Raw genomic sequence first — 72,089 nt, 5'->3', positions numbered from 1 at the left:
TGGTGTTTGGGAATGTTCTACCTCCGAGACTTCATCCCTTGATCAAAAGCAATATCATAGCATGCTATTTTTTTGTCGAAGTAAGGAGGGTAATTCTGTGTGTGCTGAGGTGCTAACCTGCAGTAGGAACACACAAACAGAAGTAGGTCATTCCGTTTCTCAGGTCGGCTCGATCATTCAACTCGATCATGACTGACCTGCAGTTCAACCCCATTTTCCTGCTTATGCTCATTATCCCTTGGAGCCCCTGTCTAACAAAAATCTGTCAATCTCAGTCTTGAAAGTTTCAACTGATGCAACAGCTATAGCCTTTTGGGGGAGACAGAGGCATCTAGATTTCACATCTCTGCTTCGATGATTTCAATACAGATAATAAAGAGCTGAGTGAATGGAGCAATTTAATTCCTATGTATTTGTGAAATTTTGTTTGTCTTTTCAGTACAGTTTAAGACTTCAAAAGTTTGATTAAAAACCATATTGACACAGGTTTGCAATACAAATCTGTCAATATATTTCCCGATGTGGAGCACTCACCTGATGAAGGGGTTATGCTCCAAAATGTTGTGCTACCAAATGAATATATTTCCCAGGAAATGGAAATTCATTTTAATAGATGATCAAAACAAACTCACAGGAACAATCGATGGCATTAAGTCTCCCACAGACAGAGCACAGGAAGATCCCAGGCCCAATGCTCAGCTTGTGATGAGTGATCTGCTCAAACACAGTCTGATATTGGGATCCACTTGATGTGGAGATGCCTGCATTGGACTGCAGTAAACACAGTACAAAGTCTCACAACATCAGGTTAAAGTCCCAACAGGTTTATTTGTAGCAAACGCCACTAGCTTTCGGAGCGCTGCTGCTAGCGTTCCAAAAGCTAGTGGCGTTTGCTACAAATAAATCTGTTGGACTTTAACCTGGTGTTGTGAGACTTGTTATTGAGATCCACACGCAGAGAGCCCACAGAGACCCCAGGCTGCAGAGACAATATAAAAAATATGAAACACACAAATACAATAAAATCCATATGTATAAAACCTTCAGCATATATAAAGAGAGACTTCCCTTTCAATGGGCTGTTAATTCATTTATTTGTTGCTTCAAAAGAGTTCAAGGAGAGATTTTACAAATGCTGGATTGCATCATCAGCGAGGAATGACATTTTGGGTGGGCTTTTTCAGCCTTGCTGGTCCCAAGTTCGGAAAATCATGTCCAAGATCAACAGACTTTGCATGGTCCGTGTCCCGTCCACTACAATTCCTGTGGCAACCCAGCGGGTAAAATTCCACCCTTCAATTTAATTTAAGTTTCTTTAAAAATTTTATTTTTTGTTGCAGCATCCCTTTAAGGACTAACAACTATTAATTTGCTTATTTAGTTGAGTCAAAAGAGAGACTTCCCAGAAATGGGAAACTGAAAGTTTTGATTATGTTGCTATGATGTAAAAATGCCCCTTCTGAAAGGGTTGATCAGTTGTTTATTTCTTTATTTCTCATTGGTTTCTTCAGAGTATAAAGAGATGCTTCTGGAACATTGGAGAAGAGGCAGACAATCGTAATGTTGCATTCTGGAAATAAAACTTGTATTAAGTAAAACATCAGTGTTTAGTTTCCTACTTTACCATTTGAATGAATCAATGAACAATTGGGACCAAGTGAGTTGCACGTGCAGAGCTGTGATTATTCCATGATTTTACGAGTCATTGTTGCCTGTGGGCAGCACTGTGTCACTGGTAAGCAATGCTGCCCCACAGCACCAGGGACCCAGGTTCAATTCCTGGCATGGGTCACCATCTGTGAGGAGTTTGCATGTTCACCCCATGTCTGTATGGCTTTCCTTCGGGTATTCCTGTTTCCTTCCATAGTCCAAAACACATGCTGGTTAGGTAGATTGGACATGCTAAATTCTCCCTCAGTGTACCCGAACAGGCGCCGGAGTGTGGCAACTAGGGGATTTTCATTGTAACTTCATTGCAGTGTTAATGTAAGCCTACTTGCAACACTAATGAATAAACTTTAACTAATTTCAGGGAGTCTTGCTTGTGGAATGCATTGCCATGGAGGAACTATCCCTTTAAGAAATGGATGTGAAAGGGACATCAAGCAAATCTTACGAGCGCTGTAAGTAAATTAAATTTTGCACTCTATTTTCTCCAGAGCCATCCAATCAAAACTTGGCTGATTCAGACAAACATGTAACATTACTGTTAATTTATATGCTACTTCATTTTTAAGGGCTCTGTGCTGTCACATGGAGGTCATGATTGATGCTGTGTACTCCACCTTGTGCATAAATGTGTTGTCAGCATTTGAAATTTATTCACATTTTATTTGCCTTTACATCTGCTCCTAAGTGCTGAAGTACCATTCCCCCTCATAATCAATAGCTAAAATATTTGGAATTTTCTCTCCTCAGTTTTCCAAAGAATTCAATTAGACTTCCGCAAACCACACTTGCACTGTAACCACACAGCCATTCCCCAACACAATGACCAACTAATTACACTAAGTTAATTAAAAATAATGGGAGAGAATCACCCAAGGAATGTTGCATATTTTATTAACGTGTGAAATTTTGGTTTCAAGGGGCCACTGCCTTTACCAGCAATGATTTTTTTTACTCCTAATGACAGTGCTGACTAGACAGCATTTATAATCTATATTGGCTTCCTGACATTTTCTGCTTATTATCTGTATGTCCCATTTTTGCTAAGTGAACTTCCACAAGAGGAATGATTTCCCTGACAGACCATTTGGATTCAAAAAAACACTGTGTGGCCGAAAATATGACCTTTCCTTTCCTTTTAGTTTCTGCTGATTCAAACTCATCCTGTTTCTGTTTCATCCTTCCTCAGAAAGCCAACTGTTTTATTGACATTTGGAAATAAACTGGCATGGGAGTGAGGTGTGGCGACCTCTAACCAAAGTAATACTCTGAGCAGCACCCAAGATCATTCATCATGTAAAGGAAAATTAGGCAGATTTTCAAATGTGGGAAGGCTAACAGCAAAAGGAAACTGAAAGCAATATGGCTCCCACCAACATCACTCATTTCTGGTTTGCACATACTTCACATATAAGCACCATCGATCTGAAACAGTCATGTATTCAGCCACTGCACACAAGTTGGTTTTTTCTGTTTTTCACACTGAGTATGAGAAATGTTAATGCTGAGAAATGGATACAGTGCCAGGTATTAAGTGTGTCCAAACTAGTAAAGCTTGACAGTACCTATATCATTCACGCTTATTATGGGCAATGGGACCAAACAATTGCCATTACAATGGGGATCGATTACAAAGGTGTCACTTTGGATGTAGTAAGCACGACTGATTATTTTGGACATTTTAATAGGTTCTTTCGTAAGTTTACACTTCATTAGGTCCCTTGATTTGTGAAATTGGTTTGAGAGTCCCAGATTGAAATCCCAGCAAATAAAAAGGTGAACAGCAGGCAACAGGGAGAGCAGATTGGATTTAACACTTTAATACTGCACAGAGAGAGCAGGACTTCATTTGGTAAGGAACGGGTAACGGGGACAGCATAGCAGGGTATTTAAGAGTGGCACCAGGAGCCAATTCGCAAGTTTAGAGCCCATATTCTGCAAGAAAAATTGAGGTATAAAATTATAGTAAAGTAGGTAAGTGGTTGGTTGCTGAGTATTTCCTATTTATTATAGCTACATCAGGGAATAAATTAGTGAATCTCAACTTTGTTTCCTTGAAGAAGTTGAAGTTTACTACCAGTAGTAAAGTACATTAAACAGCTAGGAATTCTCAGATTGAATAAGGTTTATTAGGATTGTTGAGATTTATTACTAGCAATAAGGTTTGTTATTGGTAAAGGTTTATTAACTAACAGATAGTGGAAAGACGGGTCTTCTCCAACCTTGAAAGAGCGCATCCTGTGCTATATGGGAACAGCCGGATGCTTGCTGGGGAAGCACAGAACTAGGAGTTACAGTCTAAGAGTAATGGGTAAGCCATTCAGGACTGAAATAAGGAAGAATGTCTTCACTTAGAGAATTGTGAACCTGTGGAATTCTCTACCACAGAAAGCTGTTGGTACCAATTCATCAGATGTGTTCAAGAGGGAGCTGGATGTGGCCCTTTTGGCTAAAAGAGGTATGAACAGAAAGCAGGAGTGGGATACTGAAAGTGTATGTTCAGCCATGATCATATTGAATGGTAGTGCAGGCTCAAAGGGCCTAATGGCCTACTTCTGCACCTATTTTCAAATTTCTCTGTTTCCTGTGTCCTAGTTAACCACTTGTACAGGAATTGTCCAATGTGCCAGCAACTGGATCTCTGGGTTGTGAAACTTGAGCAGTAGTGTATCCATGAGGTTGAGAGCTTTTTGTGTTTTTAAAGGAGGTCACCCAACAGCTTATGAGTATGAAGGGACAGAGGGAATGCATGACCACCAGACAGTCAAGTAGAAACAGGCAGCTCGTGCAGGATTTCCCAGAGTGCATCCCACTCTCCAACCAGTATTGAGTTTGAATACTGATTTGGGTAATGCTCCATCTGCGGAGTGCAGCCAGAGCCAGGTCCATTGCACCACAGCTTGTTCAGCTGTACGGTACCTCACCTGAAAAACACAGATCCAAATTAGAATAAATAGTGAGATGATTTAAGGAAGCAGCGGGTAAGCTGAAGTGGGAAACGTGTACATTTCATTCAGAAGAAGTTACCTACTTAGGATTCAGGGGCAATTTGAAGGATCTACATCCTTTGGAAGAAAAGATAAAAACCATTAAAAAGATCGCTCAGCCAAAAGATATGCCTGAGCTGAAATCATTTCTGGGCATGGTCAACTACTATGGCAGGATTTTTAAAAATGTACCTATCATTTTAGTCCTACTTCACCAACTGCTAAAAAAACACCAAAGATAGAAATGGGGAGAAGAACAGAAAAGCTTTTGCAAAAGTTAAATAGACTCTGCAACTATTTGCCTGAAATCATGAATAGTGACATGCAATGCTTCACTGGGTGAAGTGGGAGCTGTTTTGTCCCACCTTATGCCTAACGATGCAGAAAGGCCAATTGCCTTCACTTCAAGAACATTTAAAGTTTATTCATTAGTCAGAAGTATACCTACATTAACACTGCAGTGAAGTTACTGTGCAAATCCCCTGGTTGCCTCACCCCAGCGCCTGTTTGGATACACTGAGGGAGGATTTAGAATGGCCAATTCACCTAACCTGCACATCTTTGGATAGCAGGAGGAAACCAGAGCACCAGGAGGGAACCCATGCGGATACGGGGAAAATGTGCAAACTCCACACACACAGTGACCAAGTCGGGAATTGCACCCTGGTCCCTGGCGCTGTGAGGCAGCAATGCTCATCACTGTGCCGCTGTGTTGTCCAACGTGGAGAGGAAATACTCCCATATAGACAAGGAAAGCTTGGCAAGGGTACAGGGATGGGCTCGCAGCCTACACTTATACCTTCCAACATCACCCCTGTACGCAGATATCACATACAGTCATACTGAGCCGGTGAACAGCAGACATCTTGCCAGTTTTGGGAAAAAAACATAAAATTGTGGATAGGGGACCCTGTACTGGAGAAGTTAAAGAAGATGGTCATGCAAGAGTGGGCCCTATGAGAAGACAGACTTGTTAAAGCCCTACCAAAATCAGAAATAACCTGTGATGATAAGGCATCCCACCCCAAGGACAATGACTCCTGTTACAAGAACTGCATGCCTCCATCCAGGTCAAAGATAGAATGAAGGCCCTCACCAGAAGTTAAGTGTGGTGGCTGGGCATTTGCAAAGAAATAGAACAGATGGTTAGTCAATAACCAGGTTGTGAAGCTCAACAGGTTTTACCTACCACCGGCACATTTGCATCCATGGGAGTAATCAGGCCATCCATGGGTAAGGTTACACATAGATTTTACTGGGTCCTTTATGGGACATATGTTTGTAAAAACAAACTCCAAGTGGTTAGATATGCAGTTGCTGAAATCAACAAGAGCCACAGCCACATTGACAAGTTAAGGAAGATATTTGCAATCCATGGCATTCCAAAAGTTGTGGTGTTGGGACAACAGCACATCACAGCAGAAGAATTCCAAAAATTTCTCAAGTCCAATGGCATTCATCATATGAGGTCAGCACTTTATCACCCAGCATCAAATGGACTGGCAGAGAGTGCCTTACAAACACTTAAGTCACCAATAAAAAACAGTGAACAAGTCCTTTCCTTTACGCATAGTCAGCTTTTTGTTATCGTATAACACAACTCCAAACATCACCACAGGTAGCCAGCAAAACAGTGGAGTGAACAGGGCCAGTCTCCTACGTCCTGGAGGTAAAAGGCTGCAGGCTTAGGAAACACATGGACCACCTGAGGAGGAGAGCAATACTGGAACAGGGGATCCCCAGGTGATCCCTGCAGGTAGCTCAGGGTTGCCAGGTCTGGCTACTGGAGTTTTGGTGGACTATGTGGGGCCTGAGCAACACATGGTTGAGGAGAAAGAGGAGCTGAAGCTGCCAAAGAGCCATTAGATCTAGGTTTAGTGAGCCCACCGTACCTTAAAAGTTTATTTATTAGTCACAAGTGAGGCTTATATTAATACTGCAATGAAGTTAGTGTGCAATTCCTCCAGTTACCACATTCTGGCGCCTGGTCGGGTCATAACCTGCACATCTTTGGACTGTGGGAGGAAACCAGGGCACCTGGAGGACTCTCACGCAGACATGGGGAGAACATGCAAACTTCATACAGACAGTGACCCAAGCCAAGATTCGTACCTGGGTCCCTGGCACTGTGAGACTGCAGTGCTAACCACTCTGTCACGTTGCCACCTGTCTGTCCAGTCTGGCCCTTTACATACAGATAAGTCGACCACTGAACTGAGGCTGCAGGGTTTTTGAAACTTTGAGCTTTCCAGAGGATTTTCATGATACCACTTTTTGTATAAGAGCCTATTGTGCGCCCACTAACTCTGTTTTACGTTTCTCTATTGGAGTGTTTCAGGGGAAGGAACGCAGTAGCATGGCTCTTTTAGGAGGGAGGGGCAGGTGTATGCTCTGAGGGCCACATGACTGGGGAGGACCCTATGGATTTCTCTGGCGGAACTGAGTCAGTTAGCAGGAGGGTGCGGACTATGAGTCGAGGAGGGACTGGCAGTTGGAGCCCGGGAATCCAGAAAATCAGTCGCGCTTTGTAGTTGAGTCTTACCTTGTTGTTCTTGTATATAATTAATCTATTGGCAACAAAGCCTTTATATTAAAATATCATTGACTCACCCTCGATCTATTAGAATGCTAAAACACCATCTCACACCAGGGGTCCTGTTAAAATGAACTTTCCAAAAGAACATTCTGTGCAAATTTTAAACAACTTGATGAATTTATTGCGGCAAGCCTCTTATGAAGTATGATTTGTGTTTCCACTCCAGAGGCTGATCATGATTCACTGACAGCTAGGTTGGTAAGGTCAATGTCATGTGTTGAAATGCAAAATAACACACATGTTCAGCCTCGAGAGCACTGACCCACTAAATAGTTAGAAAGTTGCATGGAACATAAACAGGGTAAAGTTTATTCATAAGAACTGTACGATTATTGCTAGCTTTATGGTTCTGTGGCATAGTATTGGGAAACAGTTCTATTTAATATAGAGCACTGCTCTATATTAAAAGAAAAAAACCTGCAGGATTTTCAAGGATAATGCCACAAATCTGAAGAGACTCTAATCATTAGAGGAGGAAGGTTTCTTGTCCCTTAAGGCTGTGATTAAAGGCAGAGTTAGATTATTAAAATAGGAAGGCAGATTCTGTATAATCTACTGAAGGATCACACTCCACAGCAGAAACTTTGGATACGATTTGGAAGAAACTGATTTACACTTTATGTACGAATTAAGTCACAAAATTGTGAAAATAGGCTTGATAAACATATTTAATGGGAAAGTTATTGCTATATATATTTTATACAAAGGATTTACATAAATTGATGAGGCTTTCTGTTTATCAAGCCTATTTCTGCAATTTTATACTGTTTTTATGTACATAAATGTGAATAATAAATTTAATAAGGGACAAATCTTGACAACCAGTTTATATCGATGTATATCAGACTGTTTCTGAAACCAAGCTTCAAAGCAAGAAAAAGGACAAAAAGTGAAGCTTGATAGATCAGAAAAATAAAATAATATTTCATCTTCCTTAAATTTTGGATGAAATGAACCTCAGTAGCCATTATACACAGTATGGAAAAGAGAGGAATATTAATTTAAAATATATACCACCTCCCCCCCTTCATCATTTCAGCCCTGCTAATTTCCATGTAATTTCAGCCAGCAGTGGACCCCATGACATCTGGTGACAAAGGGGTGCTAATGAGCTCACCACGGCAACCAGTGACAGCTCTCACCAACTCCGTAACATCCATTTTACAGCACATTTTCACTGTGGAGGTAAAATGAGACAAAATAATGAGGGCTGTGGACCAGACGTGAAGGGAATGCTCCATGCTACCTTTTGTCTCATACAGAATGCAAACAGATGTCTGATCCCCATCAGATGAATCTGTCAGCTGCTTATTTGCTTCTTTGTGAAACCATCTCAATTAGAGGTAGTTTCCAGTGCTGGCATATAGGGAGGGAAAAAATTGACACCGCTCCCCTGACCGCTCCGACCCTTCTAGGCTGTCAATTTCTCTCTAACTAGCAACAGATTTGCTCTCAATGGATTCCCCGCATCGCAGCCAGTGTAAGGGGATAATCCATTCAGGAGTTGGGCAGGACGGTACGAGTTTGCCGCACACAGAGGTATTGGCAACAAGCACTTTCAGCGGGGGAAAAGTGGGCACGGATCTCTATGCCCAAACTAGACAATTACTGTGCATCTTCTTGGACATGAAGGGAATCAAGGGATATGGGGAGAGGGTGGAGCAAAGGCTGAAAATCAGTCATAATCTTATGAAATAGTGGAGCAGATTCAAGCAGTTGTATGGATAACTCCTGCCCTTATTCATATGTGGTTTTAATCATGAAGTTTATTAAGCTCCTCTTCTCCCCTACCATCCCATAATTAAACTGAACTATCCAGTTTCAACACTGAATAGTTAACTACTTGAGTCATAAGCACTAGTTACGCTTTGGGCTGCCATGCAGGTGCCAAGCTTGTAACCTCCTTCATCCTCACACCTCACAAAGTAGATCAAGCTTCTGATGGGTGGGTCCAAAATCAGTCTAAAACCTTTTCAAAACTGTTGCGGAATTGGATTGGATTTCATGTACAAATAAATTATAAAATAATTTAATTAACTCATCTATGAGGGTCAAGTTTCCATGGTGGAAGCAACTTGCAATCCAGGTGCGAGTTGCTCCTATTTTTTTCCAAATGTTCCTGTTCAAATGCAATTCTTCTCAAATAAAGTCTGCTAATCTGTTTGGGACAGCACTCTAAATGTAATATTAAAATATTTAGTTTGAAAAAGAGTGCATTCAGTGTAGTTTGATTAATATTGCTTTATTCTTTCGTGTGATGTGGGCATCACTGGCAAGGCCAGCACTTGTTATGTGGTTTGCTAGGCCATTTCAGAGGGCAGTTAAGAGTCAACCAAGAGTCAACCGGAGTCACATGTAGGCCAAACTAGGTGATGATGGCAGATTTCCTTCCCTAAGGGACATTAGTGAACCAGATGGGTTTTTATCATCATCAGTGGTCATCATCAGTGAGACTAGCTTTATATCCCAGATTTATTAATTGAATTCAAATTCCACCAGCACCAGAAGGGATTTGAACCTACTTCCCCAGAGCATTAGCCTGGGCCTCTAAATTACCAGGCCCGCTCACACTGGTGGGATCTTCTGAGTTTCCTGGAAGTGAAAGGTGCATTTAAATGGGAAATCCCATTGACAATGACAGGACCAGAAGACCCTGCTCCCACTCCATCACTGTTTCCCCTGAAACTGGGTTGATCAGAGACCACGGGGTGGCACAGTGGTTAGCACTGCTGCCTCATAGCTCCAGGGACCTGGGTTCGATTCCTGGTTTGGGTCACTATCTGCATGGAGTTTGCACATTCTTCCCATGTCTGCGTGGGTTTCTGTCGGGTGTTCCAGTTTCCTCCACAGTCCAAAAATGTGCAGGTCAGGTGCATTGGCTGTGCTAAAATGCCCCTTAATAGGGATGCATAGGTTAGAGGGATTAGAGGGTTAAATTTGTGAAGTTACGGGGATGAGGCCTGGATGGGATTGTGGTCAGTGAAGATTCAATGGGCTGAATGGCCTCCTTCTGTAGTGTTTCTATGATTCTCTGATTCTCCCCTTTAATAAATTCTATAGTCCATCGCCTGGCTGAAAGAAGTATTCTTCCAGCCCAAGATATTCACAATTGGGTGCTAAAGAGCTTAACTTTGGCAGATCGTCACTATAATGCTGAATCCTGTGGGGTGCTGTGTAAATAAAATTTTCTCTTACATCCATGTCACAATTTGTTTTCTCTATTGGTTGGGATTTTTGAAATAATGTCATTTTGGACTTGATTGCAACTGGAGAATAAAATAGCAAATGGTGAGATCAGCATTTGAACATCTGTAATGCATTTGAATCCAGGTGCACCTTGCCATAATCTGCTCTGGTCTGATCTTAATGATTTTATCAATTGACAGCCTATGACTTTGGACAAGTGCTGTGGTTGCACACAGATACACACACCAGTCATTATCAGCCTGGAATTAACTTAATTAGCATTATTCACAGGACCCTCAGTTCCAATCGACTGTAAGGTTTGGATCAAGTCCAGGTTTATAGCCATTGAAGCGCATTAGATTCAGGAGTCAATGCCAGCAAAAACATTGCTGGCTGTCATCCCTTCTCCAGCCTGCATGACACCACTTCTACATGGGTCACTTTTCCAGCTCTTTGTAACACTGCGCCCGATTGTTCATTCAGAGCTCGGTAAGCGGAGTGTGGGCCCTCCTGCATTGATGCACACTTTCCCACCGACCGAAAAATGGCACCGGACAAAGAGCTTTGTAAATCAGCAAAAGGAAGGAATTCCAAATGGGGATAATTGCTCCGGCAGAGTCGCTTACAGCCAGGATTTGTGATTCCCTCTAGATCGCCAATAACAAATACAAATAATGGCAGAATTAAAGCTTTTAAAAAGGGCTGTCAAGTGCTCAAAGCAGAGGCAACTGCTAATTTAAGGCCATTGAGTAAAGTTCGATGCTGTAGGCAGTTAGCACAGCAAGCTGCAATTTACTGCCTTTAATAAACGTAAATAAGGCTGATTGTTACTGGCACAGTGAATTTGCTTTGCTGCAGATTATAGGCTCTGGGCTGGCAGATCAGCTAGTGAGCCGGCACCACTTCATAGAGAAACACTGTTCAAACCCCTCCGTGCAGAAAGATTCATGCACAGTTGAGGCTGCAGGTTAAGCTGTGTTACAGAGCTGGTGGAATTAGCTAATTCATCTGTCATTCTGTCAGACAGCAACATATCTCCCAGGGTGAAGCGTGGGTGCTGGAAGAGGAATGGAAGCTGGTTATGTGAACAAAACCACAGGTGGCATGGTGGCTGTGATTAGCACTGCTGCCTCACAGCACCAGGGACCCAGGTTCAATTCCGGTCTCGGGTGGCTGTCTTTATGGAGTTTGAACATTCTCCTTGTGTCTGTGTGGGTTTCCCACAGGTTCTCCAGTTTCCTCCCACAGTCCAAAGATGTGCATTGGCCATGTTAAATTGCCCCAGTGCCCAAAGATGTGTAGTTCAGGTGGATTAGCTATGATAAATGCACTGAGTTCCAGGGATAGGGTGGAGAGGAGGGTCTGGATGGGATGCTCTTTGGAGGATTGGTGCAGACTCGATGGGCTGAATGGCCTCCTTCAGCACTGTAGGGATTCTATGATTGCACAAGATTCCACTGACAATGGAGCTGCATCCTTACATTGGTAAGTGCTGCTCATGGAACTGTCAGTTGCACAGGAAGAGTACAAGGAGGAATCTGCAATGGTAAAGGCCTAGTTACATCCTCAGGGCACTCTAAGGATCATTACAACAATTTGATAGGTAGCTGCTATGTAGCAACTTTTCACAGAGGTTCTACAATAGGTTGAGATGCAAAAAAATCAGGCTCACGCCTAGTTTCTCACCTCTCATGTTCTTGCTGCTCTATTTTGCCCGTGATATCGCGCCTATGGAAGGAACAAAGCCAATTTCAATATTCATTAGGTCATTTATATCTCATTAGTGAGCGTCGGATGCAGTCATCTGGACTCACTTCAACTTGCCTGTGCAGGGGTCAACATCCTCCCCAGCAAGGATCACGAATGGTCCTCACTAACAGGGAACAGACATAATGATCTCGCCAGTAGGGACAGAGGCCGCTGAAGACCCAGAGTGGGCTGGAGGAAAACCAGGCACTGCCCTTTGGGTTACGCCATCCTGGCACTGCCCACCAAACATGGGCAATGCCAAAAGGGTGTGGCCTAAGGGGGGGCCTGAATGATCATGGCCTGGGGGTGGGGGGGCCTGAGGAGGGGGCTGGGCCTGAAGGGTCGTGGCCTGAGGGCAGGGGGAGAGGGAAGGATGTATTTCACATCAGGGGGTGTAATTCAGCCAGGGCAGTGATCAGAGTGGGGGTCAATTGGGCAGGGGAGACAATTTCTGGGGGTGATGTTCAGGAGATGGGGGGGGGGGGGGGGTGGGGGAAGTGTCAGGAGATCTCCCAGTGTATAGTACACACAGTGCACTGGGAGATCGGAGTGCCTGCACAATGGTGCACCTAGTACTTAGCAGCTGGCTTCCCGGCAGCAATATGTTCTGCCCACTCCCCCTGCTGGTGAGAATCATATTTTGCCTCTTTTTTTTCCTAAATGCTGTACAATTGTGTCTGGGAGACCTGCCCAAAAAATGCTCTCTTGCTTTCATGCTCGCTTAGCACTTAGAATTTTTTTGGTAAAATCACCCCATGATGTCCAGAATTGAACCACGTCTCAGTACAGCTATGACCCAACCTTTACCCCTTTATGTTCCTAGAGGCAAAAATCATATTTCCCTTGTTAGTTATTCATTGTACCAGTCACAAAAGTTTTTTTACAATTCCTGTACATGGATCCTTACATCACTTCCTATCTTCAAACCACCAGGTCACCATGCTCTTTGAATAATGCCAGGGTGATATTTGATGACATGGCTTGGTTTAGAATCTCAACCAAAAAATGATACCTCCAAGAGTGTTGTACTCCTTCAGTACTGATTTGAAATGTAATTATGTGCTCCATAGTGGTGGTTTGACCACAAGAGTGTGGCCAACTGATCCAAGTTGCAACTTACATGGTATAAAGATATGACATAGTGGGTGGAATTTTGCCACTTTTTGTCAAGTTATCACAAGTCGGAAAACAGTGGATATCCTGCAATTTTCCCACAATATTCCACCGGGGGCAGTGCCAGGTAGTGCTGGGTTACTACCTGGGCTTGATGCCTTCCCCCCTGGTGCTGTACTCACCTCTGTGACTCCAGTGGTTTCTGCTTACCAGGTACATGTTGTGGGGCACCTGCAATGATTCATATCGGTGTACACTCATGCCAACTTGAACGGACAATTTACCCTGGGGTGGACTATCAGTCATGAAGGCCTGATAATATTTAAATTGAGGCAAGTGGGAATCCTGACTTCTAGGCTGAAACTTAATCACCTTGCCTGCCTCGGAATCGGGGCATGGCAAGATTCCCAGGATGGAAATCTCCACTGGCCTCGGATGGGATTTTGCCATCTCGCCCGAGCAAGGCTGTAAAGTCCTGCCCTTAATGTCAGGGTTCCCTGTTTGCTGAGGGCCAGAACAATCTATCGGAGAAATCCTCTCAGCAAAGGATTTGGAACTCACGCTTGATTTTCTGCTCACTCTTCCATTCCCTCCACCCTCCCCAAAAAAAAGATGGGAGCAGAAAATCCACCCCCCCAGTGTGATAAACAACGTTAATAGCTTTATCAAAGCAACGGACAGAGAAATGTCATATAAACTTAGAAAGGCATGATATCATGATTACAAGCTCAACTCTACGAATCTCATCCGACTAGTTGCTTCTTTTCTCTAAACAAGTACTTTGATTCAGATTGCATTGTAAGTCAGAATGTCTAGTCTATCAGTGAAACAACGGAGATAATTCACCCAAAAGTGCTGAATTGTTGAGAAAACTGGTCTAAATCACGACTGTTTTTTCACTGCAAAATTAGACCTGGATCTCCTGCACTCTGTGCAATGCAGAGGTCACAATCGTGAATATCATTAAAAACCCAAGGGGTTGGGGCCTATTTGTGCCGGAGTCTGACAGTTCTGGAACTCTATGCATGAGCAGTGGCCCTGATCTGTCACTCTCCCCGTTTGCTGGCCAACTTAGGACCCCTGCAGGGCTGCCCCTCCTGCATCCCCCCAATGGCCTGATTGCAGCCCCCCCAGCAATTCCTGGGCCAGCCCCGCTCCCCCACTCTCCCATCCTGCTGTGCCCCTATGTCCAGCCCTCCACACCCAGCACTGGCAATCCCCCTATCATCCCGGCTGACCCCCATCCCCCTGCTGACATCACCCCCAGGGTCACCCCCTGATGGGAGGCAGAGCACCCTAGGGAGGCAGGCAACCCTGGCAGACACCCCTACCCCAGCCCGCAGTCCATCACACTCCCAACTCACCCCAATGGCCTCCCTCCAACCCAGGCCGATCCCCATGCAAAGTGACAGCATGATCCCACGGATCACCCCTAGACCCTGCCCACAATAGGCCTCAGCCCCTTGTCAATGCCCCATGCCCATTGGGCATTTTGCCCCTTGGACACTGCCAGGGTGCCCATGCCCAGAGGGCACCACCCACCCACTGCCCGACCCCCTGGGGAGACCTGATTGCCCCCCTTTCAATCTGGTGGGCTCTCCCATCAGTTCCCCAAACGTGGGGAGCTACTTTAAACCCTGCCGAGTGAAGTACTCCTGTCTGGGTGAGAAATGCCAATGCACCCAGCAAGTTCCATACCAGGCCCGATAATCACACGTAAACTACATTTGAAATATATCTAAAACAGATTTAAATCACTTACCTCTCTTCCAACCAGTTTCCAGCACAGTCCCAACAGCGACTGTTCTCAGGCTCTGCAAAATGGCCGACACGCGATTCCCCCGAACAGACCAACCAGAAAATGTGCGGGTCACAATGGGTGCGAATCACCCACAACATTTCTAATTTCACAGCATTGCCCTCTTGAGGCTGTGCTGCTCGGAGAGGTGACTATTTAGAACAATTGGAGCAGGCAACAAAAATACATGCAAAACAGTTTTGTGCATTGATCGAGTGATCAGAGCCTCAAGCTGGACCAAAAATATGGTCACACCAATCACAAAGGTGCATTTGTTAATTTAATAATGCTTCACTTTGGGCTGTAAAATCACCAGCTACACTTGTCAAAGAGTATGGGTGGAGGGCCACAATATTATAGTCCAGACTCCCTCATCCACACTCTGCAGAGGGCAGCCCCTCGCTGAAAACATAAGATTAAACGGGATACTAATTTGATAGTCAGCCATGATCAAAAGAAATGGCAGTTCAGGCTCGAAGGAGTAAATGGCCTTCTCCTGCTTCTAATTTCCATGTTTCTAAGGTTGGTCAATTTGCTCAAGGATGCACTACCCAGGACTATGACACCATTGAATGGTGAGAGTTTAGCATGACAATAACTGGATTCATATGACATTGGTAAGAATTCAACCATCTATAGACAGATGCCAACACAGTTCTGCACTCATCTTTAGCCTGCAGAGGGTGCAAGATTAGAAAGACTAAATAGAAGATTAAAGTTGTGCCAGGCAATATAGTAGATCAAAGCAAATCATGAATCAAATCATGCAATTTGCTAACCATTAGACAATGATGCAGAAATGACACGCAACTTCACAAAACACAAGTTGCTGGACAGAAACCCCACAATATTGCAGGCTGGTACTTGCAAAACGATAAAGGGACCATATGGGGCAATTCCAATATTTCATTCTAAACGGTGCATGTCATATCAGAAGCCCTGTCACTCCTGTCAAAGCTCTTTCCTGCTCTGCTTTCGATTCCCATTAATAACAACTGCAAAAAGCTTTCATTGGTTTTGAACACCAAGTGCCGATGACAGTGAGTAAATTCAATTAATGGAGGCACACTATCTGAAAGACTGAAGGAGCTGATTGTTAGCAGTTAGTCATTAACCAAGGTAATTGCAGCGAACATATCATTTCAACTTGAGTGTTGTTCACTTAGCTCCTCTGCTCAATCAGGCTCACACTCTCAAAACACACAAAAGCTCCTTTTCTTCAAAAAGAATTCCACAGGGAAAGAAAAAAGTAAAATGCTAATCATGATTGTTCTTAAGTGCTCAATTATTAAAGGTGTTCTAATGATAGGACGTTGTTTCCACGTCGATGATTTAATCTTCTCATTCTCCTTTTCCAAGATGCTGATGGCAATCTGAGCAACTGACTGGACAAAAGTTATTTGTGTGAGAAGGAAGGAATGCGTCTCTTAACAGGCTCTTCCTGATGTTTTTATTCCCAGGAAGGACTGTCACATGAAATTAGATATAGGCCAGAATTCTCTGATGCCCCACCACTGCTGTCCATGAGAACATAGAGCTTGGCACTCAGTCAAATTTCCATTCATTGCAGTGAGACTGGAGAAGCACAGCAGCGGGCATGGTTGGAGAATTCCAGCCATAAGCTTTACATCAAATAGACTGAAGAATATAATCCGAAAAACTGCTGTTAGTGCACTCCAGAGATAAATGGGCAATCTAGGGTTGGCAACATATAAGGTGCAGCAAACAAGGTGAGTTGGGAATGTTGAATATTCTTGCACTTAAGGCCTGCATTGTGCAAATTGCCACCTTATTCTCTCAGTTAGTAGCTATTGATGACTGAAGCACGCCTCTTGTACAGGTGAAATGGCTGCTGCAGATGAGCCAGGTTCTCACTTAGAAAGACAAGATTGTTTCTCCTGCCTTGCCGATGGCACATCCACTAAAATGAGGATGGTGTTCTGTACTGCCCAGCACTTGGCTTGTGGAGAACGAACAGAAGCAACTTATGACAGTCACATGCTATTGGGTGGCAGCGAAGACATCAGACTAGAAATTGGATTGTTCACGAACTGGCACATGATCCTGGTGCACGTGGCAACACCATGGCAAACTGACCTGTCCATCCCATTTGAATGGGATGCCAGAGAAAGTTCACTGGTGGCAGGGGTGTAGTAAAGCTAGCTGATCAAGGGTCTGAGGAGGCACAGGGTGAGACATTGAGGAGCAGGGGGTTTGTGCACTGATAGTGCAGCAGGGAGGCAAGCTGTGGCTGACAATGGGCTTATTGTCAAGTCAGGGGAGGAGCTGCTTTTCAGAACGCTGACTCTGGTGGTCCCTTTAAGGAGTGATCTGGCTAATAAGGGTCTGAGGAAAGGATTTTTGTGGCTTTTGCAATCTAAACTGCCATTGAAGAGAACTGAATTTATCTTGATATAGATGATCATTTAAAATAAATTCTGTAAATACAACAAAACAAAGTGGGAAGACTCTGATGATCTGTGCATAGCAGTGATAAATTTAAGTCCTTATAAAGATGGTTGTTGACATATTTTGAGACCATGGGGATCAGACCACGCAGCACAATGGTTTAGCTGTAAACATATGCTTTTAAAATGGCAAATGCCTTTGGACATTGGAAAAAAGGTACAAAAATCTGAGGTCACGTACCAACTGATTCAAGAACAGCCCCTTTGCTGCTGTCACCAGGCATTTGAATGGACCTATCTTGCACTAAATTGATCTTTCTCTACACCCTAGCTATGACAGTAACACCACATTATCCACTCCTTTCCTTTTCTACAAACAGTATGCGTTGTGTGTATAGCGTGCAAGAAACAATAGTTTTCACTGTATACTAATACATGTGACAAAAATAAATCAAATCATAATCAATAGCCTGAAAATAAAGCCCAAGGCTTTAATTTAATTGCCATTTCAAGTAAAAATAATTCATTTTTTAAAAATTAACCATGTTTAAAATATGCAAAATAAATATTTTTTGCGTATGTAGACAAATTAACAGAATGTGACCTGTATCATTCAGCAAGTAACCTATATGCAATAGTGGACTGATAGTTCACAGATTTGTTTTGTTCATCATCCATGTTAAATGCCAGCTGTGACTGCATTAAAAATTAATTGGAAATATGAAATACCAGCACAAAATAAAAGCCATCTGTCAGGCAACCGAAGCAAGCAGGGGACCATCTCGATGTGATAGGAAGAGCTCTGAGAAGAGAGAGAGTAACATTTGCCTGAAGTGTTACCACCCACAAAGGCAGACCGATGCCATCTGACAATTTGATTCCTATTCACCGCGTGTTCTTGGAAGGGCGACGCAGTGCTATCAGAAACAGAAGGGTAGGGGGGTTAGGGTAGGGAGGGAGAGGGAAATAAAATCGGGGCTCTTTTCAAGTTCAAACTCTTCTTGCTGTCTTTTTAATGCAGTAATAATGCAATAAATAATACTACCTGTTCCAGCTGAGGTTCATGAACTTACAGCAAGATCTTTGTGGGCTTTGAGAGGGTGAAAGGCTGGATTCTTTCCTTAAACTGGAGCAGCAATTTCCGTAGGTCATCTGCAGGAAGATTCTCAATTACATCTTAGAGGCAGAAATACATCATTCAAACATTATTGGAAAATATAATGCTTCATAAATTTCATTGCAAAACTTCTACAACTGCAAATCAAATAAAACTAAAGACATTTAAACAAAAAAAGAGGTTCTCTTTAACTTACTGCTGAGCAAGTTCCTGATAAGGAAAATCTGAACGGCTTACATTGTTAATATAATGTTTAGGTTTGATTGGAGAGCTTTTAAGAAGTGGCATAATGAAGATGATCAATGCAATTTCCTGAGAAAATTCTCATCTCTCGTTACTGATTTCATTTATAGTTATGAGTTGAAAGCCTGGAACTCTCCTCGAGGCCAGCTTCAGCAAGCAGACTGCAAAGTTAAAGGTGGTGATGTGCCATCTCCTTCTCCGGGGCAACAGACAACAGGCAATAAATACTAGCCTTACAACGGACACCTCTATCTCTGGAGCAAATAGTTCATAAACACAATGGGTGGGATTTTCCCAACTTTTGTCAGAATGTCAGATTCAGTCTGAAAGCCAGTGATTCAGACTGAAAGCCAGTGTGCATTTCTCTAGATGCACAGCCAAGGTCTTCACCCTGGATTTTCTGGCATTCAGCACACAGGGAACCTGGGGTTTGGTTTGCACCATCACTCTGGCAGGGCAGGCCTGATAGAGCCGACTAGGCCTGCTCCATAGAGACTGGGATGACATCTTTAAAGGGCGGACAAACCGTGCTAAAAATAAACGCATCCCCATGGACACTGAGGACCCCCACTCCCCAGTAAGAATCAGGGCACTCTTGCTCATTCCCCCCACCGCCCCCCCCCCCCAGGCATCAGGTAACCCACCATCCTGAGGCATCTGGCATCCCCTGAAGCTTCATGGCATTCCCCATCACCCTCCCCAGCATCTGGACAACCCATGACATTGCGGCCACCCCTTCCCCCAAGCATCGGGATGACCACCCCTTTTCTCTAAACCTCCCCCCACCTCCACTAGCATTGGAGCACTCCCCACCCCCATCCCAATACTTCCGTCAGGCATTGTGGTAACCACCCCAACTGGCATCGAGGCAACCTACCCACCCAGACATCAGACCCACCTACCCCGCCTCACAGCCATCAGACCTACAACATTCCCTCTCCCCTCCTATACCTCACCACACCCCCACCCCCCCTCCTCTGCATCAGGACATGCGTCCCTCCACCATACACAATATGAATCCTTCCAATGGGGTTCCCCAAACGTCCTGCCAGTGGCACTGCCCAGCTGGGAAGGGGGAGTGGTAGCACACTGCCTTGGCATATCCCTCACCACCTGTGAACTATACCTACCTGCGCAGCCCAGCGTGGTCAAAACCAGAACTGAGATGCACTGCCGTGATGTCACGATGGCTGGGTGGGACAATACAATGAGGGCTGAAGTAGCACTGTTAAGTCCACAAATGTTATTCAACTATATTATAAAATAGGCTAATCAGGTCCACACCCCTCCTGCCGAGGGGGTCTGAGAAGATTGCATCTGGAAATCTCACCGGCATAAATCCTGTTTTTGGCCCCTCACAAGGTGTAGTGGTCATTACGTGATTTGCACCCATGGCCAACTCCCCCAGTTGATGAACCATTACAATCTATAATGTTCTGAATTCCATGTGCTGTGTATGGTCCTATTGCATCAGTTAGTGCATCAATATTCTGCATCACAAAATGGAAGGACAAAGCAGCTCGTTTGGAAGAGCCTGACCTACATGTTACTTTTCATGCAATGCAATTCTGGATATATAGAGAAAGATGCCACTTTTACTGTCCAATTAGCATAAAAAGGAGAACAAAGAGATTGGGTAGTGCGGTGACGCAGTGGTTAGCACTGCTGCTTCACAGCACCAGGGACCGGGTTCAATTCCCGGCTTGGGTCACTGCCTGTGTGGAGTCTGCATATTCACCCCACGTATGCCTGGCTTTCCTCCAGGTGCTCCAGTTTCCTTCCACAGTTCAAAAGATGTGCTGGTTAGATGCATTGGCTGTGCTAAATTCTACCCGAACAGGCGCTGGAGTGTGGCAACTAGGAGATTTTCACAGTTGCAGTGTTAATGTAAGCCTGCTTGTGACACTAATAAATAAAAGCAAATAAGGGACACACATAAAAGAGAGTCAAAGGAGAAAGAACAGCAAGGTAGTTGTGATAAACTAATTGCTTGGGAAAAGGCACATTTATCAGGAAGCAGTAATGAGTTGACACAAGGAGAAAGCATCCATTAATATTAAGATTGTTGTTGATGAAGTGGATTAGCAACATAACATGAAATTATTGTGCCAATTATCATCATGTAGTTTTGACTGCAGCAGACTTGATATCTTATAATGGCAGAGAACTATTATTTCCGCTTGAAGATCAAAAACTGAGTCATCCTGTGCTGATAGTGTATGTCGCAAGTGACTAGTGTAGATTAGCAAACATTTCAGAGCAAGTGATCAATGGCCTATTGCCTTAAGAATGCCTGGCATTGCCATGGCCTGTCTAGCTGCTACAGATAATCAACATGCTTTTTAAAAAAAAACAAAGAGAGAACAGGCTCAAACCAGCTATAGCGAGTATGGAGTAGGATCTAACCTCCATAAGTTAAAGTTTATGCTATTCCTTCATTAATATGTCTCATAAATGGTAAAGCCCGTGAGACATTGCACTGGGGCTTCAACTACTGAGGGGCAGGTTGGATGGAAAATTGGTGCACTAAATCACTTCCAGAAGCAGCAAAATGTCAAATTCTGCACATAAATAAAAACATTTAACCTGAGAGGAGCAAAGCTGGCTATAAATTCAGAGCAGTTTGGAAATGAATGCAGTGATGCTGTGCAAACTGAATTAACACCAGGTCATGTGTTGAAAAATAATTTTTACCCGTCAACAAAGGTGCAAATTCCAAAGGATTTTCAGTACCCTGAAAGGGTTAATCCGCACTATTTAATTTTAGTGAAGTATTCCAATGACAAAAAGTTGTTTTCAGTATTTTTTTTGCCGGTCACAGCTGTTGTGAGGAGTTACCTTGGGCATTCTCTTTTTGTGGAATCTGATTTCACCTTAGCAAATGAAAAAGTTGAGAGTCTGGCCTTCCACTACTTGTGCATCCAAAATATACATTTTTTAAACTGATTCATTCAATATTTATCAGAAAGTTCACAAATACTTATGTTAGTTTATAGAACCTATAGAATCTCTACAGTGCAGAGGGAGGCTGTTTGGCCCATCAAATCTGCACTGACCATGATCCCACCCAGCCCCTATCCTCTTGCTAATCCCCCTGAAACTAAATGGCAATTTAGCATGGCCAATCCACCTCATCCGCACATCTTTGGACAGTGGGAGGAAACCAGAGCACCCAGAAGAAACTGATGCAGACATTAGGGAGAATGTTCAAACTCCACAAGGACAGTGACCCAAGCTGGGAATCGAACCTGGGTCCCTGGCACTGTGAGGCAGCTGTGCTAACCACTGTGCTGCAAAATATTGCATTTTTACAAAAATTCTTTTTCTGAAGCCAAGGATTCATACTGAGCAATGGTCCTCTATGCAGCATCAAGATATCTGATTTCTTCATCGAGTGATCTATCTTCAGTAACAGAATGGGAGAGGCCCAGATCCACTTACGCAAGTGTAGCAAAGTAGGATCCCCATGCTCTCCATCCCAAATTGTGGTAATTTGAATTGTCAGGGGAGGTGCATCACTCTTGCAAGGGCACATTCACCTGGCTCATACTGCTCTGTTCCATCCAGCAACGCTGAATCCTCCACTCAGGGTTGGTGTGTGTTTCTGAGATATGTTGAGGGCAGTCAGCTTAGATGAAATTTTCCAAGGAAGCTCAGGAATTCACCCATAGTTAATGTTGAAACATCGAGTCTATGTGGAAGATCCACACTTGCCTTTTCTCCACCCCTCCATATTGAAGTTTGAGTTTTTCATGGAACATTGCTCATCTCTAAGTGCCCTTGAGAAGGTGAGTCACCTTCTTGAACTGCTGCAATCCATTCACCCACAATGGTGTTAGGGAGGGAGTTCCAGGATTTTGACTCAATGACAATGAAAGAACAATGATACAGTCAGAATTAAGGTAGGAATGCGACTTGGCAGGAACTTGCAAGTGCTGGTGCACTCATGCATCTGCTGCCCTTGTCCTTCTGGGTGGTGGAGGTCGTGGGTTGGGAAGGTGTTGTCAAAGGAGATTTGATGAGTTGTGGCAGAGCACCTTGTAGATGGTACATATTGTTGCCATTGTGCATCAATGGCAGAGGGAATGGATGTTGAAGTTGAGTCCAGCATCAGTCATGTGGGCTGTATTGTTCTGGATAATTTTGAGCTTCTTAAGTGTTGTTGGAGTTGCACTCATCCAAGCCTTGCAGCTAGTGGATAGGCTTTGGCAGGGGATGGGGGGTGGGGGGTGGTGGCGGGGGGGTGCATTGAAGGTGCATTTAAAATGGGAGAAAAAAACAGCAGAAACTGGTTCTGCCCTAAGTGCCCGACCGTCTTGTGTGGAAATCTTGCTGTCTGCCCTCTTCCTCTTCATTTATAGAAGACTTCATATTTGTAGACATTCAACATATCAAGTTAACTCCTTCATTCTAGGTAGGGATCCTAGGGTCTTGATGGTCTCTACATGCATAATGCAGGATTTATATTTGGGGTAACAGTTACTTGATCTTTAAATCAGATTTAAGAATATCAAATTTAACCTTCTACAGGGACTTTGAAAACACACAACTAGAATTTTTTTGGTTAGATTTCCAATCAGTCCTTAAACATATGCACCAACGCTCTACATCCCAGCTCACAACCAGTATGTTACAGATGTTCTAGGTCAGAGAGTTTCTATACTTCGCAGCCAATAGCTTTGGAGACCGGAGATACTGTTGTTTGCCTTTTGGTATGAGGCAATCACAGAAATAGACAGGTTAGGATTTCCAATTTATCCACAATCAGCTTCTGCAAATTTACAAGATGAATTTCCCCAGTGTTATTACACTGACCTATAGACTGTAACATTGGATCAAGACAGAAGGCTTTTCATTTTTCAAGGGAGATTGCTTTCCTTAGGCAATCACATTCTAAAGGCTACACTCACTGGCCTACAGCAGAGTCCTGTCGAGTGGCTAGGCTGGGGAAAACGTGCAAATTGAATTTTGAAGTTGGCTTCACAATGTCTTATGATTTTGATGTATGCGTAAGCAGAATTGCCACTTTTTTTTAAATGGCTTTTTAAATGGAGTTCATCAGAGCAAATAGGATGGAATCTGTTTTTATTTCAGAAGCAAAAATACAATGAGTCAATAAAATGAACAGTAGACCTTAAATGTTTTATGCTGCTGCTACGCCTTTGGATATTCTTCACATCTCCCAGCACCTTAGTAGATTTATGATCGATGTATTTTAGAATTAATACTGGTGGGCTGACTGTTCTGCACTCGAGAATGCAGGTTGGCAGGCACTTAACTTGCACTTCAGATTGGTTTGTCTATCCTCAATTACCAGATGCCAGGTAATCAACCTTTCTTCTTTGTCCAGCATTATTTGCTACTGTCCAGCCTCTACCTCATTTTTAAAGTCTTGAAAGAACGATCTGCAGAGAAGAATGTTAAACAAGGTTGACAAGAATTCTCAGTTGGCATTAGCACAATATTCAACAAACCTTGGGCTTACTTATACCTCCAAGTCAGAGATTGCCAGGCTTGAACCCCGCTTCAAACAATTCTGGTGAGTTGAGACCTGAATTGCAACACTGAGTTCCAGCTTGTTATCCTATGGAACGGTCAGGTTGGATGGGTATGGGTGTGGGTGTCTGTCCTCCACCCCAATCCTCTCATCCATCAGTTTGTGGAAACCTGAGAAACCAATCTAGCTTACAGAATTAACCATGGGGGCAGCACAGTGACACAGTAGTGTGCACTGCTGCCTCACAGCGCCAGGGACCTGGGTTCGATTCACAGCTTGGGTCACTGTCTGTGTGGAGTCTACAAGTTCTCCCTGTGTCTGTGTGGGTTTTCACCAGGTGCTCTGGTTTCCTCCCACAGTCCAAAGAGTCTTGCTGGTTAGGTGCACTGGCCATACTAAATTGTCCCTCAGTGTACCCAAACAGGTGCTGGAGTGTGGCAACTATGGAATTTTCACAGTAATGTCGCTGGAGTGTTAATGTAAGCCTAATGGTGACAATAATAAATAAACAAAAAAAATTTAAGACCCTCGTAAATGGTGTGACAATGGTTACATCTATGGAAGAAGCATTCACATCAAAGGCTATTCGACTGCTAATTAGCTTGCAAATCGTTCCATTATTCCCAATGATTTTCTGAGGGAAGAGTACAAAGGCAATAACAGACAGGAATAACATGCCAGCAATCATAAGGTGGCTAGCTGTGCAATGAATGCATGTTTTACTGCACTGTTTAATCAAAGGAGCATGCTGCATTATCAAATATACCCTCCCCACCCAAGGGGAAAGGAAAGCTAAGTAACATGCTAAACTCATTTAAGAGAGCTAGGGGCTTTGTTAGCTTGTGAAATTTTGTGGATTAGTGAATAAACAGTTGGCCTAAGGATAAAGTGGGATTGAGTTCATTTAAAACCTTCTGTAGCAGACAGGAGTTCTGAATCAATTCCCCTCCTGCAAGGCATTTGATTAATATTGGCCATTCATTAAAAAAAAATTCATAATAAAATGCTTTTTGAAAATAAGAAAATCTGTATAAAATATTGTGTAAAAAATTCCTATTTGGTAAGATGTCATCACATTACTGGTCAAGTGCAGATTTGTTTTCAACAATGATCCAGAATTATACAGCAATTTGCTTCTTCTTCATAAGCACAAATACAGCAGATTCTGAAAAATAGTTCCACACTCTTCTCTCAGTCAATAAGCTTAATGGGCATGAATATTCTTTTGATTGGCATAAAGGACTATCACAACTATTTTATATTGCCACTTCTATCAAGAAGCAAGTTCACTATAATCACTTCTGAATTGTCAGTGTGTATTAAAGACAAATGCAAATAGTCTCAATGCAAATAATTCTCAATCTAATACATGCACCAGAGACTTTTCGAGATCTAATATTAAAGAATCATAGAATCCCTACCGTGTAGAAGAAAGCCATTTGGCCCTTTGAGTCTGCACTGACTACAATCCTACCCAAACCCTATCCCTGTGACCCCAAATACCTACCTTACTGATCCCCCTGATATCAAGAGACAATTTACCATGCCCAATCAACCTAACCCACACATCTTTGGACTTTGGGAGGAAATCAAAGAAACCCACACAGACACAAGGAGAATGTGCAAACTCCACGAGGCCAGAATTGAACCAGGTCCCTGGTGCTGTGAGACAGCAGTGTTAACCACAGTGCCGCAGTGCAGAAAAGTTGCGGAAAAGAGAAACCTGTTGCCAAAGATTTTAAGTTTACACCCAATTTAGGAATGAATGCCAAATTTCAGATGATTACAACAATGTATACTTCAGGCGAAAAGGATGAGAATTGGTTGGCAAGTTGACTGATTGACTGTGGTGTTGCCATAAAGAAAGCAACAGGGAACTATAGCCTTCCCAAACTCCTAAGTATTCAAAAGGGTACAAGACTTAAACATATTCCTTCAGTTTGCATAGAACAGTCCTTGCATATGGATTGATGCCACTTCTAGTATGGATGAATGAGCCATTTTACAAGCTTGACTGATACTCTTAAATTGGTAGTTATTATAACCATTAGTATATTTGCAATTGTTTAGCAAGTGCTGCCCAATCATGGAATTAACAGTAGACATTCATTTTGGGTTTTGCAAGTGTACACTAGTTAAGTATGGTCTGCCGATTACCACCAAAAAAATTTCAATACAAATAATTCTCATTTTAAATACAAGAACCTGAGCCATGTCATGATCTATTATTAAGAAAGTTGCTTGAAAGAGATGCATTTTGCCAAAGCTATTTGATTCATCCCAGCAACTGGCTTATCCCATCCATTGACTCTGTCTACACTTCCCGCTGCCTCTGCAAAGCAGTCAGGATAATCAAGGACACCACGCGCCCCAGACATACTTTCTTCCACCTTCTTCTGTTCGGAAAAAGATACAAAAATCTGGGGTCACGTCCTAACTGACTCAAGAACAGCTTCTTCCCTGCTGCCATCAGACTCTTGAGTGGACTTATCTTGCATTAAGTTGATCTTTTCGCTTCACCCTAGTTATGACTGTAACACTACATCCTCCACTCTCTTGTTTCCTTCTCTATGAATGGTATGCTTTGTCCTTATAGCATGCAAAAATCAATACTTTTCACTGTATGTTAATACATATGACAATAATAAACCAAATCAAATCTCATTTCTATAAGATTTTTCTGCCATCTCTGGTATTTTCATCTTCACCATTCTGAAGACAAAATGTATCACTTGCACCTTGTTTTTAATAGGCCTATCTTGTCCTTCACCACTTTTTCTTGATGTACTTCCAAAAACATTAACTGCTCCCCCATTATCATACTGCATTTTGCCTTTATCTGATTGAACAATATAAAATCATTATTTGCAATGAGGAAACAATGAACAATGAATTAATAACACATCAGCAATTCAGTACACAAGGCAATCATTTGAAGCTGTGATATCTCCAACCAGCATCCAGATGATTCATTTTCTTCAGGATCTGAGAAATGTTGTATGGAGATTATACCGCAACATTTAACAGACTGGCTGCTTGCCAGCTTGTGTTTTATTTAACCAGCTTCAGTCTTTTTTTCAAAAAAAGAGCTGTGAAACTATCAGCAGGCGGTAACCTAAGTAACTGCCCTTTTGCTATCTCCAACTGATTCACGCTGGTACAAAGTGTCCACATCCAGGTGGTGATGACAGAGCTTTTGATGATTTGCCAGCAGTGCAGTGAGCTATTTTTATAAAACTACCCTGTTTGGCATCCCAAATGCCATTACACGTTGGGTATCCCTTAAAGTTATAACAAGTTCAATATGCCAGAAATTGTTACTTACTTAGTAGCCTAGAAACTATTCTGGCATTTATAAAATGGAATTGAAAAAGAGAATCAAAGGGTTTATAAATAAAGAACCTTCGCATTGGCTTTGATTATTTTTACCATAAAGAATGCATTGTTTCACAACCTGCTGGAATTAAATGCAAAATCATATTTATTCAAATGTGAAATTGAACAAGACTCAGGGAAAAGCTTTAATATTTTGCTGAGCCAGGAATGGGTGAGGCCAGGAACGTGCAGTTTATACAAAAGTCAGTGATTTTCAGCAGACCGGGGAGTTTGAACTTTACAGCACATGTGTGACATAGCTGACAGGGTTACCTGGATGTCAGCCTGGTTGACAGGCTTGGCTTCCTGCGGGGTGAGGTATGCCTGAACAGATTGCAGAAGAATTTTGATCCAAGCCTGGGCCTGAGCGGGTAGTAGTATTGACAGAGTCTGAACGGAGGAAAAGAATCTGAGTAGTCCCTGACCTGGGGATTCAATCCTGGAGGAATGAAAGGGATGGTGCGGGGTGGGGGTCTGATTTCTGACCCTACGGTCTGGTTGGAGGTGGTGTGGGGTGTCAGAGATCACAGGTTTGAGGGATTGCAGATAGAGAAGATGGTATCTGATTCAGAGTATCGGTATGGCAGATACACTGGATCCAGTAGTGAAATGGAAAGGCACTTCCTCCATGATTTAGCAGACCTCACCTCCCTTTAGCTGTTGGATTTCCTGATGGTACACATAGCCACATTATAAAGCTTAAATTAACGATTCACTTCTTGGGAGTGAATTAGTCACCCACTCTCGTACCAACTTCACTAAAACGTGAGTGGCCTGGGATGGCACAGTGGCATAGTGCTTAGCACTGCTGACTCACAGTGCAGGGATCTGGGTTCAATTCCTAGCTTGGGTGACTGTGTGGAATTTGCACATTCTCCCCGTGTCTGTGTGAGTTTCCTCCAGGTTCTCCGGTTTCCTCCCAGAGTCCGAAAAACTTGCTGGTTAGTTGCATTGACCCAAACAGGCACCAAAGTGTGGCGACTAGAGGAATTTCACAGTAACTTCATTGCAGTGTTAAAGTAAGCCTTACTTGTGACTAATAAATAACCTCTAACTTTTAAACTAGAGGCGGGTTGGATCACAGTTTAGATTTTTCAACACTTTTGACCTCCCACCCAACTCAAATCTGCCTGTTTTAACGAGTAAAACTGCCACTATTGTCATCTTCAAATACAACTGCAAGATTCTGATCACTAATTTCTCGTCCTACATCTAATTGGCACTAAACACTGACACTAACACCAAGATTAATGCCTCATTTGAGTTTCAAATAAACTTCAGATCTCCATTTTACATCTGCTGAACTCAAACACTATTCAAGAGATCAATCTGAATCCTGTGTGTTGACCTGAGACTCCAGACCACAGTCCCAGAAAGTTAGTGAATATGCATTCTTGTTCTCGAATGTTTCTACTTGTTGGCATTAGATCTGGGTCACAGGCCTGTTTAAATCTTCATCAGGCTCCAAAACAGAGTTCCACATCAGTAATAATTAGGCATGGTCATCCCCTTTCGATTTATTTCTAATTTCCACTTGTCCAGCCTTGTGAAACTAACCTTAATATAAACAGTGTGACTTTACACACTGCCGGAGATTGAACAGATGAATTTGGCACCTAATCCAATGTGAAGGGGAGTATAATAGGAAATGGCCTTAGTGACATGAAGGTGTCAGTATTTGATGAATTTGCTGTCAAATGGCTTCTCAACTGGTGATTGCATTTTAACATCAAAATGCACAGATTCCGTAGTGCAATAGCACAGACTTAACCAAGAGCTCATATAAATGTAGTGAATTTAGGAATCCCATATCATGAAAAACTCCGCACTATTTGTATCCAATAATTGTCACTGGCGAAGTCTTGGAATAGCATTCAATATTTCAGTCAAATAATTGTTTAACAGTACACAAAACTCAACCTCTGTGAGGAGTTAATTTCTTATTGTCATGACAGATCCACATAACATCCTCTAATTGTTAACTGTGACCAAATTCCTGCCTTTGAAAAGCATAAAGAGTTTTACAACCCTGAAGCTCCTTTTGTACCAATTACAATCAGTGCTGTGCTAGAGGTCTCAAACATTATAATTTGGCCAAATCTCTCTTTTTCCACAACACTGACAGTAATCAGTGAGGCATTGAACAATCCAAAACAATTTTGCACTCTCTACTGCTGTAACAGATTTCTGATTGGAGACAATTGCAATGCCGATTAACCCTTCCCTGCTAAGAAGGACAAGAAATGCATAACGTTAGAGCCCTGCCAGTGGATTGCAGCAAAATATTTGACTGATAAGAAGTGATTCGCAGGCAGTCTACTAACTCCTGATGCAGAGCATTGGAATGTATGAGAATTGATTGAAATTGATTTTGAACACAACTCCATTTCCCCTTGTGGATGACCCTTTGCCAAACAATCAGATAAAATGTTGAGACACTGCGCTTGGTAACAAAGATATGCGAGATAAAGGTACATGGTATAAAGGGATGTTACGCATTGTCATGTGATTCAACATTGCATGATTACATTCGACATTGTCAGTTGACATGCTTACGTGACATGACATTACGTAACATAATGTATGTGGTACAACATTACAAGTTGCATATTGCCACCTAAACAAAAATTTAAAAAGCACTTTTGAAAACATTTTTCCTCAAAAGTGTACAAAAGGATTGAAAAATCGGCACGATTATTTTACCAACAAAATATATTATGTAAACATACGTTCATGTCTGGTCACATCAATCCAAATTTGTTTTACCTATTCTGGTGCTGTAAGATAAAACTTCTTATGGTTATATTGATAATTCACGCAGAGTTAGGTAACAAAGAGTGGGAGATTTTTGTTCTCCTCCATCACAGGAATTGTGGTGGGGGAGGGTGGGGGGGGACAGTAAATGGAATGAATCAGGCCCACATCCTTATCTTTTTCATTTTGGGTGTCCAGCAGAGCACTGTGGAGGGATCTTAATTATCCTAAATTGTGAAATTTGATATTGTACCTGATTTAACACATTTTTGTACAGAGGATGGACAGGGGTATTACCAGAGGGGATGGCATGAGTGACACAGTGATTAGCACTGCTGCCTCACAGCGCCAGGGACCCAGGTTCAATTCCCAGCTTGGGTTACTGTCAAAATGGAGTTTGCACGTTCTCCCTCTGTCTGCATGGGTTTCCTCCTGGTGCTCCAGTTTCCTCCTACTTTTTGAAAGACGTGCTGGTTAGGCATATTGGCCATGGTAAATTCTCCCCGAGTGTACCCAGAAAGGCACCGGAGTGTGGCGACTAGGGGATTTTCACAGTAACTTCATTACAGTGTTAATGTAAGCATACTTGTAACTAGTAAATAAACTTTAAACTGAGTACAGGGTAGCAGTCGGTGGCTCAAGGGCACAGGGAATGCTTAAGGTTAAAAGTAACACTACTGTAGCAAGGCTTGTAACCTGGCTAAGAATACAAATAAAATCTTCGAGAGAGACAGAGAGAAGGGAAGGAACTGGAGATTTATGTCGAAAATGTTGGTGAGTGTAGGATAAATGTACTAAATCTAAAATGATAATTTGAGATGATAGGAAAAACTTCAAACAAACAAAGACTTTCATTGATATTGTGCTTATTGTAACCTTTGCCATCAACTGCAATTTGCAACCATTGAATTTGGATGGGAGTTTCCAGTCTCACGGAATTGGAAAACCTGTCCAAAGTCACATGCAGCAATAGAACTTGAGTGAAACACATAGAGTCTTAGAGGTTTACAGCTTGGAAACAGGCCCTTCGGCCCAACTTGTCCATATCACCCTTTTTTTATAAAACCTCTAAACTAATCCCAATTGCTCGCATTTAGCCCATATTCCTCTATATCCATTGTACCCATGTAACTATCTATTTAAAAGATAAAATTGTACCCGCTCCTACTACTACCTCTGGCAGCTTGTTCCAGACACTTACCACCCTGTGTGAAAAAATTGCCCCTCTGGACACTTTTGTATTTCTCCCTTCTCACCGAAAACTCCCCTACCTTTGCAAAAAGATATTGACTATCTACCTTGTCTATGCCCCTCATTATTTTATAGACCTCTATAAGGTCACCCCCTCAGCCTCCCACGCGCCAGAGGAAAAAGGTCCCAGTCTATCCAACCTCTCCTTATAACTCAATCCATCAAGTCCCGGTAGCATCCTAGTAAATCTTTTCTGCACTCTTTCTAGTTTAATAATTTCCTTTCAATAATAGGGTGACCAGAATTGCACACAGTATTCCAAGTGTGGCCTTACCAAAGTCTTGTACAACTTCAACAAGATGTCCCAACTCCTGTATTCAATGTTCTGACTGATGAAACCAATCATGCCGAATGCCTTCTTCACCAATCTGTCCACAACTTTCAAGGAGCTACGAACATGTACCTCTACATCTCTTTGTTCTGTATCTCTTCCCAACACCTGACCATTAACTGAGTAAGTCCTGCCCTGGTTCAATCTACCAAAATGCATTACCTCGTATTTATCTAAATTAAACTCCATCTGCCATTCGTCAGCCCACTGGCCCAATTATTCAAGATCCCACCGCAATTGGAGATAACCTCCCTCACTGTCCACCTTGCCACCAACCTTGGTGTCATCTACAAACTTACTAACCATGCCCCCTATATTCTCATCCAAATCATTAATATAAATGACAAACAACAGTGGACCCAGCACTGACCCATGAGGCACACCGCTGGTCACAGGCCTCCAGTTTGAAAAACAACTCTCTAAAACTACCCTTTGGCTTCTGTCAAGAAGCCAATTTTGTATCCACTTAGATACCTCACCCTGGATCCCATGAGATTTAACTTTATGCAACAATCAACCATGCGGTATCTTGTCAAAGGACTTGCTAAAGTCCATGTAGACAACATCAACTGCACCGTCCTCATCTATCTTCTTGGTTACCCCTTCAAAAAACTCAATCAAATTTGTGAGACATGATTTTCCACTCACAAAGCCATGCTGACTGTCCCTAATCGGTCCTTGCATCTCTAAATGCCTGTAAACCCTATCTCTCAAAATACCTCCCAACAATTTACCCACCACAGAAGTGAGGCTTATCAGCCTGTAGTTCCCAGGCTTTTCCCTGCAGCCCTTTTTAAACATTTGCCAGTCTTCAATCTTCAGGCACCTCACCTGTGACAATCGATGATTCAAATATCTCAGCTAGGGGACCTGCAATTTCCTCCCTAGCCTTCCACAACATCCTGGGATACACTTCATCAGGTTCTGCAGATTTATCTACCTTGATGCGCTTTAAGACTGCCAGCACCTCCTTCTCTGTAATATGTACACACCTCAAGACATCAATATTTCATTCCCCAAGTCCATGCTTTTCTCAACAGTAAACACTGATGAGAAATATTCATTTAGGATCTCACCCTCCCTTGTGGATCTGCACATAGGTTACCTTGTTGATACTTAAGAGGTCCTACACTCTCCCTCGTTACTCTCTTGCCCTTTATGTATTTGTACAAGCTCTTTGGGTTCTCCTTTGCTTTATCTGCCAAAACAATTTCATGTCCCCTTTTTGCCCTCCTGATTTCTCTCTTAACTCTACTCCTACACCCCCTATACTCTTCCAGAGATTCACTTGATCCCAGCTGCCTAGGCATGCCATGTGCCTCTTTCTTCTTCTTGAGCAGGGCCTCAATATTCCAGGTCATCCAGGGTTCCTGACTTCTGCCAGGCTTGCCCTTCACTCTAAGAGGAATGTGTTTACCCTGAACACACGTTAACACACTTTTGAAAGCATGCCACTTACCAGACGTCCTTTTCCCTTCTCACAGGCTCCCCCAATTAACTTTTGAAAGTTCCTGCCTGATACCATCAAAATTGGCCTTGCCCAATTTAGAATATTAACTTTTGGGACAGACGTATCATTCTCCAAAGCTATCTTAAAACCAATAGGATTATGGTCACTCGTCCCAAAGTGATCCCTCACTAACACTTCTGTCACCTGCCCTTCCTTATTTCCCGAGAGGAGGTCAAGTTTAGCTTCTCTAGTCAGGCCATCCACATACTGTATGAGAAATTCCTCCTGAATACACTCAACAAATTTTTCTCCATCCAACCCTCCAACACTATGGCTGTCCCAGTCAATCTTGGGAAAATTAAAATCTCCGACTATTACCACCCTATTTTTCTTGGAGCTATCTGTAATCTCCTTACATATTTGCTCCTCAATTTCCCACTGACTATTTGGGGGGCTATAGTACAACCCTATCAAAGTGAAACCCTTCTTATTTCTCAGTTCTACCCACATAGACTTAGTGGCCGAACCCTCAGATATATCCCCTCTCAGTACGGCCGTGATGCTTCCCCTAATCAAAAGTGCAACTCCCCCACCTCTCTTACTTCCTGTTCTACCTTTCCTATAGCATCTGTACCCTGGAACATTAAGCTGCCAATCCTGTCCCTCCTTTAGCCATGTTTCAGTAATTGCTATAATACCCCAGTCCTACATACCCATCAGTGCCCTGAGTTCATCTGCCTTGCCCGTCAGGTCTTTTGCAATGAAATAAATGCAGTTTAATCTGGACTTCTCTTGCCCCCTGTCTTGCTGCTGTCTGATCTGTCTGGTCCAAGCATTACTGACACTGCCCTTACTAATTAATGTGCTCTCTTTAACTCTGAGCTGTCCACAAACTTCTCTTCTGTCTCCCTAGTGCTTTGGATCCCACCTCCCTGCCAAACTAGGTGACATGTTAGGTAACATAATGCATGTAAAGGTGTTACATGACACACTGTGAATGTTACCATAGTGCCAGAGGACCATAGTTCTCTCCCCTTCTAAGGGTGACTGAGTGATCTGATTGGTAGTGATTTAACCTGAGGGTCTCATCTCAGGGGCAAGGTTGGAGAAGACAGGGCCTTCATGAATAACCTCAGCAGGTACAGAATTCAACCCACGTTGTTGGCATCACTCTGCATCAGGAACTAACCGTCAAGCCAGCTGAGGTAACTGACACATTGGCACATTGTAAAACATGTTATGTGACATAATACAACATCTAAAGCAAAACTATTAAGAAAAAGGTAGCTTTGAGGACTGATATTTTTAAACATTCTTAAAATATGATGGCACAGTGGTTATCACTGCTGCTTCACAGCCCCAGGGACCTGGATTCAATTCCCAACTTGGGCCACTGACTGTGTGGAGTTTGCATGTTCTCCCCGTGTCTGTGTGGGTTTCCTCCGGGTGCACCTGTTTCCTCCCATATTCTGAAAGACGTACTGGTTAGGTACATTGACCTGAACAGGTGCCAGAGTGTGGTGACTAGGGGAATTTCACAATAACTTCATTGCAGTGTTGATGTAAGTCTTACTTATGACTAAGAAATACATTTTAGTTTAAAACATAAAAAAACTTCAAGATCTCTTTATCTTTGGTGAAAAACCATTACATCCCCACTCTCCCCTTGTCTTCATCCTCATGCGCAGTACTATGAGAGACCAAATATGTCTACGCACACTTCCTGTATATGGTATTTTACCATTTATTTTCTAAGTGTCGGATGGACTTGACATTGGGAGAATTTCAGATCCGTCTTTTGGGAGTGTTTTTAGGCCTCCCCATATGCACTGTGACTGCAAAATTCTGAGCGAGCCTGTTGCTCGCTGCAGAAGCCTGTGGGCAGGGCTTAGAGAGGTGGTGCGCGTGTGCAGGCCTCTGATGCTTCACATGCGCATTAGCAGTAGCAAGGGTCCGACAGACAAAGAAAGAGTTGTCAGACCATTGCTAGTGCAGGCAGCCTGAAGCAGCTCCCCCCTCCTGCAATCGTGGGGGCCCACGGCCTGAGATACCATCCACGTCAATCTCCCCCCCTCTACCCCCGCTGCTCTGACCAATTGTGGACACCCCTTTAATCACGGCCTCACTGTCCTCCCTCCACCAATCGCTGCAGAGTGGCAGCAGGCCCCCTTCTCCATTAGCCCCATCCCACCAGCCTCATCCCAATTAGCCCTGCCCACTGGCATTGCCTGGTGGGCATTGCCCAAATATCAGACTGGCATTGCCCAGGTGCTAGCAAGGCAATGTCAGTCTACACTGCCCAAGAGGAACACCACCTCTCTTGCCCTTGGCCTCCCGGAGGGGCGGCCTCAACAGCCAGATGCACCGAGGCCAAGACAACTGCTCCCCATTCACGGGGTGCACGCTTATCCCGGCCAGTGAGAACTTTTCCCGGCAAGGTCATAAAGGGAGCAGTTGGGTGGGCAGCTCGGACAATTAAGCGACTGCCTCACTAATGACATGTAAATGCTTCTTTAAGTAAATTTAAATATATTAACCTGCTTCTCATCCATCACCGGTGAGGGGCTGACCACGCCAGGAATCTGGCACTCGTAAAATGGCACCGGTCACGAAAACTGGCGCCAAACGCGATATTCGCTTTATGCCCTACCTTCTGACTGTGTTGTGCCTGAAAACACCAGCAAACAAGGAGATTGATCTTCAATGGACAAAATCTACTTTATGTCCATTTGCTCATTGTTACTTGGCATTTCTTTCTTATCCTCAATGTTTGTCAAGTAGTCAAAATTATTTTCTAATTCTGAAACAATAACTGCTCACTATGTGGTTAGTTGTCTTCTAATTAACACGTCTTTAATTTGGGCCTTAATTTTCAGGATGGTGAGCAATCAAGAGATTTGTCATGTAACCCATCCCTGCCAACCTGGGGCAGACCCACTGCCATTTCACAGTCAACTGAGCAATGGTTGGAAGCAGGAAGAACTCCTGTCCACTCTTGGAAGAAAATCCCACCCTTGGAGAGCTGTCAGAGAATCAGATTGGCCAACTGCTCTCCAATGCCTTCAGACACAACACTACAGTGGCCAGAAGCAGTACTGCAGTATTGTGCCTGAGCCCAAGCCCCAGGATCACATTTCAGGAAGTATTGGGATCCCGGGGGTGGGAGGATGCCTTGGGAGGCTTGGAGGGGACAGTCTTAGTGTTGGTGGGTGGGCCTGGTGGAAGAAGGAGGGCCAGAGATCCAGGTCCTGGGGGGGACGACACTCAAGACTGGAGGGGCCTTCCCATACGGGTGTCTCCATCCATCCTACCCAAGATGGAGATGGAAATTTGTAACTTTTTCAGTTTCCCACCCTGCTCTGACCTAAAAACCTATGCCCTCAACCTTGTAATTGAACTGGGTCAGGGTAGGCAGAATCCTAGGCGGCTTCACATCCATGCAATTTTGTGCACCGCCACCCCCCCCCCCATCCCAGCTCCCAGTCTCATAACACATTGGGGAGTTGGGGGGAGTAAAATTCTGTCATTGGAATTGCTCGTCAGATTTTCCACATTCTCTTATCAGGCTTACTAGTGGTATAGTACTAAAGCTGTGCTCGCAGTTATCTCAGAAATTGTAATAATGGCTTGCTTCAGGGTTGCAGATAGACATTGATGGCTTCAGGGCCCCAGGATAGCAAAAATTCAACCTTTAAAACTGATGCTTCGTGGGGGAATAAGGTGAAACTTGTTACGTTGTAGTTAATTTTTAATAATAGTCATTGCAAGATTTATTGAATTAATAATTCAGGAAATGTGAAGGCAGTTTTTATAACCAAGGAGGACTGCATGATTTTGCCCGCTGCAAGGTTTTGATACAAATGTTGAGTTGCTATGCAGAATTACGGACTATTTCAATTTTTACAACATTTAACCTGCCTCCCATCTACATTGTTGATATCCAACAGTGTGAGATGAGAAGCATTAAGATGGAATGATTCAAGATCATTAGGAGATGGTTGCAAAATGCCCGACTTTTAATGAGAACAATTTTCACAGTTATTGTTACTTGAAGATTAGGAATCATCTATGAACAACCCTCTGATACCAAATTTTCTTTTTATTTCTATATCTGCTTCAATCTATCACACACTGGGGAATTAAAAAGAATCAAACCAAAGAAATCTTGATAGCAACATCAGATTGGGACGATACGTTTTCTTCCAATGCCTTAAGTATGTTGAGCTGGGTAATCAATTAACAGAAATGAATGCAAATTATAATCATAAATTTCAAATCTGTGAATATAGATAGACCTTTCCTTTCAGTTGAAACATCGTTTTAACATCCGGCTTATGGAAACATAGAAATGTAGAGACATAGGAGCAGGAAGAGGCCATTTGGCCCTTCAGGCCTGCTCCACCATTCGTCATGATCATGTCTGATCATCCAACTCAATAGCCTAATCCTGCTTTCTCTCCATAACCTTTGATCCCATTCGTTCCAAGTGCTATACCTAGACACCTCTTGAATACATTAAATATTTTTGAACTACTTCCTGTGGTAACAAATTCCACAGGCTCACCACTCTTTGGATGAAGAAATGTCTCTTCATAAGAACATAAGAGCATAAGAAATAGGAGCAGGAGTAGGCCATCTAGCCCTTCGAGCCTGACCCGCCATTCAATAAGATCATGGCTGATCTGAAGTGGCTCAGTTCCACTTTCCCGCCTTCTCCCCATAACCCTCAATCCCCTTGCCTATCAAAAACCTATCAACCTGCCTCTTAAATATATTTAGCGAGACAGCCTCCACCACTTCAACGGGCAGAGAATTCCAGAGATTCACCACCCTTTGAGTGAAGAAGTTCCTCCTCAACTCCGTTCTAAACTGTCCCCCCCTTATCTTGAGGCTGTGCCCTCTAGTCCTACTGTCCTTTCTGAGCGGGAAGAGCCCCTCCACCTCTATCCTATACATCCCATTCATTGTCCTATACGTCTCAATGAGATCTCCCCTCATTCTTCTAAACTCTAATGAGTACAAGCCTAGTTTATTCAGCCTCTCCTCATAGCTCAACCCCCTCAACTCCGGTATCAGCCTAGTAAACCTCCTCTGCATTCCCTCCAAGGCCAAAATATCCTTACGTAAGTGCGGCGACCAAAACTGCACACAGTACTCCAGCTGCGGCCTCACCAGTGCCCTGTACAGTTGCAGCAAGACCTCCCTACTTTTATATTCAATCCCCCTCGCTATGAAGGCCAGCATCCCATTCGCCTTCCTGACCACCTGCTGCACCTGCAGGCTGGGTTTTTGCGACTCATGCACAAGGACCCCGAGGTCCCTCTGCACCGTCGCATGCTGCAGTTTTTCGCCATGTAAGTAGTAGTCCTTCCTACCATTATTCCTACCAAAGTGGACAACTTCACACTTGCCAACATTAAATTCCATTTGCCAGTTCCTGGCCCATTCGCCCAGCCTATCTAGATCCCTCTGCAGACTTTCCACACCCTCCGCACAATTTGCCGTTCCACCAATCTTGGTGTCATCCGCAAATTTCGACACCACACACTCGGTTCCCTCCTCCAGATCATCTATATAAATGGTAAATAGCTGAGACCCCAGCACCGATCCCGGGGGGCACTCCACTAGTCACCAACCACCAATCTGAATAGCACCCATTGACCCCCACTCTCTGCCTCCTATTTGACAGCCAATCCCCTATCCACGCTAACACGCTACCCCCAACTCCATGCCCCCTGACCTTCTGTAACAACCTCTTGTGCGGCACCTTATCAAACGCCTTCTGAAAATCAAGAAACACCACATCCACCGGTTCCCCTCTATCCACCACACTAGACACATCCTCATAGAATTCCAATAAATTCGTCAGACACAACTTCCCCTTAACGAAACCGTGCTGCGTCTGCTCTATCAAACAATTCTCCTCAAGATGCCTCGTTATTTTCTCCTTGATTATGGATTCAAGCATTTTACCTACAACAAACGTTAAACTAACCGGCCTATAATTCCCTGCCTTTTGCCTGCTACCCTTCTTAAACAACGGCGTAACATTAGCCGTTTTCCAATCTTCCGGCACTTCCCACTTCTCTGTCCCAAATGGTGTACCGCGAATCCTCAAACTGTGACCCCTGGTTCTGGAATCCTCCACCATTGGGAATATCCTCCCTGCATCTACCCTGTCTAATCCTGTTAGAAGTTTATAACTCTTTATGAGATGCTCCCTCATTCCTCTGAATTCCAGCGAAAACAATCCTAACCTGTCTATCTCTCCTCATACATCAGTACTGCCATTCCTGGAATCATTCTGGTAAACCTTTGCTGCACTCCCTCAAGAGCAAGAACATCCTTCCTTAGAAAAGGAGATCTATTGCAGACAATATGCTAGGTGAAGCCTCACCAAGGCCTTGTATAATTGCAACAATACATCGCTACTCCTGTACTCGAAACCTCTCGCTATGAAGGCCAAAATACCATGTGACTTCTTCACCATCTGCTGCTTCTTCATGCTTACCTTCAACGACTGCTACACAAGGACACCTAGGTCCCACTGCTCGCTCCCCTCTTCCAGTCTACAGCTATTCAGGTAGTTATCTGCCTTCTTGTTTTTGCTTTGAACATAAACTGAAAGTATTAATTGTTCAACTAAAAGACATTATCGTGGCTGATGTTTTACAAATCAGATCAGTCTCTAAATCCAAGTGCTTCTAGCAACAAGCAAATTAAACTGGGATTTTTCTGCTCCCATTCACATCGGGTGGGTTCGGCAACAGGAGTGGAAAATAACACAAGAGCTGCTGCTTTAACCAGAAAGTCCTGTTATACGTGACAGAAATACATGTCGTGATTGTCCCCTCCCCCATCACTGATGCAGTACTTTTCCTAGCCTTCAATGTTAAATGTCAGGAACATAATTTGAATATATTAACATATAATTATCAGGCCCCTGCACATAAATCATCCTCCCCAATCCCACCCCCGCAATTCCTCTTCCCCCCCCGAATCAGAAAATTCATTCATGTTGGCACGAGGACAGAACGATGTGCATCACAACTGGTTTCCCAAGATGTACCTCTGGCAAGCAGGCCACCCTGAGGAGCTCAGGTGACTGCACACTCAGGGAGGAAGAGTGTTATGCCTGAATACTGCCCCCGGTCACCATCCCCTAGCAGTGCTGGGGGCAGTGTGTAGGGTGGGGGTGGTGTTCAAAAGTGAACTCTTTGCTATGGTGCCTTTAAAAATTCTGCCACAATCCTCAGCTAACTAGGTTGCTGGCAGGGTGGGTGAATCACCCATCTTGAAGCTTTTTTTTCAAAGTCCTTGTCTACATGACACAGAAAGCCACAATTACTGTCGATGGCTTCAACCCCACTTTTCGATTCGACATCAGCTTTTGCCAATTTCTGGGAAAATCTCACCCACGGAATTTGCATGGATGAAGGGATCAAATCCTTGGTCGCTAAATTTGCTGATGACATCAAAATAGGTAGAAGTGTAAGTTGTCAAGAACAGCTAGGGAATCTGCAAATGGATATAGTGAGTGGAAAAAAATTGGTAGATGAAGCATAACATGGGTAAATGATTATGTTCACTTTGGCTGGAAGAGTAGAAATTTTCATTGTGGTCTCTGGTTAAGCATTATCTCGGTAGTACCGTGTACTACGGTGATGCAATTAAGTATAAATGGCTCAGTAAAACTTAGAATTACAGTTTCCAGTGCCATTTAGGTACTACTTGTGCTAAGGGACAGGCCCGTAGCATCAGGAAAATCCTTAAGTTTGGGGCATCTAAAAGTAGAGGGCATAGGTTTAAGGTGAGAGATACAAAAGTGTCCAGAGGGGCAATTGTTTCACACAAAAGGTGGTGAGTGTTTCGAACAAAAACACCAATAAGGGAATTAAGGGTTATGGGGAGCAAGCGGATAAGTGGAATTGAACCCACTATCAGATCTTATTGAATGGCAGAGGAGGCTCGATGGGCTAGATGGCCTACTCCTACTTCTATTTCTTACGTTCTTATGTTCTAACAAGCTGCCAGAGGTAGTAGTGGAGGCGGGTACAATTTTGTCTTTTAAAAAGCATTTAGATTGTTACATGGGTAAAATGGGTATAGAGGATGTGGGCCAAATGTGGACAATTGGGATTAGCTTACAGGTTTTAAAAAAAAGGTGGCATTGACAAGTTGGGCTGAAGGGCCTGTTTCCATGCTGTAAACCTCTATGACTCTATGCCTCCAAAAGCAGCATACAATTGAAATGGAGAAGGATTGCAAAACTCATGGATACAGAAGGATCTGGCTATCCTGGAACATGAATCCCAAAGTTAGCATACAAACACAGCCAGTGATTAGGAAGGCAAATGGAACATTGGTGTTTATTGCAAGGGGAATGGAATATAGAAACAGGGAATTTTTACTGTAGCTGTACAGGGCCAGGCCACATCTGGAGTAGTGTGCGCAGTTTTGGTCTCTTTATTTAAAATCGATAGAATTGCTTTCGAAGAAATTCCTGCAAAATGAAGGGATTATCTTATGAAGAAAGGTTGACCTGGACACACTCAGTTTAGAAGATCATATAAAATCCTGAGTGGACTTGACAAGGTGGCTATCCAAAGAATGTTTCCACTTGTGAGGCAGGCTATGATCAGGGGACATAGTTTAAAAGTAAGGGATCTCCATTTTAAGGCAAAAAATTTATGCCTCCAAAAGGATGGAATTTTCTTCCCCAGAAAGCAGTGGAGGCAGTCTTTAAATTTATTCAAGCTTCAAGGCAGAGTTAGATAAATATTTGCCAGGCAAGGGAGTGAAAGACTATCAGGGGAGGAGGGGAGTGTGAGAAGGGAGGTAGGCAGACAGGAAAGTGGAGCTGAGACCATAACCAGATCAATGTGGTCTTACTGAATGGTGTAGCAGGTTAGAAAGGCCAAATAGCCTGCTCCTATCTCTATTTTCCTATATTTCTATATTTCTCACTCACCTGATGAAGTAACAGCACTCCAAAAGCTCGTGATACCAAATAAGCCTGTTGGACTTTAACCTGGCGATGTGAGACTTCTCACTGTGCCCACCCCAGTCCAACGCCAGCATCTCCACATCATGCCTATATTTCTATGGGAAAAGGAAAGGAAAAATGAGAGGGAGTGTACTGGGAAAATACATCCCTGGCAATATAGGCAATTTGCTTTATTTCCTTGAACCATTAGTAGTGGCCTCTGTAGACAGCACACCGAATTAGTTCCCTCCCACTCCATTGTGAATTCCAGGAGTCAAAACAGCAGCTCCTAGCTTCTACCAACTTCAGGTAAAATGGGATACAAAATTGGAAAATACTTGGAAGCCTAATAGATAGATGGCACTAAACTAAAGGTTATTATAGAAACATAAAAGCACAAAGCTGGCTATAAAATTATTTTAATGGGAAATTGTTGAAATTCTTTGAATTTAACTAATCTACTTTGGCAATTACGTATCAGCCATTTTCAATTATTCAGAGTTGAGAGAGTAAATGATTGCAATTTTTGGAAATTTGAATAAAATGATTTTTAATGTCAATTAGGGAAGATGAATAATGCAACATCTCTGCCTGTACATATTTGGTATCTTTACTGGCTGTCTGGAATAGCCACTTATTTCTGAGAAAGTTTCAATATGCCCTATAAACATGACAGGAGCAAGCAATTAAAGATGAGGAAAAGTACAATAAAAGTCCCAAAATAAAAACAGATAATAATGATGCTGTTTTTGTGGAATTTTGAAACAGAAGATTAATACAACACTGATCATTTCCTCTTATTACACTGACAGGCTGAAAAATTTTGATAATGTCTGACCCGCCACTTAAAGCATTGATAAATAAGTCAATAGTTTAAAAGGGGTGGTGGCAGTCACAGACAAATTGAGAGAAAAACTCAAAACAGGAACATCATTGTGAACTATGAGTGAGGTGTGACAGAGAGATCAGAGATCAGTCTTTAATTTATCATCCTTTTAGAAAATAGGTAGACTCAAGAGGCAGAACACTTAAAAAAAATTCTAAAGGATAGGTTGGTCTCAGTAGATAAAAGCATCATTACAGCAAATCGATTTGTTTTAAATAAGTAAAAGTAAATAATAAATAACTAGAGTAATTAATTCTCAATTAATTTGAAATCAAATCAACAAGTGCAGGAACATTGTCCACTTGCCTGGATGAGTGCAGCTCCAACAACACTCCAGAAGCTCAACACCACCCAGCACCAAGTAACGCACTTGATTGGCACCCCATTCACCACCTTCAATATTTGCTTCCTCCACCACTGACATACAGTAGCAGCTGCAAGATGCACTGCAGTAACTCAACAAGGCTCCTTCAACAGCATCTTCCAAACCCACAACCACTATCACCAATACAGACAAGGATAGCAGATTGACAGGAATTCCACCACATGCAGGTCCCCTCCAAACCCATACACCATCCTGACTTGGAACTATATTGTCATTTCTTCACTGTCACGGGTCAAAATACTGGAACTCCCTCCTTAACAGCATTGTGAGTATATCTACACCACATGGACTGCAGTGGTAAACTACTCAAGGGCAAGTAGGGATAGACATTAAAAGTTGGCCTACCCACATTCAGTAAAAGAATACATTTTTAATAAAGGTCAAATGTGCTGGATTCCTGTGTGGATGAAGAAAAAGGACTCAGGTAGGATGGTCAAACTGTTTACCGTGGTGCCATGGAGGAAAGCAATATAGGAAGGTTGCAGTAAAAAGTAACTGATAATAGAGGATAGATAATGTAATGTTATGAAGGCTGCTGTGCCTAGATTGCAAAGGTAAGGGATATCGTGAAGAGGATAGGAAGGTAAGCATAAGATCCAACTGTCTTGATACATGTCAGGACCAGTGACACAGGAGAGAAAAGGGTGGAGTCACTGACAAAAGAATATCAGAAGTTACAAAATAAATTTTGAAAAGGGCCACATGGGAGAGTCAGCTTGGCATTATCACCTGAGCCATGTATTAATTAGCACCCAGATAAGCAGGTCAGAAAAATGGATTGAAAGATGCATGTGGGAAGGCTGGCATCAAATTCACAGGACACTGGCATGCTTAGGAACAGGAAGAAGTAGCATTACTGAAATGAGCTTCATTTGAATTAGAGAGTGGCCCTGCGTCCTAGCAGAATGGATAGATAGGAAGGACGATAGCATGAACAGAAATCTGGTAAAAATAGCAAATGTTGGAAGTTAAAAAAAATCAGGCCCTGGATACTTGAGGCTAATCCCACTCATTTACTGAGACTCACTCTATTCCTCTTTGTGGTCAATTTAACCTGTTAAAGCTGACTTACACAGAGGTTCAGCTAAACTTGAAGTACAAATGCACTTTTTTGTATTCCTGCACATGAATGAAGATATAAACCATCAACACAGGAAGTAATTTACTGATAATTGCCAATTGCAGTTTTCCCATCCGTTTGAAGTAAAAAATGCCACATTGATCTCAGAAAACAGGCAACCAGCAAGCAGATAAAGCACTTTCATCATGTGGAAGGATGAATGCAATTAAACTGAATTACTTGACTCAATGGAAAGTTTTGTGGCTTTTTTTTCCAAATGGTATTTTAATATTAACAAGTACACTTGAATTAGCAGACCCTCTTCTCCTATCAAGCTCAACTGTAGTTTAGTTGGAAGCACTCACCTCGAAGTCAGAAGGTTGTGGATTGCAGGACTTAAGTATAAAATCTGCATTCCACTTAGACCCCTCCCTCTGATTGCTTATCCTCTCTATGTCTTTTCAATGCAACTGCTGGCCTGACATTAGCCAACCCAATTTTTCTGCATGGCTCATTCATGCTAACTTACCTTTCCTTGAAAATACAGCAATCCATTCTCCTTACAGGCAAGGGAGAATCAATGATCAGGAAGGTTGATTCCCCAGGTTGACATCAAGCGCAGATCAAGCCCAAGACAAGGTGCAATGTCTTTTCTTGTCAGCTTGGAAGTTGCTTGTCCCTTTTGTGATTGACCATGAATTGGTCGATTTGAATTGACTTTTGGAGCAAGCAAGGAGATGGATTCAGGTCTGCCTGCTCCATCCTCCGCACTAGGTTTGTAACTTTAAGAAAGGAGTAAAATTTTTTTTAAAATGCTGCTAAACCCACTGACAATGGTAGCACAGTTGTTGTTTGGCAAGTTGGTCTCTACCTTGGGGAGACTGAATGTCAACCTCCAATATCTCCTCCTACTTCACTTTGCATATCATGACTCCAATCTTGAACATTAAGCCATAATTTCTCAAGCTGCCAATATGGGGATTCCCAGACTGGGGACACCCAATCTCCAACCTCATAGTACCTCTGACTCCTCACAGCTCACCTCTACATTCGTCCTAAGATCCACTTTGGTAGGTGCCTTGTCTCAGTCTCTCATTCTCCAAGGAATGGAAATTTTTCTACCTTGACTATTATTTTTCCTCTTGTCCAAATTCTTCCCACTGACATCCATGATTCTACCAGTAACTCTGCCACTTTTCACAGTTTCCTGATACTAACCAACTATTTTTAACCATGTACATCTAATCTCTCCAAGTCTCCATCCCCCATTTCAACAGCTTGAAGGTCTTCACTTCATCCTTGAATGGAGGATCAACCAGTTCCTATCCACCGTCATGATCATCCACCTGGCTGAACTTGTTGTTACCTTGAATACCTTCTCATTTAACTCCACTCACTTTCTCCAAACAGGTGTTGCTGTGGGAATCCATATGTGTCCTGCTTATTCCTATCCTTTCATAGGATACATGAAACAATCTTTGTTCTGAAACTTCTGCTTTACCAATTTTTCCAGCACACTGGTGACTATGTCAGTGCCATTTCATTCTCTTGCCCCAAATTTGAAAATTTAATCAGCTTTATCTCCAATTTCTATACCTCTGTGGTCTTCAGATGGTCCATCCTTGATTCCTCCTTTCCCCAACTTTTCCATCTCCCTTTCCAGGGATAAGCTGTCAATCAATATCTACTGTAAGACTACAATTTCCCAGCTACCTCAGTTACACTACTTCATATCCCGCTTTCTGTAAGAAATCTGTTCCCTCAGTATCATGGTCTCTTATGTTTTGTTGCCACCACATATGTAAAGAATCATGATGTAGCCTTCAAGGAATCTGTCACTATACTATCTATGCTAAGCAAGGTATTGAGAATTATGAGGATTCTTATGAAGTTTATTACGAGCAACAATGATATACACAGCTCTGCATAGGCTAGCCTAACGGTAGCACAGTGGTCATCACTGTTGTCTCACAGTTCCAGGGACCTGGATTTGATGCCTGGCTTGGGTCACTGTTTGTGCGGAGTCTGCATGTTCTTCCTGTGTCTGTATGGGTTTCCTCCAGTTTCCTCTCACAATCCAAAGATGTGCTAGTTAGGTGCGTTGGCCATGCTAAATTTTCCCTCAGTGTACTTCAATAGGCGCTGGAGTGTGGCGACTAGAGGATTTTAACAGTAACTTCATTGCAATGTTAATGTAAGCCTACTTGTAACACTAATAAATAAACTTTATATAGGTTGGTTACTTGACTATTTGCCTGACTCATAAGATATACCTGGAGCCTTACTGATGCAGAGTCACACACAGTAGTAAACGTCAACAGTAGGAATCACAGCCAATAGTGAACATCTAACATGGAGGCTGCATCATTTTTCTTCCAGCCTTATACATGGTGATGTTATTGTAATGTCAATATTCAGCTTCTTATAGGTATTGGTCAGATGATGATGCCACCTTTCATACCAACACTCCTGATGTGTCTTTTTTCATCAAACAAGAATCCCCTCCACTGGTTTTGCCAGGGTGCTCGCTTGTATACATCCCTATTTCCAGCATTTCTGCTTTCAGCTCTTTCACCTTTCAGGATTCTCCTTGTCCTCACCTATTCCACCAGCCTCCATATTCAATGAACAAACAACTTCCCACTTCTGGTGGACAATTTGGATTCTCTCTTTCAATTTATTGACCTTGTAAAGGGCCTGCGATAGCAATTTAAATAAAGCACTAATAAATTCCCCTCTCCTCCTTTCTCTATTTCCCTCTATTTGGCAACAACCTGGGACTAAACCAGATTACTTGCAACCATGGTTTTGAATATAACCCCAAGATGCATTTCCAGCCATGTAGACTTGATGGGCTGAATGGTCTCCTTTGTGCCATACTTCACATTCACTTCATCATCTAGGCTGCCCGCTTAACCTCCAAGACCACCTGACTCTACCTGAGCTTTGATTTGATTTATTATTGTCATAGTATACAGTGAAAAGTATTGTTTCTTGTGCACTATACAGACAAAGCATACCCTTCATAGAAAAGGAAAGGAGAGAGTGCAGAATGCAGTGTTACAGTCATAGCTAAAGTGCAGAGAAAGATCAATTTAGTGCAAGGTAGGTTCATTCAAAAGTCTGATGGCAACAGGGAAGAAGCTGTTCTTGAATGGATTGGTATGTGACCTCAGACTTTTGTATCATTTTTCCAATGGAAGAAGTTGGAAGAGAGAATGTCCAGGCTGCATGAGGTCCTTGATTATGCTGGCTGATTTTCCGAGGCACCAGGAAATGTAGACAGAATCAACGGATGTTGACACTAAAACCCTCATCCATGCCTTTGGTAATTTTGTACTTCACTATTCCAACACATTCCTAACTGGCGTACCATTATCCCCTCTATTAACTTCAATCTATCCAAAATGCTGCTGTCCTGTTTTAACTCGAACCAAATCTCATTCTGCCATCAGCCTGTCAAGCCCCAAACTCAGCAATTCACTCTCAGCCTCTCCATTTATACCCCTCTCTTGACTCTTTTAAGGCACTTCTTAAAACTTACCTCTTTGACCAAGCATCTGATCAACTGCCCCAATATCTTCATATGATTCAATTTGAAATTTTGTTTGATTACTCTCCAGTGAAACAGCTTTGGATGTTTGACTCTCACTGGATAAATATAAGCTATTACTGTTGTTCATGTCACATACTTTGTTCTGATGTACATGTGAAATCTGCCAGCATGTATAAACACAGATTTCCACCTTTACAAAAAGCTAAGAGTGGTCTTGATTCCTGGTTTGAAGTGTCAAATACAAACTGAGTCATCATTTTACTGCTGTGGCTCACAGTTACTTGAAATGAAGTGATTATTGCAGGCAGAAGTGTGTACAAAATTCTCAGTTACCCTGAGATCTCTGAAAATGTGGCCTTCAGTGAGCTATTAATTCTTGTTCTGTGACTTCAATCCAGGTGACAGTAGCATTTCACATAGAAGGCCTTAGTATCATTGAGTTACTGAGGGAGAAGGAACAATCTACCAGGATTCCCGTTTCTGCTGGAAATGATGGTGAAAATGTCTGATGAAGATTGTTGGAATAGGAGTGGGTCATTCAGGATCTGGAATATGTTTTGCCATTCAGTTTGACCATGGCTGATTTATATGTTAACTCCATTTAACTGCCTTGATTCAGTAACCTTAAATACCCTTGCTTCACAAGTATCAAGCTCTGTTTTGAAATGGTCAGTTCACCAAGCCTCAATGTGCTTTTTGGCGGAGAAGTGTTGAGATTTACATTATTTGTTTTTGTGTGAAGCATTTTTTGGCAATTCACCTGAATGACCCCATTCTATTTTAAAGGCTTTACCTCCTTGTTTGAGAGCAATTCCCCACTAGTCCCCTCCCTATTACAATTCACCCAAAACCCCCCACCAACATACCACCAGAAAAAAAATGTTTTTCTATCATATCTGTTAAATACCTCAATTAAATCATCATTTAATCTCCGATATTCTATGAAATATGTCTCTAGACTGACCATTGTACTCTAAATGAGGTCAAACCAGACCTCTATTCAGCTGTAGCATGATTTCCCACACTTTTTATTCTTGTCCTCTTTCAATAAAGGCTGACATTCCATTAACTGTCTCCATCTAAGGAAGGTAAGAGGAAGGAAATCATGGAATTATAGACCTGTTAGTCGAACATCTGTTGTGGGAAAGTTACTGGTATCAGTAATTAAGGACACAGTGATTAGAATGAACCAGGATGGATTCGTAATGGCTAGATCATATCCAGCAAACCTCATTGAATTTTTTGAGGAAATAACTAAAGTAACTAAACAGAGGAACATGTACTTAGGTGGCTTACAGGAACTTCCAGAAGATATTCTATAAATTTACACCCAGGAGGCTATTATCTAAATTAAATCTCATCAAATTAAATTACTTACCTGGTTAGGAGATTGGTTAGGTAGAAGAGGAGTCGGGACTATGTACTTGAATTTGAAGGAAGTGAGGCTCACAAGGAGCTGTGCAACAGCCTCAATTATTTATTACATTTTGTTAATGGCTCAGATAATCTGACAGGAAGTCACTTATTCACATTTGCTAATGAAGACTGAGCAATGAGGACAGAAGCATCAAATTACAAAGAGATGATGATAAATTAAGTGCTTGGACAAAACTGTTGGCAGCGAGATTATAAACCCAATGTACACAGAGCGGTAAAATGTAATAGTCAGCTGCAAAAAAGTGATTGGAAAGGATAATAGAATATTAAGGCTGTATTTTACATGCCCCTACCAACCACGTTTCCCATGTGAGGGTGGCCAGGAAAGTAAATAGGGCACGTGTCTGCACCATCTTATATAGGAACATAGGAATTAGGAGCAGAAGTAGGCAAATTCAAGCCTGCTCTGCCATTCAATCAGATCATGGCTGATTTCTGCCTGGTCTCGAATCCATCTCCCCAACTGTTCCCCATATCCCCTTTTTAAAAACCAAAAATATATCTATCTCCTCCTTGAAACCATTCAACGATTCAGACTCCACCACACTACGGAGCAGCAAGTTCTGCAAATTCTGTGAGAAGAAGTTGCTCCTCATCTCAGTTTTAAATCTCCTGCCTCTCAACCTATACCTGTGACCTCTTGTTCGAGATTGCCCCATAAAAGGAAACATTCGATTTATATTTACTTTATCAATCCTTTTCAAAATTTTATATTCCTTGATCAGATCTTCTGCACATCCTCAAGCTCACCCTGTGAAATTGGGATATGGGCTGGTGCTAAAATCAGCAGCTCGTACGCCATTATTGAAATAGATAACCAAAGCTCAATAAAGCTTACAGCCGTGCCTGGTAATAGTCTGCCAGCTGCATAAAATGTCAGCCGTTGGGCAGGAGTGACTGCCCAATTTTTAAAATAATCCCCTCAAAGAGTGGGAAGGAATGTGGGATGGGGTTTCACATTTCAGAGAATGCCCTTTCATGATTGTGAGGTGGCTTCCCCTAGAATAAAGCTTCCCCTTTCTTCCTACCTGCCAATAGCCTTAAATTGATCCATGCCATCTAACTGCCCCTGTAATAAATTGAGGGTTACTTGATGTGGTTCAAAGTATAAAGGTTTTATTTCCAATGATAAATAGTTACTTGCAAGCAGGGATCTGAAAGAACTAACTCTGCAACTATTCTTCACTCCTCCCTGGCTCCAACTGAGGATCCTCCCCGACCTAGGATACACGGCCCTGCACCCAAGTGGTTTCCCACCTTGACACTCCATAGGCCCAATCACAAGTCCCTGAGGGACTACTTCCTTAAAGGGCCCACACTGCCAGAGCCCTGTTCCCAGCCCTCCTCCTTGACCTGCGCAAACTTTCCCTGCCAAAGACACCAAACTCAACTGGCTCCATGATCTACTGGGCTTTCTTCCCCCTCCTTTTGCAGTCCTGGCAACACCCACTAATGAGCTTATGATGTGCCAGGATTGCAGCCAATCAAATTGGCGGCAGCTCCTGAGGGCGGGACTTCCTTTCCAACGAGGAATGGAAATCTCACTCAGCCCTTGTTTAGACCAACTGTAGCACATTGTAGAGCAGGTTGTGTCCATGGCAACTTTGCTTCCTCTGGTGGTGTGCATCTGCCCCCTGCACCCCATCTCCACACCCCATCCTACCCAATAATATTCAGCCTTTAGTCTTTCCAACTACACTCCGAAGGGAGTTAAGTGTTGCTACAGCTGTTCAATCCACATCTGGAGTTCTGTGTTCCTTCTGGACAGCAAACCTTGCAAATGATATATTGACCTATGAAGGAAAAATAATTCTGTAGGTTCACCAGAAAGTAAGTAATATATCAAAGGTTGGGTGACGAGGAGCAAGTATATGGACTAGGCCTGCATTTCCTGGAATATGAAAAGGTGGGTCATCATTGAGTTGAAGTTATTAGGTTTTTGAAAGCAACTGCGAGAAGGATAGTGTGATATATTCTACACTGGTGGTGGGAGTCTAGGAGAAGGGGACATAACCTTAAAGTCTAGAGTCAGACCGTCCGAGAGAAAAGTTAAGAAACACTTCTTCATTAAATATGTGGAGAAGTGTGGAAACCTCTCCCACAAAAAGCAGAAGATGTAAGCTCAATTATTACTTTCGAATCCAAGAGCAAAATATTTTTGTTAGACAAGGGTATAAAAGGATTTGAAGCCATGGTATCTGAATGGAGTTATGGTACAGATTAATCATAAGTTCACTGAATGGTAGAATAGGCCCAAAAGACTAAATAGCCTACTCTCATTTCTATGTTCATATGTTCTTACATACTTCTTGTACCAGTACGACAGCTGTTAGAGAATTATGTACTTTGACTCTTAAACATCTCTGTTATTACACAGTTCCTCACTTTTCTCTATTTAAAAAATAGATTGATCTATCTTAGGTCTATAGTGGATGACCTCATACTTTCCCACATTGACCTCAATTAACCACAGTCTTATCCACACACAATGTCCCTTTGCAACGTTTTGCTCCCATCTACAATATTTACCATGCAACTAATTCAATGCCATTGGCAAACAAATGTAGAAGGCTTTCTATTTCTTTATTCTAGTCAATTATATTTATTATACTCTGGGACTCCAGTACAGGTGCATCGGTGACACCACTAGACATATCCTGACAATTCAAACACACACTTTACTGTGTGTCCTAGCTTTTAACCAATTGGTTGTCAATTCCATGCTCTCCCATTCTATTAACCAGCTCTTACGTGGAGCTTTATCACATGCCTTCTGCAAGTTCATATAAATAACATTCATAGACACTTCCTCATCTACCACATTTATCATCTCCTCCAAAAAAAATCAACTCGCTTTGTTAGACATAACTTACCCTTAAATCCATGCTGTTTCCTCTCATCAGCTTGCATTTATCTAAATGTACAGTCACTCTATCCCTCACAACAGATTCTAGTAAATTTCCTACAACTGACAATAGACTGCCAGGCCTAGAATTCATACTTTACAACAACTCTATTATTTAAGAAGCATAACGTGCCCTTAAGGGATAGCAGAATGCTATTGTAGGAAAAGGGTGTTTGGCAGATCAAAGGTTAATGTGGGCCTGGAGAACAGTGCAGCCCAGGGTATGGTGTAGAGAGTTACATGATAGTTGACAATTTGTGGAGTAGAGTCCAGAAGGAGTCAGCATTGGAGACAGCACCCGTGCATGGCAGTACCTCAGATTTGTATAAGGTTATAGGTTACTAATAAACAGTTTCTCTTCAACCGCACAGGCCTCCAGATTGCTTAGTGAGTGGCCATGCAATATTTACGGCATGATGTCAGTGAAGTCCCAGAAAAGCTGAAGTAGGAACCCAGACTTTCCAAGCAGAAAGAAGTATAAAAACTGAAGCCTGACCTGAGCTAAGAGTACCAAAATTGAAGATATAGTTGGAGATTGCCTAAATTAAAAGCTCCATTAGCGATGAGGAGCTGAAGGACTATACCAGGCCACTTGGAGGTCCAGTGCCAGACTACTGATCAAAGACAGAGGCTGGAATTTTACTGCCACTGGACTCAAAGCAGGTGAGGAGTGGACGATGGAAAAGTCTGTTGACCTTGGGTGGGATTTTACGGTTTTGAGATGAGTGAGGCCGAAAAATCCCGCTGAGAGTCAAGGAACCTGGCCAGGTTAACAAAAAGCTGAGCAAAATTCAAAAAAGGGAGAAAAAAAGACTGTAAAAGAAGAAACACTGCGCAGATTAAAAGAAGATTCAGAGTGGATGCAGAGACATGCGACTTGGCCAAATCATGAGAAGGGTGAGCATAATGCAAATAAAAGCTGGCTACCTTTTAAAGTAGTCAGCAATCAGAATTAGCACATCATGGGCACTGCTGCAAGAAAGCTGTCCACAGCCATCACTTTAACATTTGGTGCCTGAGCTAGGCTGAAGGGGAAAGCAATGTTTTATAAACTGCGGGCAGAGTAAAGAAAAAATCTCTTTCTGCTGAGTTCCAGACTTGAAGAAATAAGTGGCTATCCCAAAACAACATGTTTTGTCATTTCCTGGGGCAGTGATTACTTTGAATGGTCAGGCTTGCAATCACAGTGAGAGCCCACAAAAACTGATAAGCATAGAAACAGCAGAAAGAGAAATAAAGTAAAAGGGGAGCAAGTGAGCCAGAAGAGAAAACAAATTTGACGAGGTGATCAACTATTACAAAAAAAGGCCATGGATCAAAAATGCAACTTACCAGATCAGTTTAGTCTAATTGCCAGGGCAAACATAATGAAAAATCAAGTATCCTGGAGAACAGGGTTTTTAAACTAATGGAGAACATCAAGTCTCAGTACAAATTCAGAAGAAATACAGATTAATACCATTTTATAAATGTTTAGTGAAATTGCTGGTGAAATAATCCTACTGCAATACATTGGCGAGCCCTCAACCAGCCTAGATGAAATATTAACAGCCTTTGATGAATGTATTAATCTTCAAATTAAAGATTATGTGGATTTTATTAAGAGGCAGAGTAAACCCCAGCAAATCAATACACCAAAAACACAAGGGTATCAAAGAGGCACAAGACTTTCTGGAAATCTCAGTTATCTATCTTTTTGGGGAGCCCAAGACAGAAGTCCCAAATAATTTCCTTTTTGAAGACAAAGATATGTTTCCAGAACTGTGCCAGCAGCTGATAATACATGATTAGAAGAAAGCCCTGCTGCAGGCAGAACAAGAAAGAGCAAAAATAAAATCAAAAAATGTTTACATCAAAGCTGAATTGCAACATTTGAAACACAAAATTCGAGCTGAGTATATACCTTTGAAAATGGAAGTCTTCAATGTACTGAGCTCTTCAAGATCTGAACAAACAAATTGCAGAGACAGCACAAAGGTATGAGGGGGAAATAACGACCCTCAATTCCACAGTTAGCAAATCAAATTGGGAGTCAGGAAAATTCAACCAGATGTACATCCAGGTACAACAACAAGCAGAAAAGGCACTCACAGAGGTTACGGTCCTGAAAAACTCTTTAAAGAAGCAATACATTGCTATGAGGAGCTAAAAAGGATGTTGAATACTGTTTGAGCAAAAGCAACATTGGAGCTATCAGTAGCAACAAAGCAGTGTACTGAAGTGCAGCGTGAGTTGGCTAGAGATCAATTGTTTGTCCTTCAAGATCAAATGCAAAAACAAATATGCAACCCTTCAGTAGAATAAACTCAAGAAGACTGTTGAACTATAATAACACTGAAAGCCTAACAATTGAGCTTTGCAAAGAAAATGAAAACCTGTTGAAAGAACTTTACATATTGCAAGGATCCTTAGATCAAAGTTTGCTTCCCCAAAAAATTATGAGAGAGGCAAAATTAATTTGATGTTTCTCTGAATGAACAGAAGAATCAGCAACGTTCTATAGTTCAGGAGGAAGCCAAGAGTTATAAGAATCAAGGCTGAAGCGCTGAAGATCCAGCTGAATGGGAAAGAGGAGCATTGAAGGGAAAAGCTGTCAAACTTTTCAAACTGTGCATGAATACTGAAGCCAGCAGTAGCACGATTATAGAACTGAAATAAGATAGGACTTCGCTGGAGACAGACCTGGCCAACAGTGAAACCAAAATGAAGGAAAAGGACAAAGCTTTGCCACAGGCTGAGAAAATCAAGAACCTAGAATGTCAAGAAAGAGCTGAATAGTTGCAAGGAAATGTGAAAGTTCTCACAAAAGAGCACAAAGAGTTTCAGAAATAAGTAGCAGGAGTAAAATTACAGGATGTGAGCGTGAAAGATAGCACAGGGGCATTAGGCTCTGCTAAGGAAAACTGTTCTATGTGGTGAACCAGCTTTCACCTATGAAAGAGGGGTTTGCTAGTGTTAAATGAGAACTGATGAGAACACTGAAGAATTACTTGAAGGAGGCTGAAAGCTTAAAATAGGATTTATAATGTCTAAAAATAAATTCAACTAAGATAGCTCTAAAGTTTGATACAATTGAGCATATGGATTAGGAGCAGGGGTAGGCCATTCAATTTCACCCGCCCACCCCCCACCACCCCACCCCCCCCCACAACCCCCTCCCCACCACCCCCCCCCCCAAACCTCTTAAGCCTGTTCTGCCATTCAATAAGATGATGCTTGATCTGATTGTAACTTCAACCCCACATTCCTGCCAATCCCCAATAACCTTTCATCCTCTTGTTTCTCAAGGCACTGCCTTAAAAATATTCAAAGATCCTGCTTTTTGAGGAAGAGACTTCCAGAAACTCACGACTCTCAGAAAAAGAATTTCTCCTCATCTCCTCCTTAAATATGCCACCCCTTATTTTTCAAAGAGTGACCTCTAATTCTACATTCTTCAACAAGAGGAAATAACCTTTCCATGTCCTCCCTGTCAATACCGCTCAGGATCTTAAAGGTATTGGTCAGGTTGCCTCTTCCACTTCTAAACTCTAGTGGATACTAATCTAATCTCTCTAAACTTTCCTCATGAGATAGATCGCCCATTCCTGCTATTAGTCGAGGAAACTCTCTCTGAACTGTTTCTAATGTGGGGACCAATACTATAGACAATATTCCAGATGTGGTATCACCAATGTCCTGTACAACTAAAGCATAACCTCCCTATTTTTGTAATCAGTTCCCCTCTCAATAAACGGTAACAGTCCAATAACTTTCCTAACTACTAGCTGTATCCATATACTAGCCTTTAGTGATTCATGCAACAAGATGCCCCAGATCCATCTGCACCTCAGAGATCTGAAATCCCTCAATTTTGATAATAAGCTTCTTTTTTATTCATCCTGCCAAAATAGACAATTCACATTTGCCCACACTGTACCCTACCAGTTTCTGCCCACTCACTTAAACCTATGTCCCTTTGTATCTATTTGCACCCTCTTCACAATGTAATCAGCAAATCAGCACCGATCCCTATGGCACACCACACCTCACATCCTACCAACCAGAAAAAGATCCACCTGTGCCAACTCTGCTTCCTGTTAGCTAGCCAACCTTCATCCCATGCCCCTCCTCCATGAGCTTGCAATAACCTTTGAAGTGGCACCTTCACAATTTCCTTCTGGAAACCTAAGTACAGTTCGTCCACTGATTCCCCCTTATCCACATCATTTCTGATTCCTTCAAAGAACTGGCCAAAGAGATTGGTACATTCTCATGGTGGACTTTAAGCTTCAGAAGTCTCTTCTAAGCATTGTGAAAAGGGCCTGAAACAGGAGAGAGTATTGCTCATAGATCCGAGAAGTTGATTAAATGTTGTATTAAAAGATCAATGAAATTCTGGAATTTTGATCCAATCTGAAGAACGTGAAAGATGAGATGTGGAGAATGGAGGAGCCAATCCAGGCATTAAAAGTAGGAAAGGAAGATTGAAAGAGATCGACTATCTAACAACTGATTTGGAAGAATCTAAGGAGCAGTTAGTACCTATGGAAGAAAGACTCTGAAAGGATCTGAGGCCCAAGTGATATTGTTATAATTGTGTATAAGGATTTTACAGGTGACTCTGAAACAATGACAATTGAACTCAGCAGAATAATTGCTGAGTTGAATAAAATAATTCATTGGCTTGAAAAAGTACTGGAAAATAAAAGAGAAAACAAATATTTGGCTGAAATTATGCAATGCGTGAAAATGGAGGTTCCATATTTGAAATGTTGTCATGACATCAACATGGCACATCGCACAGAAAAATAAATTCCAAATCCATTCTGGGAATAAATGGAGCACACATTCCCTTGGGATGGAACAGGACAAACCCACAGGAAGTGTGTCCTGCCTCAGAGCTGCCTGCCAACCAGAGGACTTATAGCTCTCCAGTCCCAGTAGTGCCGCTGGGGGTAGTGGCTGCTGCCAGGACTGCAGGCAGCCCCTCAGAGAGGCAGAGGCCAGACTGCGAGGTAAGTGGGGCCGTCAGGCAGGCTCGAGAAGGGTAGGGGGGCAACAAATAGGAGGTCAGAGAGAGCAGGAACTGGCAAAGATTACAATTGCTTCTGGAGGTTGTGGGGGAAGGGGTGCTCCATTGGGTACAAGGTGTCTAAGCAGGAAGATTCCCTCCCACCCATCCAGCCCTAGCAAGATCTCCACATGATGTTGACACCTAACCTGGTAAAATACAAGCAGCTGTGGGAGGACCACCAAAATAGCTATTAATTTGCCCTGTGGCAAGGTAATAAAACTCTGACCAACATGCTCCTTTCCTCCAATGGATTATCATGGCTGTCAAGTCATACAGACTTCTTTTGAACTAATAAGTACAATACGTAGAGTAAGGGTATTGGACTCATTTTATCACATCCCAATTACAGATTTCACTCTTCTGGTGAAAGTGATTGATACACTCTTATGATCGACTGCTTGGTTGGATCGAAAAGCCATTCTTGTTCCATGATCTTCGCGCAAAAGAAGGAGGGAAATCATTCAAGAAGGGGTTAACCTGTGCCAGTCTCCTGTCCAGGTACCTGTTTATAAATAAATAAACATTGCCGAGGCAAAGTCCCCCAGTCAGCAATGGCTTCAATATCGCATTCCTCAGCAGTACTGATCCCAAAGGACATTGCTGAAGCATTTTCACATTCCCTTCTGTCATAATCAATTTCAGATCGAGCTCCAGAATGACAGCGGAGACAGTACCTGTCAGCCAACAGTCTGCTGCCCTTAATAACCTTTCAGCGGAAGGGACTTTTTTAGACTTTCAGATTCCTATCACACTTTAGTCGGATGGGCAAATGGTGTCCAGAAAAAATTTGTATCTATTTTCCTTTGCAGTTAATTGTGCCAAAAGCGATATGGTAACTAAGACACAAACATATACCTGAAGTCCTTTTGTTCAATTCTACCTGTCCAAGATCATTACCGTTTCAATTAGCTCAAGGACCATCTATTGGCACAATTCTTCTGGAGGTCTGAGCAATATTAAAATTAGATACAAGTTAATTTTTTTTTGACAACTTTTGTACCTCCAATCAATTATTTCAGCAATAGTTGCAGGAATGACAAAGTAACAAGACCAAAAAATGTGCGATTAGACTGGAGAAGAGCAATGCATGAACTAGTTACAGTACCAACTTGTAGAAATGGGTATAAAATACTGCAGATACTGGAATCTGAAATGAAAAGAATAAATGCTGGAAATCGTCAGCACATTCTGATGCTAGATCACAGATTTGAAATGTTAACTCTGTTCCTTGCTCTATACATGCTGCCGGACATGTTTAGAATCTGGAGTACTTTACAGTACTTTCTGCTTCTTTTTCATCTAATGGATCGCAGCAGTCTCACACATGATCTCTTCATTACTTCCAAATCATTAAATATATTACAGCACAGCGCATCCCTGATGAAGATGTCTTCTATGAAATACATTTTCAACGTGGCTACTGAAAAGTCACAATTCATACTCTTTTTGACAGGAGGCAGAGCAATAGAAATCATGAAGTATGCAAATAATTCAGAGAGGTACCTTTTATGATATTTGAGTTCATTTATTAGTGTCACAAGTAGGCTTATATTAACACTGAAATCAAGTTACTGTGAAAATCCCCATACTCCAGCACCTGCTCAGGTACACTGAGGGAGAATTTAGCATGGCCAATGCACCTAACCAACACATCTTTTGGACTGTGGGAGGAAACCAGAGCACCTAGAGTAAACCCACACAGACACAGGGAGAACATGCAGACTCCACACAGACAGTGACACAAGCCAGGAATGAAACCCAGATCCCTGGGGCTGTGAGACAGCAGTGCTAACCACTGTGCCACGTTGTTGCCCAGATTGAGGATCTGGAATATTGCATATACTGTAAAGTGGTATTAGTCCTTTTACCAATATTTATTCAACCCAAGGAGCATAATAAAGTTAAGAAAGACTATTACAGTCCTGAATTTCACAACCTCAAGCTATCTCAAAGCACTTTTTAGCCTGTGGAATATGTTTATTGAAGCATAGTCACTGTTCCTCTTTTAGTTTGTTCTGGTTTAATTCGGGATTGACAAATGCGCTTTTGAACAATAGGCCCCTTCTAGTCATGTGTGCAAGAGTTTCATTTACTGCCTTGTGTCTCACATGTTTCACATGAAAACCAAGCTCTTCTTCACTACCACCTGTGTCAAACTCCTTTGTCTCTGAATTGTCAAAATGTTTGTCTGGTGCTCAGTGCTGCTGCCGCAGAAATATCAAAGGTATTGTTTTCAACACTCACTCTAATTTTCAATCCTTTGCCAGTGACTGCCCTCCTAGTCTCTGCCAACTCTTTCAGACTGAAACAACTATTTGCCACCTTTATTCAATTCCAAGGGGAGCTTCTAGCTATGTATCCATGCTGTCCCTATGACCTCCTATTTGCACCTCCGTAACATCAATTTACTCTGCCTTGCTTCAATTGACCTAATGCTGAAATCCTCCTGTTCAGCCTCTTATCTTGCAACCTCCTTGAAGTACTCTCCTGGCCATCTTCTAATTTACACCAATTCCCCTTTACCCATTGCACCATAGTTATGAACACTATGATGAATGATAATATTGAAACAACGAACACTGAATCATCAACAGTTCTGAAGATCTTATTTCCACGACTGACTCCATTTTCAATGAGAATGCGGTTATTTTGTTGAACCTTCTTGCAAGATAGAACTTGCTACACTGACACATTGCTGAGCCTCTTTAGAATTATCTACATGTTTTCAGATGTTTCCATGCCTTGCCCCTCCCCATCTCTGTAATTTTCTCTAGCCCTGCAATGCTCCTCGGTACCTGTGTTTCTCCGTCCTGGCCTCCTGCACAACCCCCACTTTACTCACTCCACCACTGGTTGCTGGCTCTGTCATCAGGTGCTGAGGCCTCAGCTCTGGAATTCCGAAACCTCTTCATTTCTCTGCCTCCCTTTCTTCCTTTTAGACACTCCTTAAGGTTCACCTCTTTGACCAAGCTTTTGGTAATTTGCCCAAATATCCACTGTCCTTTTATGACTCGGCATCAACTTTTGTTTGATGCTCTTCCTCCTCTGAAAGATTGTGGAATATTTTGCTACATTTGAAGGTAAGTCCAAGTTCTTATAATGCAATAAATGCAGCAGTAAATTTCCAAACAATTGGGTGTCTGAATAAATAGACAATCTTTCATAAATGATGTTGGTTGAGGGACAAATATTGGTTAGTGCACCAGGAAAACTCTTCTACTCAATGCCGTTTCCACTTGGGAAAACTCAATGCAGCATTACCTCAGCACCACATTGGATTTTGTGTTCAGGTCTCGTGGCTTGGGTTTAAATTCACAACCTTCTGACTAGGAGGTAACACTGCTGTTACAGAGCTAAGATAGGCACGATGTAAAATATAACGTTGGCACTGCTGTTGAGAGAGAATGAGAGAGACAGAACCTGCAAAGAGAAATATTGCCCATAAGTGTTTTTTCCACTCAGTGCTAAACTTTTCAGAACAAATCACTTAGAGATAATAGATGGATGCTAATGACATACAATGTTGTGATTTAAATGACAGAATAAATCAAAAAAGTCAAGCTTGAGTAATTTACAAAGATCAGTGGAACTGAGTTTGAATTACAACTGCAGATTAATTGTTTTTATTGTCGTACACAAATTCCTGTGGGATTTCTTTGCGCAGAAAATGATAAAGACAATGTGAAGGGAAAAACAATGGTATTGGCACAAGGCCTGAACGCATGCTGCATCAAATGATTGGCAGTACTGTGATGCAGCATCACTTCACTTTACAAATGATGAGCAGAATGAAAGTTACATTCACATTCTGCAAAGAGATATGTACAGCTAGGATGACCTGGCCTAACCTCATTGGGCATTGTGATCCCCTGCCCTCTCATGCCATTGGCTAAAATCCAGAGAACATTCAAAGAAGGGAAGGGAGATAAAAATAGCCATATTCAATACAAACACCAGAGAAGACTCCACAAAACCAACTGTGACCTGGGACGATGCAAGGGGGTGAGTGAGATCCATCTGCGTGCTAAGGGGACCCTGAGTTCATCTGTCACCGTGAGTCCAGTGAATTGAATCCAACAGCCCAGTCGATTTCTCCAGACCGGGTAATAGCTATTTCTCACGCAATTAGCCTAACTTGGGAAAAGTTAACATAATTTATTATGCAAGAATGGTTTCTTTAACCTGAGTGTTTTTAATGAAGCTAAGTCCTTTGTCTGTCTCACAAAGTAAAAGCACTTGAGTAAATGTGTAATAAACCAGTGCAAATGTCGGTATAGAATATTCCACATACAATATTTGGTTTTGGAGTCAAGTGTAGGCCAGAACAGATAGAGAAAGCAGATTTCCTTCCCTGAAGGACATAGGTGAACCAGATGAGTTTTTAACAACAATTGATGATAGCTGGTTGCCATGGTCACCATTACCAAGACTGGCTTTATGTTTCAGATTTAGAATTTTTAAAACAATGTCAGTATCTACTCCTATTTTACTATTGAAAACGTATAATCAGTACCCACTTCTAGGCTCAGCTTTGAAGTCTCCTCTATGTCTGCATCTACAAAATACAGTTCATCCACAGCATTGACACATATACCTTTTCCTATTTACATTCAGCTCATCTATCCCGTTCTAATATCAGTGGCCTCCTTCTACCACAGCCACATTTATTCTCAAGTAGTGCTGTTGTTTATAGATCCTTCCACTGCACATTACTGCAGCCTCCTTCACCGCTGCACCCCAACACACACTACCTGGCTTTGCGACATTGTCATTCTGAGTATTTGCATCACTTCGTCATTAGCAGGTCATCACTATCCAATTCTTTAGAAAACTCTGCACTCTCAATGCATCTCTTCCACCGCCCTCAAAACCTTCCTTTTGTCTGCCTCCAGTAATTGCCTCCAAAATTGCTGCTTGTAGCCTCAAATCCTTGTGATAGAGAGTTTTGAACATCCTGCTAAATTAGTGATATTACCCAAGTTAAAGTTATCCTTTAATCTCAAATCTGTCCCTGAAAATTTAGGCTTCTTGAAAATAGCTATTCTTTTTTTTTCCTATATTCTGTTGACTCTGTCCCTGCATCTTTCACCCATATTAAAGAGCAACAGCCCATCAGGACGATCAAGGCAAAAAAAAAGCAGCACCTAAAAGAAAAAAAAACCACAGATGCTGGAATCTGAAACAAGATCAGAGGACACTGGAAAAGCTCAGCAGGTCTGCCAGCACCTATTAGAAGAGAAACAGTTAATGTTTCTAGTCTTTTGACTCTTCATCAGAACTGAAGGTAGGGAAACTGCAACAAAAACAAGGGAAAAAAGACACTGGCTGGGGTTTTCTGCCTGCCAAATACTTAGTCAATAAAAGCATAATGCTGCAGTTGCTGGAAATCGAAAATAAAAAGAGCATATGCTAGAAAATCGCAGCAGGTCTCATGGCATTTGTGGAGAGAGAAATGGAGTTAATGTTACGCATCCAATGACTTTTCTTCCAAAAAAAAAGTCATTGAACTCAAAACATTAAAACAAACATTTGTTGAACATTGTTAATTTGGTGCAATGAAAGTGCTAGAATGTTAAATCTTGTTGCATTATTCCTTCCGTCAGTCGCTGGAAATTTATACCTTATTTTGTTAGGTAACAACCTCTGTGAGGATTGTAACACCAGCAACTGACAAAGGCTTTGTTCTGCGCATTGACATTCCTAATTTGGCACTTTCTAATTGGATTCCAATGTAGAGTGCACAGATCTGATCCATTCTTCTTCACACCCTTTAAAATCCCAGATTTAAAAATCATTTCTTAATCTGACACTTTATTATCTTCACAGTACCTGTGGAGTATTAGCATCCCTCACTTAGAGTGTGATAAATGTTTGGACCTAATCTACCAAGAAAGGTAATGAAGATGAAAAAATTGGAGTTAAATGAAATTAGATAGCATAGTGAGAAAGTTAATGCCCCAAATAGATAAGCTTCAGTGAGCCAAATAGTCATTTGCAGCTCAGTTTTTCTCATGTCTCTGACTATATTTGTGTACATCATACATTATCAATTCCCGCAGCTCTGTAAGCATTGTGAACGTAACATCCAATTCTCAAATGAAAAAGGTCTACACTGCAAAATTTAGTCCAAAACATGTGGACTGATTATCACATATCTAATAGAGTCCTTCACTGAAATTTTAAAAAAGAGATGAGCGAGGTGTTATTGTAAATTGCTAGAGGGGAATGCTATCAAAAAGGCAGCAATGCTGTTGGGTAAGAGCATGACACTTAGGGTGAGAAAGCAGCACTGAGGGCAAGGGAGCCAGTTGAAAAATGAGGCAGCAATGTTGCAGGTGAAAGAGACAGGCTGAGGGCAAGGTCACAGCACTGTGGGACAGAGGAACATTGCAGGTTGGTATGGTCACTGCGGGTTAGGGAAAAATTGGGTAGAAAAGAGTCAGCGAACAATTACATTGGTAAGACATGCATGCTGGAGTAAGCCTTAAGAGAGTAACAATGTGGATGAGATTAAGCGAGTAATGTTGTGGGGTAAGATCTCTATGGCATGGGTGATTGTTGATGGGGTTTTCGAGGTGGCCGGGTATCGCTGAAACTTCAACCAATACAAAGGCTCATGAAAGCCAGTGCCCCAGTTTAAAAATGTATCTTTTATTTGACCAGCGATCGCAGAAAGAAATCACCAAAGAGTTTTAGGCCTCTCCCGACATTGAGCAGCCTGACTTCTCCAATGAATCCTGACATATACAGTTCAAGATAGATCAATTATACATTTTTTAAATCAAATTCTTCCACCTTTCATTAGCTTTGAATCAATCATCTTCAGCACACATAAATCATTAATAATACCTGTCAATGGGGAGGCGATGGCCTGATGGTATTTTCACAAGATTATTAATCCAGAAATTTAGCTAATGTTCTGGGGACCCGGGATCGAATCCCACCATGACGGGTGGTGGAATTTGAATTCAATAAAAATAATATCTGGAATTAAAAATTCACTGATGACCATGAAACCATTGTTCGTTGGAAAAACCCATCTGGTTCACTAATGTCCTTTAGGGAAGGAAATCTGCCATCCTTACCTGGTCTGACCTACACGTGACTCCAGAGCCACAGCAATACAATTGACCCTCAACTGTTCTCGGGCAACTAGGGATGGGCAAGCCAGTGATGCCCACAATTGAATAAAAAATATATCCCTAAGCCAATTGCATCTTGCCCTTTGGCATAAGGGTATTTCTTTAGTCCGTACAATCCAGACGTATCCTCCCCTTTTAGCTAACTCAGCCACCTGTATCACTTAGCTACCAGCTGCCTGGCCACTAAATTCAAAGTTATTATTCCCACAGGTTCCTCTCCAGGTCATTGCCAAACCGTGATCCTGTATCCGAGCAAGTATCCATCTTATCTGGACAGTGAATAATTCTATTCATAAGCAGTCCTGAGAATTTTAGTGCTAGCAATTCCCGTAGATAAGAACCTGCGCACTCTGAGATTTCATTGTTTCCTAAGAGTGTGGTTCTGTCTGAAAGTCCCCTTACTGTAAGGCCTTGCTGCAACATGCTCTTGGCCAAAGTGCACAATCACTTTACAAATATACAGTTAACACATTTAAAATATCAATGTAGACATTTAAATCATAATCACGTGTTTTAGATTTTTTTTCATTCACATGTGTATAAACTATTCTCTTGTTAGCTTATTAGTCTGATTTAACATAATACTGGTAGTTCTGTCAGTGTCTTAAATGCCTAATGGTTTAAAATCTTCTCTAACTACTAGGATAGTAGGCATTAAGGGAAGAACAGTGTGGGTAAGGGTATTGTGCAAATGCTGCCATTATGATGCAAATTCGGTTGCTAAGAATTAAGAGATTAAGTTGCAAACAAGATGGTTATTAAAATGGATAAGTGCTAAGGGATGAGCAATATGATTGAATAAGCTGTGATAAGAACATAAGAAATAGGAGCAGGAGTAGGCCATCTAGCCCTTCGAGCCTGCCCCGCCATTCAATAAGATCATGGCTGATCTGTCGTGGCTCAGTTCCACATTCCCGCCCTCTCCCCATAACCCTTAATCCCCTCTCTTATCAAAAACCCATCAACCCGCGTCTTAAAAATATTTAGCGAGGTAGTCTCCACCACTTCAACGGGCAGAGAATTCCAGAGATTCACCACCCTTTGAGTGAAGAAGTTCCTCCTCAACTCCGTTCTAAACCGCGCCCCCTTTATCTTGAGGCTGTGCCCCCTAGTCCTACTATCCTTTCTGAGCGGGAAGAGTCTCTCCACCTCTATCCTATCCATCCCATTCATCATCTTATATGTCTCAATGAGATCTCCCCTCATTCTTCTAAACTCTAACGAGTACAAGCCTAATTTATTCAGCCTCTCCTCATAGCTCAACCCCCTCAACTCCAGCATCAGCCTAGTAAACCTCCTCTGCACTCCCTCCAAGGCCAAAATATCCTTGCGTAAGTACGGCGCCCAAAACTGCACACGGTACTCCAGCTGCAGCCTCACCAATGCCCTATACAGCCGCAGCAAGACCTCCCTACTTTTATATTCAATCCCCCTCGCTATGAAGGCCAGCATCCCATTAGCCTTCCTGACCACCTGCTGCACCTGCAAGCTGGGTTTTTGCGACTCATGCACAAGGACCCCGAGGTCCCTCTGCACCGTCGCCTGCTGCAGCTTTTCGCCACGTAAGTAATAATCCTTCCTACCATTATTCCTACCAAAGTGGACCACCTTGCACTTGCCAACATTAAATTCCATTTGCCGTTTCCTGGCCCATTCGCCCAGCCTATCTAGATCCTTCTGCAGACTCTCCACACCCTCCGCACAATTTGCCGTTCCACCAATCTTGGTGTCATCAGCAAATTTCGACACCCTACACTCGGTTCCCTCCTCCAGATCATCTATATAAACGGTAAATAGCTGAGGCCCCAGCACCGACCCCTGGGGCACTCCACTAGTCACCATCCGCCAATCCGAATTGACCCCCACTCTCTGCCTCCTATTTGACAACCAATCCTCTATCCACGCTAACACCCTACCCCCAACTCCATGTCCCCTGACCTTCTGCAATAGCCTCTTGTGAGGTACCTTGTCAAACGCCTTCTGAAAGTCAAGAAAGACCACATCCACTGGCTCTCCTCTATCCACCGCCCTGGACACATTCTCATGGAACTCCAGTAAATTTGTCAGACACGACTTCCCTTTAACGAAACCGTGCTGCATCTGCTCTATCAAGCAATTCCTCTCAAGATGCCTCGCTATTTCCTCCTTGATGACGGATTCTAACATTTTACCTAGAACAGACGTTAAACTAACCAGCCTATAATACCCTGCCTTTTGCCTGGCACCCTTCTTAAACAACGGCATAACATTAGCCGTTTCCCAATCTTCCGGCACTTCCCCGGAATCCAGCGACGTCTGGAAAATAACCACCAAGGCATCCACTATCACCTCCGCCAATTCTTTCAGAACCCTCGGATGCATTCCATCCGGTCCTGGGGACTTGTCCACAATCAGCCCCTCCAGTCTGTCGAGCACCGCCTCTCTAGTAACAGTAATGTCATCGAGACCCTCCAGTCCTACCACCTTTCCATCTCTAACACCTAGCAAATTATTGATGGTCTGGTACTTATCAACAAGAGTTATACTTTTAACCAGACATGGGCCCAAAACTTCCTGGCTCCCCAGGATTGCATTTGGAGGTACCCTCATGATTCACTGGGGCATCCCTCAAGGATGTTCCCAGATAAAGAGTTTATCCGGCAATTGCCCTGAAATGCTCACTTGCCCTGGACAATTGCAGTGCACTGGGAACCATCCGACAAAACGATTTAAATTGCTAACTTTGGATGTTTCTGTCAGTTTTACCCTGTTAGTTACTGTAAGAGAGAAGAAAAATCACTTCTAACTTCAGAGTAATCATATAAACACCAAGACTAGCCTCACAAGACACACTGCGCACACACTACATCCTAGAGGATCCCCCCAACCCACCCATCTAGTCTGACATGACCCTCTCCCCCCAGTTCAATTCTATGCCCTCACGCAAGACCAACCCGATACCCCTACTACCCTGTCCTGACCCAATCCCCTTTACTGTCCAATCTGACCCGACCTCCTCCCTCCAGCCTTCTGGTCTCCCAACTGCCCTCCCATCCCCTCAACAATTGTCTGAACCACTTACCTCTGAAACATAACTTCTCCTTTCAAACTGTCCCTTTAAACCGTCCATTTAAACATCTCCTTTACTCAGTGAATTGTGTAAAAATGTTCTTGTGTCCCCTGTGCCCCAGTTATTCCACACTGATATAGCTGATGCAGAGTGCGATGGTGCACTTTTCTGCTACTTTCTCACCCAGTTCAGGTGAGGAAGATTAGTCAAGACAGGGGCTTTATATGTTATGCAAGGTTAAATCCAACCAGAGTGGCAATCCTCCAGAGGTTGCCATTCTGAGGAAGTTAGGGGCCAATATTTTCATTAACAAAAGAATTCATTTTTATCTGGGGAAGAAAAGAACTGGGAAGTTCTTCAGTCATTTTCCTCCTCAATATACCTGCACTAACTAACAGCTCCTAGGCAGGGCGATCATCATTAGCAAGCAAAACATCTTTGTCAACACCTTCCCTTGTTCCGCGGTCAGAGCCAACACTCAGCAGAAGGCTACATTTACCTCCAAGCATTGCACTTGTGTCCCTATAATGTACAACAATCAAAATTTGAGAGGAGCATCCCTTATGTGTTCATGATCATCATAATGATAACATCCAAGTGAGAGCAGGCGTTGAAATAACAGAAGTGGATTCACTTAGAGAGCAGCAAATACTGAACCTTCATATCAGATCTTGATTGATCAATATATAATATACCATTTTGTTTCTCGTTTCAGATTTCGTGGGGGCTAAACTGGATAACTCCACCCCCCACACCCCCATCACTTACATCTGACATTCATGTGCATCACCCTCACACACTGAGCAATGCTGTAATTCTCATGCCAACATCTACACACTGCCAGCTATTCAACCATAAGAACCACACTTCCCTCACTCTTGCAGGACAAATTGACACAGAACCAGAAGCAAAATAAGATAACTGGATGGACACTGGTATGCCTGTGTGTGCTATCCCCCATGGAGGAGAACGTGCTGATCATTATTAGAATACCCATTGCTGAGGATATGGAAAGTAATGTGACTGAAAGGTGATCAAAGGTGATGGTCGCCTCATGCCTTAATCCTCCTCCTCACATCCCACTTCTCCCTCATCCCATACTCTCTTCTGATTTGCAAGTTGCAGATGGTGTAAGCATGGATCTCTTTCTTCCATAACCCTTTTCCACATCACAACTTTACCTTTGTGCCTTCTCCTTTCAGATATCCAAGAAGAACAACCTGTCCGGGCAGTGGAGAGCATCAAATAGACAGTGATGATGAAGACACAGCACAGTCATTTGATTTTACATTCATATTCTGACCTGTGTATCTCTTAGAGACTAGACTAGAGGCAGAATCTACACTCGGTGTGACGCTAGGCATCATTAACCTGAAGCCAGGACAGGGGCTAAGGATAGGACAGATGCCAACTTGCCAGAGGGCAAGGCTGATCATGTGCTCCGATGCAGAGGATTCAAATGATGACTCAAGGGGCAGCCTGCAAACCAACGCTGATGGGCACAGCAGAAATGCTTGACGGAATTGGAAACAAGCCAGAAAAGCTGCCTGCAACGTCAAAATGCCTTTCACTTTGGCCTTTATGAGGCAGGCAGGAGAGAGGGTGAGGCATACATATGGTGAAAAGCACAGAGACCCTGGGGGCGGTGGAAAGAAGAAGTCACACTATTTTTAGCAGTCATTAATTCAACTACAGAAAATCTAATTGCTCTTTTAAATGTCACAAAACAAACGGGTAGCTGAAAGTGCATTTGGACTACTTATTGTACACACATTTTCACTCGGTTACTCAGACAGAATGACATGAATATTTTATAACGCTCTGCATTATTCACACAAGCTTACTTAGTTACTGCAGTGACATGTTAAATCACAGAGGAAACCGACAGAGAATGTGTCAGATTCCAACTTTAATTATTTTCTTCTCTTCTTCAGTTCAAACAATGGGTCAAAAGGACACTTTCTAAATCACATCTACACCAATCAGCGACTTCAGTTTCCGCACTGGATTGTGTCCAGTTTGAAGAAGTTTCACAAGACTGCAGCAATTTGAGAAATACCACCGCAAAAATGCGGAGATGGGGGGGTGCGGGGTGAGGGGGTGGAATCTCTAGGCTGCTAGCTCCGATTGTGAATTGTGATGAGCCAGAGAATTGGGCATCAGTGCAAAAACGGGTTTTGCACCAGGCGCCAAACTTGTCGCAATGCTTCCAGCCCATCCGGCCTGCCCCGACTGGATTCCTGCCCATAGCGGGTGGGAAAGTCGAGGCTTTAAATGTAATTAGTGGGCTTGAAGTCTGATTCAAATAACTCATGCTCATCCTCATGCCTTCCTTACAATCGCAAAAGCAACCCTCCACCATCATCTTTTGCCTCCGATTAACAAGCCAATTTTGGGTTCGATTTGCCAACTTGCCTTAGATCCTATGGCTCAAATCTTTTGGACCAACCTTCCATGTGGGAGTTTGTCAAAGGCCTTACTGAAGTCCATGTAAACCATATCAACTGTGCTACCCTCATCAATATCCTTCATTACCTTTTCAAAATACTCTATTAAATGAGTTAGGAGCTCCCAGCAACAAATCTGTGCAACAATCCAGTTGTTGATTAATCCTGTCCCTCAGAATTGTTTCCAATAATTTCCCTACCACTGACATCAGAGTAACTGGCCTGTAATTACCTGACTTATCCTTGTTGCCCTTCTTGAATAAAGCTACCACATTAATTATCCCCCAGTCATTAGACACTTCACCTGCAGAAGATTTAAATATCTCTGTCAGGGCCCCTGCAATCTCTTCCCTTGCCTTCCATAGTAGGCTGGAATACATTTCATCAGCCCTGGGGGATTATGCACTTTTATACCTGCTAAATCATTTTATACCTCCTCCTTATTAATCTTAACATGCTTTAGATGTTGCTGCACCATCCTAAATGAAATCTCCAGCTACAACGTCTTTCTTCTTCATGAATACAGAGGAAAAATATTAATTTAAGTTACACCCTCTGGCTCCATGCACAGATTGCCCATTTGGCCCCTTTCTCTCGTCATTCTCTTGCTCTTATAATACTTATAAAATGCCATGGAGTCTTCCTTAATCTTATCTGCCAATGATATTTTGTGATCCTTGTATCTTTTTTTTATCCTATGTACCAATTCAAGAAATACACTGGTTATTATTTGTGCAAATGATTGTTCAATAGCTAATACCTCCACTTGAGATAAGAGTTTAGTGGAAGTATATCAACCTATTTGGTTAGTGAGGAATGGAACAACAATCAAATTAGGCTAGGTTTGGAAGAATCAGTGCATGTAAAAAACCACAGGGATAGGGTACCACCTAGTTATTCATCAACTGGGATCCATAGATACATTCAGGAATGGGCAGAAAATGTGGAATTAGGGTGGCACTGTGGTTAGCACTGCTGTCTCACAGCACCCCAGGGACGCAGGTTCAAATCCAGCCTCAAGTCACTGTCTGTGTGGAGTTTGCACATTCTCCCTCTCTTTCCTCTGGGTGCTCTGGGTTGACCATGCTAAATTGCTCCTTAGTGTCAGGGAGACCAACAGGTTAAATATGTGGGGTTACGTGGCTTAGGTGGGATTGTTGATGCAAGCTCGATGGGCTGAATGGCCTCCTACTGCGCTGTAGGGAATCTATGATTCTAGGTGCCCAAGCCACCGTGTTCAGGAGGGTACCTTGTTCATGAGTATGCAAATTGGTGGCAACTGGAGTGTGGTTGGAAAGCGCCAGAAGATAGGAGCGGATTGCAGATACCACATGCAGAGTGTCAAGGTGGCTGGCTGTCTCACCAAGGAGGGGACCATGCCTAGAGAAGACTGAGTGCAGCAGGATGTTCACCAGGTAGACCTGCAGTTTCCAAGCTGGGTGTCAGGTGACTCCAGCTTTGAACAAGAGAAAGGCACAGTTTTTAATAAAACATTAGTTTCTGAAATGTGTTTACATATTATGTACATAAATTTGAAGAAAGAGCACCAAAACACAAGTTCACTTAAGGTGCCATTTCTCTAATTTACTAACCCACTAGGAAAGGAATCTTTTAAGCAAGGAAGGCTGAGAACCACTGTGCTATCCAATCCTTATTG

Source organism: Carcharhinus amblyrhynchos, chromosome 3 (assembly GCF_965287045.1).
Source record: "Carcharhinus amblyrhynchos chromosome 3, sCarAmb.v2.hapA, whole genome shotgun sequence".
In the NCBI taxonomy this organism is placed as follows: domain Eukaryota; kingdom Metazoa; phylum Chordata; class Chondrichthyes; order Carcharhiniformes; family Carcharhinidae; genus Carcharhinus; species Carcharhinus amblyrhynchos.
The sequence above is the reverse complement of the archived record's forward strand: the minus strand, read 5'-3'. Positions refer to the sequence as shown.